This window comes from Silene latifolia, chromosome 10 (assembly GCF_048544455.1).
Source record: "Silene latifolia isolate original U9 population chromosome 10, ASM4854445v1, whole genome shotgun sequence".
Taxonomy (NCBI): Eukaryota; Viridiplantae; Streptophyta; class Magnoliopsida; order Caryophyllales; family Caryophyllaceae; genus Silene; species Silene latifolia.
This window is the reverse complement of record NC_133535.1, coordinates 164066510-164138598: the sequence shown is the minus strand read 5'-3', so window position 1 is coordinate 164138598 and position 72089 is coordinate 164066510. Positions and strand designations below refer to the sequence as shown.

The 72089-nt window shown below is 38.2% G+C and overlaps 6 protein-coding genes across 12 annotated transcripts; 2 read left to right on the top strand and 4 right to left on the bottom strand.

Moving 5' to 3' along the window:
- The first annotated feature begins 23232 nt into the window (after positions 1-23232).
- Positions 23233-24056, top strand: LOC141606866 (protein PROTON GRADIENT REGULATION 5, chloroplastic). The gene is made up of 2 exons (XM_074426214.1): positions 23233-23629; positions 23859-24056. Exons 1-2 carry the CDS (start codon positions 23369-23371, stop codon positions 23961-23963), a joined length of 366 nt encoding a protein of 121 aa, XP_074282315.1. The 5' UTR covers positions 23233-23368; the 3' UTR covers positions 23964-24056.
- A 2381-nt stretch (positions 24057-26437) lies between these two features.
- LOC141609525 (peroxygenase-like) lies at positions 26438-29356 on the top strand. The gene is made up of 6 exons (XM_074428565.1): positions 26438-26668; positions 27561-27710; positions 28184-28269; positions 28373-28467; positions 28747-28872; positions 28937-29356. Exons 1-6 carry the CDS (start codon positions 26527-26529, stop codon positions 29088-29090), a joined length of 753 nt encoding a protein of 250 aa, XP_074284666.1. The 5' UTR covers positions 26438-26526; the 3' UTR covers positions 29091-29356.
- Positions 29357-29655: 299 nt separating this feature from the next.
- Positions 29656-32055, bottom strand: LOC141606865 (large ribosomal subunit protein uL14). Its single transcript, XM_074426212.1, has 4 exons — positions 31918-32055; positions 30825-31109; positions 30099-30140; positions 29656-29943 (listed from the first exon to the last, which is right to left on the bottom strand). Exons 1-4 carry the CDS (start codon positions 31928-31930, stop codon positions 29861-29863), a joined length of 423 nt encoding a protein of 140 aa, XP_074282313.1. The 5' UTR covers positions 31931-32055; the 3' UTR covers positions 29656-29860.
- A 1333-nt stretch (positions 32056-33388) lies between these two features.
- On the bottom strand, positions 33389-38006 carry LOC141606863 (uncharacterized). 4 transcript variants are annotated; one of them, XM_074426211.1, is made up of 4 exons: positions 37682-37863; positions 35401-35746; positions 34144-35316; positions 33389-33910 (listed from the first exon to the last, which is right to left on the bottom strand). In XM_074426211.1, exons 2-4 carry the CDS (start codon positions 35620-35622, stop codon positions 33743-33745), a joined length of 1563 nt encoding a protein of 520 aa, XP_074282312.1. In that variant the 5' UTR covers positions 35623-35746; positions 37682-37863; the 3' UTR covers positions 33389-33742. The 4 variants fall into 4 exon arrangements, with proteins under 4 accessions (XP_074282312.1, XP_074282309.1, XP_074282310.1 ...); XM_074426208.1 differs by having other exon boundaries at positions 34144-35746; positions 37682-38006; XM_074426209.1 differs by lacking the exon at positions 37682-37863 and adding an exon at positions 37554-37669 and having other exon boundaries at positions 34144-35746.
- A 5128-nt stretch (positions 38007-43134) lies between these two features.
- LOC141606862 (uncharacterized) lies at positions 43135-48527 on the bottom strand. 4 transcript variants are annotated; one of them, XM_074426204.1, is made up of 5 exons: positions 48130-48527; positions 45702-46466; positions 44817-45002; positions 44300-44425; positions 43135-43552 (listed from the first exon to the last, which is right to left on the bottom strand). In XM_074426204.1, exons 1-5 carry the CDS (start codon positions 48322-48324, stop codon positions 43445-43447), a joined length of 1380 nt encoding a protein of 459 aa, XP_074282305.1. In that variant the 5' UTR covers positions 48325-48527; the 3' UTR covers positions 43135-43444. The 4 variants fall into 4 exon arrangements, with proteins under 4 accessions (XP_074282305.1, XP_074282306.1, XP_074282307.1 ...); XM_074426205.1 differs by lacking the exon at positions 48130-48527 and adding an exon at positions 46681-46951; XM_074426206.1 differs by lacking the exon at positions 48130-48527 and adding an exon at positions 46702-46950.
- Positions 48528-67300: 18773 nt separating this feature from the next.
- LOC141608867 (uncharacterized) lies at positions 67301-67837 on the bottom strand. Its single transcript, XM_074428214.1, has one exon. It carries the CDS (start codon positions 67835-67837, stop codon positions 67301-67303), a length of 537 nt encoding a protein of 178 aa, XP_074284315.1.
- Positions 67838-72089: the final 4252 nt, after the last annotated feature.

Genomic DNA, 72089 nt, shown 5'->3' with positions numbered 1-72089 from the left:
CTAAACAAGATCCCAAATAGCATCCCAAAACAATCCCTACATGTCAGTATACACCGTCTCAAATATACCACTTACTAGCTAGCATCCCAAATGATCCCTAGAGGTCAGTATACACCGTCTCAATCATCTCCACATATCAGTATACACCGTCTCAACTATACAACTGACTAATTAACATCCATAATGATCCCTATATATAATTATACACTGTCTCAACTACAAAACAGACTAACTTGACTTTCAAAATACACAAATTTAACAAGTAATCCGAGTAACCTATCATTATTACCTTTTTCCGATTGAACTAATCATTTATGACTAACAAATATTCTACCAGACCGTCTATTTTAGTACATACAACCGTCTTATAATAAACAAAGCTAAAAACATAAATTGGGTTTGTAAAAATACATAACGAAAATGAATTTTACTTACAACGGATTGACGAGAACGACGAAAGGAGCGCTATGGAACAAAAATAGTTGAAAACGGATAAGGAACGAAGTACCGACGTCGATTAACAGATCAAATTTTGAAAAGGAAAAAGAATTCGCCAGAAGAAGAAAAAGAACGAAGAAGAAGAAAAGTTGACGTAAGAATGTGAAATGAGACAGCAGCCTGCTAGCCTGCTATTTATTATACGTACGTTTCTTCGTCGTTAAGAAACTTCGATCGTTATTAAAACCGTTTCGAGTTAAATTTAACCGATTTAAGTAAAAGTTTCAGTAATAAAACGGAATCAATAATAAATAAATTTAATGAGTGAAAATAAAATAAACTCAGCTAGTTAACGTAAATAATACGATATCCGCTTGAATCGGAATTATTAGCGATTTTTACGAAACTAACGGATATTAATAAAAATTGCTAATTTAGTGAAATAAGCTCAAAATAGCTAATTGGACGGTTTTGTTCCCAAAATCCATCTCGGGTTTACTTAAAACAACTTTCATAAGGACTCGTAAAGAAACGGAAATTATTAAATAAATAAACTCGAACTAATTTCAATAAACTCGAACTAACTTTAAATAAACTTATTAATGATTATTAAAATTAACGTATCGAATTATGATGAAATTAATTAATTAGCTGAGAAAATAAATATATAAATCGTTAACCAACGTAATTAAATACAAAGTAGCAATTAAAATAATTTTATCCAACTTAATAAAATACGGGGTGTTACATAAAAGGTTTACTACTAAAAATAGCCAAACTAGGTCCAAGGTTCCTTATGCTCACTAGCTCGTCTGTGACCCCATCTAAATCTTCAACCTGTCAATCGCATTTTATACAAACACGAAAGCCACAATTCAGTGGGGAGTAACTTCGAGTCCTCCCAGCCACGAAACGTCATATTTAATGTAACATGTAAACAATTTGATAAACCATTTACTTATCAAGTATTCTAACATGTGAACTCTAAACTGACCAATTTAAACTATCATGTGAAACATAAAACAAATAGTAATCCAAACTTTATCAATTGTAACCGGCTTACATCTCACCTATTACAATTCATAAAATCACCATACAAGAAAGGGCAATATATCAAAGACAGACATAAGTTCTTAGTACGGTCAATAGTCACTCTGTAACTCGAGTCTATACCACGAGGTAGAGAAGGTAATCGAACCGGTATCTTGGCTCTGTGGTTAATATTAATAAAACATGGCCAAGACACAACACAACCCTAGCCTAAAATCTCTTGAGACCTAGACATGCGGATACGCACCACCGCACCCAAGACCCACAATTTTTCTAAAACAAAGTGAGTACCCTAAGGAGTCCACCAAAGGGTTGGCTAGTACTTAAGTTGACCACTTACTATCAAAATAAGTAACGAGGTCATGCCCCAACTTGGATATAAACCCACTAGTCAGGAACACAAAGGCTATTAAGCAGTGAACATATACTCGTCAGAGACTATAAAGACCTATCTATGACAAACACAACAACCTGCAAGAAAGTATTTAATACCAATACCATTTCTAGCAATATTAACAATATTAAAGGCTTCAGGGAATCTAGGGCCATTTCTACAATATAAGACACTATTAAATTCAACCAACTATACATGTGAACTTAAAAACTTGATAAATGGCCTAAAACAAGAAAAAGGCCGATTATCCAATTCATATAAAATTTCATCCAACCGAATTTTTACCCGCAACCCTGACCTGCGACAGTGCGGGTTAAATTGCGGCCGACCAATCACTCAATTAATCGACATCGAATCATCAAAGGGACTAAGGCTCGTTTTCGGCACAATCATCAAAACATGGCAATTATTGCTATAAAATTTATTTTGAGCCTATTCATTACAATTTCATTTTAAAATCTATCCTAACATGTGTCAACTACCATAATAAGCATACTTTTTACTATTAACACAATTTTCACTACTAACATGATTCAATTCAAAGTGTACTCAAGTGTAACTTATACTAAACATATCATTAATGAACCCGAAATGACAAATATTGCATGAAAAACCGCGAAACAAGCAACGGGCTGACCCGGGCCAGCCGTGGGCTGCCATGGGCTCTGCCGGTTCGCTGCCGCCACCCATACACCTCCATTTTTTTCCCGTTTTTCTTCATTTTAACTCGTTTTAAGCATTATCTAATCGTTCCCATACCATTTCCATACTATTATGAGAATTTAAACTACCAAAAGACATGCATGCAACCATTTTATCATGTGAAAATTAATTACTCAAACAAAAATCACCAAAAACATACAAAAAGCAAAGAATGTGACGATTATTCGTCGAGTAGCTCGAAATATGTTACCTTAAGCTAGAAAATGAGCAATTAGCACCTTAAAAACCAAACCCTAACAAGCAACTAGCCGCTATCTTCGACAATATACGAGTCCCCAAACTCGTCCTCCAATTCTTCACCTAAATAAACAATAAAAACACAATAATAAGTATAAAATACCGAAATTACCGAAATTCGTCTTAGAACAACTTAATGAAAACTGAAATTAAAACATACTAGGTTGTAGATCTCGACGAGAGGATTCCGGAAATATAAATTTTGTGAAAATCCGTCAAGAAACGAGAAAGTTATGGCGATTTTAGCTTGGATTTTGTAGAAAAATGGTGTTTTGTTTGTTGGAAGCTTTAAGAACATAGAGGAAGATGAAGATAGAAAGAAAAAATCAGAAAAAGGAAAGGGGGAGGGGATGCCGCGGGATAGGAGAGGAAAGGAGGAAAGGGAGCGGGTTTTTAGTCGGGATTTTACGAGTCGGTTTTGGCTCGTTTCGATAATAATTAGAACCGCTTGTCAAATGCAAATTCCGACAAGACCAAAGTTCTTAAACACGAAATTACAAGAAAATTGAATACTCATACGACCCATTTCCAAAATCGTTTACCCAATTTTCAAAAGAGTTGTAATTTTTTTCCCGATATGCCCATTTTTCGAAATAAAAAGTTTTTACACGGTTTAAACTATTTTTAAACATTTCAAAACTATCAAAATAAATACTTTACTTCAAAATATAATAAAATTATATTTCTTTGAATTATTTTTACTTCAAATACATTAATATTAAATTCAACTTGATTAATAAATTACTTTCGCAAAATAATAACGGTCCAAAATTACGGGGTGTTACAAACAGGTTCCGGTACGACCTTCCGAACGACTGAAATTGAAGTGTATAATACACGGTTTTTCGGGATTCCGGGGTCCCGGAATAAAATTCTCCGGAAATCACATAGAAAGTTCCTCGGGTCAGATAAAGTGGCCACGCAAAGTTTGAGCACCAATGGAAGACATTTGGGGGTACCGGTGTGCCACAAACCAGCATTCGCCGAAACTTGGATTATCGTGAAAAATGTGTTAAACCTCGTTATTTGACGCTGAAATTGAACAGGTTGATTCCTGAAATTGAACAGGTTGATTCCTAAAAGGAGCTCGGTCGCGTGATTGAAAAACAGGGAGAAAAAGAAACAGGTTCCGGTACGACCTTCCGAACAGCTGAAAGTGAAGTGTATAATACACGGTTTTTCGGGATTCCGAGGTCCCGGAATAAAATTCTCCGGAAATCACATAGAAAGTTCCTCTGGTCAGATAAAGCGGCCATGCAAAGTTTGAGCACCAACGGAAGACATTTGGGGGTGCCGGTGTGCCACAAACCAGCATTCGTCGAAACTCGGATTATCGTGAAAAATGTGTTAAAGCTCGTTATTTGAGGCTGAAATCGAACAGGTTGATTCCTGAAATCGAACAGGTTGATTCCTGAAATGAGCTCGGACGCGTGATTGAAAAACAGGGACAAAAAGAAACAGGTTCCGGTACAACCTTCCGAACGGCTGAAATTGAAGTGTATAATAAACGGTTTTTCGGGATTCCGGGGTCCCGGAATAAAATTCTCCGGAAATCACATTGAAAGTTCCTCGGGTCAGATAAACCGGCCACGCAAAGTTTGAGCACCAACGTAAGACATTTAGGGGTGCCGGTGTGCCACAAACCTGCATTCGCCGAAACTCGGATTATCGTGAAAAATGTGTTAAAGCTCGTTATTTGAGGCTGAAATCGAACAGGTTGATTCCTGAAATGAGCTCGGACGAGTGATTGAAAAACAGGGAGAAAAAAAACAGGCTGAAATTGAAGTGTATAATACACGGTTTTTCGGGATTCCGGGGTCCCGGAATAAAATTCTCCGGAAATCACATAGAAAGTTTCTCGGGTCAGATAAAGTGGCCACGCAAAGTTTGAGCACCAATGGAAGACATTTGGGGGTACCGGTGTGCCACAAACCAGCATTCGCCGAAACTTGGATTATCGTGAAAAATGTGTTAAAGCTCGTTATTTGACGATGAAATTGAACAGGTTGATTCCTGAAATTGAACAGGTTGATTCCTAAAATGAGCCCGGATGCGTGATTGAAAAACAGGGAAAAAAAGAAACAGGTTCCGGTACGACCTTCCGAACGGCTGAAAGTGAAGTGTATAATACACGGTTTTTCGGGATTCCGAGGTCCCGGAATAAAATTCTCCGGAAATCACATAGAAAGTTCCTCTGGTCAGATAAAGCGGCCATGCAAAGTTTGAGCACCAACGGAAGACATTTGGGGGTGCCGGTGTGCCACAAACCAGCATTCGTCGAAACTCGGATTATCGTGAAAAATGTGTTAAAGCTCGTTATTTGAGGCTGAAATCGAACAGGTTGATTCCTGAAATCGAACAGGTTGATTCCTGAATAGAGCTCGGACGCGTGATTGAAAAACAGGGACAAAAGAAACAGGTTCCGGTACAACCTTCCGAACGGCTGAAATTGAAGTGTATAATACACGGTTTTTCGGGATTCCGGGGTCCCGGAATAAAATTCTCCGGAAATCACATTGAAAGTTCCTCGGGTCAGATAAACCGGCCACGCAAAGTTTGAGCACCAACGGAAGACATTTAGGGGTGCCGGTGTGCCACAAACCTGCATTCGCCGAAACTCGGATTATCGTGAAAAATGTGTTAAAGCTCGTTATTTGAGGCTGAAATCGAACAGGTTGATTCCTGAAATGAGCTCGGACGCGTGATTGAAAAACAGGGAGAAAAAGAAACAGGTTCCGGTACGACCTTCCGAACGGCTGAAATTGAAGTGTAATACACGGTTTTTCGGGATTCCGGGGTCCCGGAATTAAATTCTCCGGAAATCACATAGAAAATTTCTCGGGTCAGATAAAGTGGCCACGCAAAGTTTGAGCACCAATGGAAGACATTTGGGGGTACCGGTGTGCCACAAACCAGCATTCGCCGAAACTTGGATTATCGTGAAAAATGTGTTAAAGCTCGTTATTTGACGATGAAATTGAACAGGTTGATTCCTGAAATTGAACAGGTTGATTCCTAAAATGAGCCCTGACGCGTGATTGAAAAACAGGGAAAAAAAGAAACAGGTTCCGGTACGACCTTCCGAACGGCTGAAAGTGAAGTGTATAATACACGGTTTTTCGGGATTCCGAGGTGCCGGAATAAAATTCTCCGGAAATCACATAGAAAGTTCCTCTGGTCAGATAAAGCGGCCATGCAAAGTTTGAGCACCAACGGAAGACATTTGGGGTTGCCGGTGTGCCACAAACCAGCATTCGTCGAAACTCGGATTATCGTGAAAAATGTGTTAAAGCTCGTTATTTGAGGCTGAAATCGAACAGGTTGATTCCTGAAATCGAACAGGTTGATTCCTGAATAGAGCTCGGACGCGTGATTGAAAAACAGGGACAAAAACAAACAGGTTCCGGTACAACCTTCCGAACGGCTGAAATTGAAGTGTATAATACACGGTTTTTCGGGATTCCGGGGTCCCGGAATAAAATTCTCCGGAAATCACATTGAAAGTTCCTCGGGTTAGATAAACCGGCCACGCAAAGTTTGAGCACCAACGGAAGACATTTAGGGGTGCCGGTGTGCCACAAACCTGCATTCGCCGAAACTCGGATTATCGTGAAAAATATGTTAAAGCTCGTTATTTGAGGCTGAAATCGAACAGGTTCATTCCTGAAATGAGCTCGGACGAGTGATTGAAAAACAGGGAGAAAAAGAAACAGGTTCCGGTACGACCTTCCGAACGGCTGAAATTGAAATGTATAATACACGGTTTTTCGGGATTCCGGGGTCCCGGAATAAAATTCTCCGGAAATCACATAGAAAGTTCCTCGGGTCAGATAAAGTGGCCACGTAAAGTTTGAGCACCAATGGAAGACATTTGGGGGTACCGGTGTGCCACAAACCAGCATTCGCCGAAACTTGGATTATCGTGAAAAATGTGTTAAAGCTCGTTATTTGACGCTGAAATTGAACAGGTTGATTCCTGAAATTGAACAGGTTCATTCCTAAAATGAGCTCAGACGCGTGATTGAAAAACAGGGAGAAAAGGAAACAGGTTCCGGTACGACCTTCCGAACGGCTGAAAGTGAAGTGTATAATACACGGTTTTTCGGGATTCCGGAGTCCCGGAATAAAATGCTCCGGAAATCACATAGAAAGTTCCTCTGGTCAGATAAAGCGGCCACGCAAAGTTTGAGCACCAACGGAAGACATTTGGGGGTGTCGGTGTGCCACAAACCAGAATTCGCCGAAACTCGGATTATCGTGAAAAATTGTTAAAGCTCGTTATTTGCAGCTGAAATCGAACATGTTGATTCCCGAAATCGAACAGGTTGATTCCTGAAATGAGCTCGGACGCGTGATTGAAATCAGGGAGAGAAAGAAACAGGTTCCGGTACGACCTTCCGAATGGCTGAAATTGATGTGTATAATACACGGTTTTTCGGGATTCCGGGGTCCCGAAATAAAATTCTCCGGAAATCACATTGAAAGTTTCTCGGGTCAGATAAAGTGGCCACGCAAAGTTTGAGCACCAACGGAAGACATTTGGGGGTACCGGTGTGCCACAAACCAGCATTTGCCGAAACTTGGATTATCGTGAAAAATGTGTTAAAGCTCGTTATTTGACGCTGAAATCGAACAAGTTGATTCCTGAAATTGAACAGGTTGATTCCTGAAATGATCTCGGACGCGTGATTGATAAACAAGGAGAAAAAAAAAACAGGTTCCGATACGACTTTCCGAACGGCTGAAATTGAAGTGTATAATACACGGTTTTTCGGGATTCCGGGGTCCCGGAATAAAATTCTCCGGAAATCACATAGAAAGTTCCTCGGATCAGATAAAACGGCCACCCAAAGTTTGAGCACCAACGGAAGACATTTAGGGGTACCGGTGTGCCACAAACCAGCATTCGCCGAAACTCGGATTATCGTGAAAAATGTGTTAAAGCTCGTTATTTGAGGCTGAAATCGAAGAGGTTGATTCCTGAAATTAGCTCCGATGAGTGATAGAAAAACAGGGAGAAAAAGAAACAGGTTCCGGTACGACCTTCTGAACGGCTGAAATTGAAGTGTATAATACACGGTTTTTCGGGATTCTGGGGTCCCGGAATAAAATGCTCCGGAAATCACATAGAAAGTTCCTCTGGTCAGATAAAGCGGCCACGCAATGTTTGAGCACCAACGGAAGACATTTAGGGGTGCCGGTGTGCCACAAACCAGCATTCGTCGAAAATCGGATTATCGTGAAAAATGTGTTAAAGCTCGTTATTTGAGGCTGAAATCGAATAGGTTGATTCCTGAAATGAGCTCGGACGCGTGATTGAAAAACAGGGAGAAATAGAAACAGGTTCCGGTACGACCTTCCAAACGGCTGAAATTGAAGTGTATAAATTATAATACACGGTTTTTCGGGATTCAGGGGTCCCTGAATTAAATTCTCCGGAAATCACATAGAAAGTTCCTCGGGTCAGGTAAAGCGGCCACGCAAAGTTTGAGCACCAACGGAAGACATTTGGGGTTACCGGTGTGCCACAAACCAGCATTCGCCGAAACTCGGATTATCGTGAAAAATGTGTTAAAGCTCGTTATTTGAGGCTGAAATCGAAGAGGTTGATTCCTGAAATGAGCTCGGATGCGTGATAGAAAAACAGGGAGAAAAAGAAATAGGTTCCGGTACGACCTTCCGAACGGCTGAAAATGAAGTGTCTAATACACAGTTTTTCGCGATTCCGGGGTCCCTGAATAAAATTCTCCGAAAATCACATAGAAAGTTCCTCGGGTCAGATAAAGTGGCCACGCAAAGTTTGAGCACCAACGGAATACATTTGGGAGTGCCGGTGTGCCACAAACAAGCATTCGTCGAAACTCGAATTATCGTGAAAAATATGTTAAAGCTCGTTATTTGAGGCTGAAATCGAACAGGTTGATTACTGAAATCAGCTCGGACGCGTGATTGAAAAACAGGGACAAAAAGAAACAGGTTCCGGCACGACCTTCCGAACGGCTGAAATTGAAGTGTATAACACGGATTTTCGGGATTCCGGGATCCCGGAATAAAATTCTCCGGAAATCACATTGAAAGTTCCTCGGGTCAAATAAAACGGCCACGCAAAGTTTGAGCACCAACGGAAGACATTTGGGGGTGCCGGTGTGCCACAAACCTGCATTCGCCGAAACTCGGATTATCGTGAAAAATGTGTTAAAGCTTTTTATTTGAGGCTGAAATCGAACAGGTTGATTTCTGAAATGAGCTCGGGCGCGTGATTGAAAAACAGGGAGAAAAAGAAATATGTTCCGGTACGACCTTCCGAACGGCTGAAATTGAAGTGTATAATACACGGTTTTTCGGGATTCCAGGGTCCCGGACTAAAATTCTCCGGAAATCACATTGAAAGTTCCTTGGGTCAGATAAAGCGGCCACGCAAAGTTTGAGCACCAACGGAAGACATTTGGGGGTACCGGTGTGCCATAAACCAGCATTCGCCGAAACTTGGATTATCGTTAAAAATGTGTCAAAGCTCGTTATTTGACGCTGAAATCGAACAGGTTGATTCCTGAAATTGAACAGGTTGATTCCTGAAATGAGCTCGGACGCGTGATTGAAGAATTGGGAGAAAAAGAAACAGGTTTCGGTACGACCTTCTAAACGGCTGAAATTGAAGTGTATAATACACGGTTTTTCGGGATTCCGGGGTCCCGGAATAAAATTCTTCGGAAATCACATAGAAAGTTCCTCTAGTCAGATAAAGCGGCCACGCAAAGTTTGAGCACCAATGAAAGACATTTGGGGGTGCCGGTGTGCCACAAACCAGAATTCGCCGAAACTCGGATTATCGTGAAAAATGTGTTAAAGGTCGTTATTTGCGGCTGAAATCGAACATGTTGATTCCCGAAATCGAACAGGTTGATTTCTGAAATGAGCTCGGACGCGTGATTGAAATCAGGGAGAAAAAGAAACGGGTTCCGGTACGACCTTCCGAACGGTTGAAATTGAAGTGTATAATAATACACGGTTTTTCGGGATTCCGGGGTCCCTGAATAAAATTCTCCGGAAATCACATAGAAAGTTCCTCGGGTCAGATAAAGTGGCCACGCAAAGTTTGAGCACCAACGGAAGACATTTGGGGGTGCCAGTGTGCCACAAACCTGCATTCGCCGAAACTCGGATTATCTCGAAAAATGTGTTAAAGCTCGTTATTTGAGGCTGAAATCGAACAGGTTGATTCCTGAAATGAGCTCGGACGCGTGATTGAAAAACATGGAGAAAAAGAAACAGGTTCCGGTACGACCTTCCGAACGGCTGAAATTGAAGTGTATAATACACGGTTTTTCGGGATTCCGGGGTCCCGGAATAAAATTCTCCGGAAATCACATAGAAAGTTCATCGGGTCAGATAAAGCGGCCACGCAAAGTTTGAGCACCAACGGAAGACATTTGGGGGTGCCGGTGTGCCACAAACCAGCATTCGCCGAAACTTGGATTATCGTGAAAAATGTGTTAAAGCTCGCTATTTGACGCTGAAATCGAACAGGTTGATTCCTGAAATTGAACAGTTTGATTCCTGAAATGAGCTCGGACGCGTGATTGAAAAACAGGGAGAAAAAGAAACAGATTCCGGTACGACCTTCTGAACGGCTGAAATTGAAGTGTATAATACACGGTTTTTCGGGATTCCGGGGTCCCGGAATAAAATTCTCCGGAAATCACATAGAAAGTTTCTCTGGTCAGATAAAGCGGCCACGCAAAGTTTGAGCACCAACGGAAGATATTTGGGGGTGCCGGTGTGCCACAAACCAGAATTCGCCGAAACTCGGATTATCGTGAAAAATGTGTTAAAGCTCGTTATTTGTGGCTGAAATCGAACATGTTGATTTCCGAAATCGAACTGGTTGATTCCTGAAATGAACTCGGACGCGTGATTGAAATCAGGGAGAAAAAAAACAGTTCCGTGACGACCTTCCGAACTTTGAAATTGAAGTGTATAATACATGGTTTTTCGGGATTCCGGGGTTCCTGAATAAAATTCTCCGGAAATCACATAGAAAGTTCATCGGGTCAGATAAAGTGGCCACGCAAAGTTTGAGCAACAACGGAAGACATTTGGGGGTGCCGGTGTGCCACAAACCAGCTTTCGCCGAAACTCGGATTATCGTGAAAAATGTGTTAAAGCTCGTTATTTGAGGCTGAAATCGAACAGGTTGATTCCTGAAATGAGCTCGGACGCGTGATTGAAAAACAGGGAGAAAAAGAAACAGGTTCCAGTACGACCTTCCGAACGGTGAAATTGAAGTGAATAATACACGGTTTTTCGAGATTCAGGGGTCCCGGAATAAAATTCTCCGGAAATCAAATAGAAAGTTCCTCGGGTCAGATAAAGCGGCCACGCAAAGTTTGAGCACCAACGGAAGACATTTGAGGGTACCGGTGTGCCACAAACCAGCATTCGCCGAAACTTGGATTATCGTGAAAAATGTGTTAAAGCTCGTTATTTGACGATGAAATCGAACAGTTGATTCTGAAATTGAACAGGTTGATTCCGAAATGAGCTCGGACGTGTGATTGAAAATCGGGAGAAAAAGAAACAGGTTCGACGACCTTCCGAACTACTGAAATTGAAGTCTATAATACACGGTTTTTCGGGATTCAGGGGTCCCGGAAAAAATGCTCGGAAATCACATGGAAAATTCCTGCAGTGGTCGATAAAGCGGCCACGCAAAGTTTGAGCACCAACGGAAGACATTTGGGGTGCCGGTGTGCCACAAACTGAGTCGCCGAAACTCGGATTATCGTGAAAATGTTAAAGCTCGTTATTTGAGGTGAAATCGAACAAAGTTGATTCTGAAATGAGCTCGGACGCGTGATTGAAAAACAGGGAAAAAAGAAACAGGTTCCGTGACGACCTTCCGAACGGTGAAATTGAAGTGTATAATACACGGTTTTTCGGGATTCGGGGTCCCGGAATAAAATTCTCCGAAATCACATTGAAAGTTCCTCGGGTCAGATAAAGCGGCCACGCAAGGTTTGAGCACCAACGGAAGACATTTGGGGGTGCCGGTGTGCCACAAACCAAAGATTTGCCGAAACTTGGATTATCGTGAAAAATGTGTTAAAGCTCGTTATTTGACGAAATCGAAATCGAACAAGGTTGATTCCTGAAATTGAACAGGTTGATTCTGAAATGATCTCGGACGCATGATTGAAAAACAGGGAGAAAAAAAACAGTTCCGATACGACCTTCCGAACTATTTGAAATTGAAGTGTATAATTCACGGTTTTTCGGGATTAGGGTTCCGTAATAAAATTCTCCGGAAATCACATAGAAAGTTCCTCGGATCAGAAAAAGCGGCCACGCAATGTTTGAGCACCAACGGAAGACATTTAGGGGTACCGGTGTGCCACAAACCAGCATTCGCCGAAACTCGGATTATCGTGAAAAATGTGTTAAAGCTCGTTATTTGAGGCTGAAATCGAACAGGTTGATTCCTGAAATGAGCTCGGACGCGTGATTGAAAAACAGGAGAAAAAGAAACAGTTCCGAGTACGACCTTCCGAACGGCTCAAATTGAAGTGTATAATACACGGTTTTTCGGGATTCAGGGTCCCGGAATAAAATTCTCCGGAAATCACATAGAAAGTTCCTCAGTCGAGATAAAGCGGCCATGCAAAGTTTGAGCACCAACGGAAGACATTTGGGGGTGCCGGTGTGCCACAAACCAGCATTCGTCGAAACTCGGATTATCGTGAAAAATGTGTTAAAGCTCGTTATTTGAGGCTGAAATCGAACAGGTTGATTCCTGAAAACGAACAGGTTAATTCCTGAAATGAGCTCGGACGCGTGATTGAAAAACAGGGAGAAAAAGAAACAGGTTCCGGTACGACCTTCCGAACGGCTGAAATTGAAGTGTATAATACACGGTTTTTCGGGATTCCGGGATCCCGGAATAAAATTCTCCGGAAATCACATTGAAAGTTCCTCGGGTCATATAAACCGGCCACGCAAAGTTTGAGCACCAACGGAAGACATTTGGGGGTGCCGGTGTGCCACAAACCAGCATTCGTCGAAACTCGGATTATCGTGAAAAATGTGTTAAAGCTCGTTATTTGAGGCTGAAATCGAACAGATTGATTCCTGAAATGAGCTCGGACGCGTGATTGAAAAACAGGGAGAAAAAGAAACAGGTTCCGGTACGACCTTCCGAACGGCTGAAATTGAAGTGTATAATACACGGTTTTTCGGGATTCCGGGGTTCCGGAATAAAATTCTCCGGAAATCACATTGAAAGTTCCTCGGGTCAGATAAACCGCCACGCAAAGTTTGAGCACCAACGGAAGACATTTGGGGGTGCCGGTGTGCCACAAACCAGCATTCGCCGAAACTCGGATTATCGTGAAAAATGTGTTAAAGCTCGTTATTTGAGGCTGAAATCGAACAGGTTGATTCCTGAAATGAGCTCGGACGCGTGATTGAAAAACAGGGAGAAAAAGAAACAGGTTCCGGTACGACCTTCCGAACCGCTGAAATTGAAGTGTATAATACACGGTTTTTCGGGATTCCGGGGTCCCGGAATAAAATTATCCGGAAATCACATAGAAAGTTCCTCGGGTCAGATAAAGCGGCCACGCAAAGTTTGAGCACCAACGGAAAACATTTGGGGGTGCCGGTGTGCCACAAACCTGCATTCGCCGAAACTCGGATTATCGTGAAAATGTGTTAAAGCTCGTTATTTGAGGCTGAAATCGAACAGGTTGATTCCTGAAATGAGCTCGGGCGCGTGATTGAAAAACAGGGACAAAAAGAAATAGGTTCCGGTACGACCTTCCGAACGGCTGAAATTGAAGTGTATAATACACGGTTTTTCGGGATTCCAGGGTCCCGGAATAAAATTCTCCGGAAATCACGTAGAAAGTTCCTCGGGTCAGATAAAGCGTCCATGCAAAGTTTGAGCACCAACGGAAGACATTTGGGGGTGCCGGTGTGCCACAAACCAGCATTCGTCGAAACTCGGATTATCGTGAAAAATGTGTTAAAGCTCGTTATTTGAGGCTGAAATCGAACAGGTTGATTCCTGAAATCGAACAAGTTGATTCCTTAAATGAGCTCGGACGCGTGATTGAAAAACAGGGACAAAAAGAAACAGGTTCCGGCACGACCTTCCGAACGGCTGAAATTGAAGTGTATAATACACGGTTTTTCGGGATTCCGGGATCCCGGAATAAAATTCTCCGGAAATCACATTGAAAGTTCCTCGGGTCATATAAACCGGCCACGCAAAGTATGAGCACCAACGGAAAACATTTGGGGGTGCCGGTGTGCCACAAACCAGCATTCATCGAAACTCGGATTATCGTGAAAAATGTGTTAAAGCTCGTTATTTGAGGCTGAAATCGAACAGGTTGATTCCTGAAATGAGCTCGGACGCGTGATTGAAAAACAGGGACAAAAAGAGACAAGTTCCGGCACGACCTTCCGAACGGCTGAAATTGAAGTGTATAATACACGGTTTTTCGGGATTCCGGGTTCCCGGAATAAAATTCTTCGGAAATCACATTGAAAGTTCCTCGGGTCATATAAACCGGCCACGCAAAGTTTGAGCACCAACGGAAGACATTTGGGGGTGCCGGTGTGCCACAAACCTGCATTCGCCGAAACTCGGATTATCGTGAAAAATGTGTTAAAGCTCGTTATTTGAGGCTGAAATCGAACAGGTTGATTCCTGAAATGAGCTCGGACGCGTGATTGAAAAACAGGGACAAAAAGAAATAGGTTCCGGCACGACCTTCCGAACTTTGAAATTGAAGTGTATAATACACGGTTTTTCGGGATTCCGGGGTCCCGGAATAAAATTCTCCGGAAATCACATAGAAAGTTCCTCGGGTCAGATAAAGCGGCCACGCAAAGTTTGAGCACCAACGGAAGACATTTGGGGGTACCGGTGTGCCACAAACCAGCATTCGCCGAAACTTGGATTATCGTGAAAAATGTGTTAAAGCTCGTTATTTGACGCTGAAATCGAACAGGTTGATTTCTAAAATTGAACAGGTTGATTCCTTAAATGAGCTCGGACGCGTGATTGAAAAATAGGGAGAAAAAGAAACAGGTTTCGGTACGACCTTCTAAACGGCTGAAATTGAAGTGTATAATACACGGTTTTTCGGGATTCCGGAATAAAATTTTCCGGAAATCACATAGAAAGTTTCTCTAGTCAGATAAAGCGGCCACGCAAAGTTTGAGCACCAATGAAAGACATTTGGGGGTGCCGGTGTGCCACAAACCAGAATTCGCCGAAACTCGGATTATCGTGAAAAATGTGTTAAAGCTCGTTATTTGCGGCTGAAATCGAACATGTTGATTCCCGAAATCGAACAGGTTGATTTCTGAAATGAGCTCGGACGCGTGATTGAAATCAGGGAGAAAAAGAACTGGGTTCCGGTACGACCTTCCGAACGGTTGAAATTGAAGTGTAAAATAATACACGGTTTTTCGGGATTCCGGGGTCCCTGAATAAAATTCTCCGGAAATCACATAGAAAGTTCCTCGGGTCAGATAAAGTGGCCACGCAAAGTTTGAGCACCAACGGAAGACATTTGGGGGTGCCGGTGTGCCACAAACATGCATTCGCCGAAACTCGGATTATCTCGAAAAATGTGTTAAAGCTCGTTATTTCAGGCTGAAATCGAACAGGTTGATTCCTGAAATGAGCTCGGACGCGTGATTGAAAAACATGGAGAAAAAGAAACTGGTTCCGGCACGACCTTCCGAACGGCTGAAATTGAAGTGTATAATACACGGTTTTTCGGGATTCCGGGGTCCCGGAATAAAATTCTCCGGAAATAACATAGAAAGTTTCTCTGGTCAGATAAAGCGGCCACGCAAAGTTTGAGCACCAACGGAAGATATTTGGGGGTGCCGGTGTGCCACAAACCAGAATTCGCCGAAACTCGGATTATCGTGAAAAATGTGTTAAAGCTCGTTATTTGTCGCTGAAATCGAATATGTTGATTTCCGAAATCGAACAGGTTGATTCCTGAAATGAACTCGGACGCGTGATTGAAATCAGGGAGAAAAAAAAACAGGTTCCGGTACGACCTTCTGAACGGCTGAAATTGAAGTGTATAATACATGGTTTTTCGGGATTCCGGGGTTCCTGAATAAAATTCTCCGGAAATCACATAGAAAGTTCATCGGGTCAGATAAAGTGGCCACGCAAAGTTTGAGCACCAACGGAAGACATTTGGGGGTGCCGGTGTGCCACAAACCTGCTTTCGCCGAAACTCGGATTATCGTGAAAAATGTGTTAAAGCTCGTTATTTGAGGCTGAAATCGAACAGGTTGATTCCTGAAATGAGCTCGGGCGCGTGATTTAAAAACAGGGAGAAAAAGAAACAGGTTCCGGTACGACCTTCCGAACGGCTGAAATTGAAGTGAATAATACACGGTTTTTCGAGATTCCGGGGTCCCGGAATAAAATTCTCCGGAAATCAAATAGAAAGTTCCTCGGGTCAGATAAAGCGGCCACGCAAAGTTTGAGCACCAACGGAAGACATTTGAGGGTACCGGTGTGCCACAAACCAGCATTCGCCGAAACTTGGATTATCGTGAAAAATGTGTTAAAGCTCGTTATTTGACGCTGAAATCGAACAGGTTGATTCCTGAAATTGAACAGGTTGATTCCTGAAATGAGCTCGGACGCGTGATTGAAAATCAGGGAGAAAAAGAAACAGGTTCCAGTACGACCTTCCGAACAGCTGAAATTGAAGTCTATAATACACGGTTTTTCGGGATTCCGGGGTCCCGGAATAAAATGCTCCGGAAATCACATGGAAAATTCCTCTGGTCAGATAAAGCGGCCACGCAAAGTTTGAGCACCAACGGAAGACATTTGGGGGTGCCGGTGTGCCACAAACCAGAATTCGCCGAAACTCGGATTATCGTGAAAAATGTGTTAAAGCTCGTTATTTGAGGCTGAAATCGAACAGGTTGATTCCTGAAATGAGCTCGGACGCGTGATTGAAAAACAGGGAGAAAAAGAAACAGGTTCCGGTACGACCTTCCGTACGGCTGAAATTGAAGTGTATAATACACGGTTTTTCGGGATTCCGGGGTCCCGGAATAAAATTCTCCGGAAATCACATTGAAAGTTCCTCAGGTCAGATAAAGCGGCCACGCAAGGTTTGAGCACCAACGGAAGACATTTGGGGGTACCGGTGTGCCACAAACCAGCATTTGCCGAAACTTGGATTATTGTGAAAAATGTGTTAAAGCTCGTTATTTGACGCTGAAATCGAACAGGTTGATTCCTGAAATTGAACAGGTTGATTCCTGAAATGATCTCGGACGCATGATTGAAAAACAGGGAGAAAAAAAAACAGGTTCCGATACGACCTTCCGAACGGCTGAAATTGAAGTGTATAATTCACAGTTTTTCGGGATTCCGGGTTCCCGGAATAAAATTCTCCGGAAATCACATAGAAAGTTCCTCGGATCAGAAAAAGCGGCCACGCAACGTTTAAGCACCAACGGAAGACATTTAGGGGTACCGGTGTGCCACAAACCAGCATTCGCCGAAACTCGGATTATCGTGAAAAATGTGTTAAATCTCGTTATTTGAGGCTGAAATCGAACAGGTTGATTCCTGAAATGAGCTCGGATGCGTGATAGAAAAACAGGAAGAAAAAGAAACAGGTTCCGGTACGACCTTCCGAACGGCTCAAATTGAAGTGTATAATACACGGTTTTTCGGGATTCTGGGGTCCCGGAATAAAATGCTCCGGAAATCACATAGAAAGTTCCTCTGGTCAGATAAAGCGGCCATGCAAAGTTTGAGCACCAACGGAAGACATTTGGGGGTGCCGGTGTGCCACAAACTAGCATTCGTCGAAACTCGGATTATCGTGAAAAATGTGTTAAAGCTCGTTATTTGAGGCTGAAATCGAACAGGTTGATTCCTGAAATCGAACAGGTTGATTCCTGAAATGAGCTCGGACGCGTGATTGAAAAACAGGGACAAAAAGAAACAGGTTCCGGCACGACCTTCCGAACGGCTGAAATTGAAGTGTATAATACACGGTTTTTCGGGATTCCGGGATCCCGGAATAAAATTCTCCGGTAATCACATTGAAAGTTCCTCGGGTCATATAAACCGGCCACGCAAAGTTTGAGCACCAACGGAAGACATTTGGGGGTGCCGGTGTGCCACAAACCTGCATTCCTTGAAACTCGGATTATCGTGAAAAATGTGTTAAAGCTCGTTATTTGAGGCTGAAATCGAACAGATTGATTCCTGAAATGAGCTCGGACGCGTGATTGAAAAACAGGGACAAAAAGAAACAGGTTCTGGCACGACCTTCCGAACGGCTGAAATTGAAGTGTATAATACACGGTTTTTCGGGATTCCGGGTTCCCGGAATAAAATTCTCCGGAAATCACATTGAAAGTTCCTCGGGTCATATAAACCGGCCACGCAAAGTTTGAGCACCAACGGAAGATATTTGGGGGTGCCGGTGTGCCACAAACCTGCATTCGCCAAAACTCGGATTATCATTAAAAATGTGTTAAAGCTCGTTATTTGAGGCTGAAATCGAACAGGTTGATTCCTGAAATGAGCTCGGGCGCGTGATTGAATAACAGGGACAAAAAGAAATAGGTTCCGGTACGACCTTCCGAACGGCTGAAATTGAAGTGTATAATACACGGTTTTTCGGGATTCCAGGGTCCCGGAATAAAATTCTCCGGAAATCACATAGAAAGTTCCTCGGGTCAGATAAAGCGGCCACGCAAAGTTTGAGCACCAACAGAAGACATTTGGGGGTACCGGTGTGCCACAAACCAGCAATCGCCGAAACATGGATTATCGTGAAAAATATGTTAAAGCTCGTTATTTGACGCTGAAATCGAACAGGTTGATTCCTAAAATTGAACAGGTTGATTCCTTAAATGAGCTCGGTCGCGTGATTGAAAAACAGGGAGAAAAAGAAACAGGTTTCGGTACGACCTTCTAAACGGCTGAAATTGAAGTGTATAATACACGGTTTTTCGGAATTCCGGAATAAAATTCTCCGGAAATCACATAGAAAGTTCCTCTGGTCAGATAAAGCGGCCACGCAAAGTTTGAGCACCAATGAAAGACATTTGGGGGTGCCGGTGTGCCACAAACCAGAATTCGCCGAAACTCGGATTATCGTGAAAAATGTGTTAAAGCTCGTTATTTGCGGCTGAAATCGAACATGTTGATTCCCGAAATCGAACAGGTTGATTTATGAAATGAGCTCGGACGCGTGATTGAAATCAGGGAGAAAAAGAAACGGGTTCCGGTACGACCTTCCGAACGGTTGAAATTGAAGTGTATAATACACGGTTTTTCGGGATTCCGGGGTCCCTGAATAAAATTCTCGGGAAATCACATAGAAAGTTCCTCGGGTCAGATAAAGTGGCCACGCAAAGTTTGAGCACCAACGGAACACATTTGGCGGTGCCGGTGTGCCACAAACCTGCATTCGCCGAAACTCGGATTATCTCGAAAAATGTGTTAAAGCTCGTTATTTGAGGCTGAAATCGAACAGGTTGATTCCTGAAATGAGCTCGGACGCGTGATTGAAAAACAGGGAGAAAAAGAAACTGGTTCCGGTACGACCTTCCGAACGGCTGAAATTGAAAAGTATAATACACGGTTTTTCGGGATTCCGGGGTCCCGGAATAAAATTCTCCGGAAATCACATAGAAAGTTCATCGGGTCAGATAAAGCGGCCACGTAAAGTTTGAGCACCAACGGAAGATATTTGGGGGTACCGGTGTGCCACAAACCAGCATTCGCAGAAACTTGGATTATCGTGAAAAATGTGTTAAAGCTCGTTATTTGACGCTGAAATCGAACAGGTTGATTCTTGAAATTGAACAGTTTGTTTCCTGAAGTGAGCTCGGACGCGTGATTGAAAAACAGGGAGAAAAAGAAACAGGTTCCGGTACGACTTTCTGAACGGCTGAAATTGAAGTGTATAATACACGGTTTTTCGGGATTCTGGGGTCCCGGAATAAAATTCTCCGGAAATCACATAGAAAGTTTCTCTGGTCAGATAAAGCGGCCACGCAAAGTTTGAGCACCAACGAAAGACATTTGGGGGTGCCGGTGTGCCACAAACCAGAATTCGCCGAAACTCGGATTATCGTGAAAAATGTGTTAAAGCTCGTTATTTGTGGCTGAAATCGAACATGTTGATTCCCGAAATCGAACAGGTTGATTCCTGAAATGAACTCGGACGCGTGATTGAAATCAGGGAGAAAAAGAAACAGGTTCCGGTACGACCTTCTGAACGGCTGAAATTGAAGTGTATAATACACGGTTTTTCGGGATTCCGGGGTTCCTGAATAAAATTCTCCGGAAATCACATAGAAAGTTCATCGGGTCAGATAAAGTGGCCACGCAAAGTTTGAGCACCAACGGAAGACATTTGGGGGTGCCGGTGTGCCACAAACCTGCATTCGCCGAAACTCGGATTATCGTGAAAAATGTGTTAAAGCTCGTTATATGAGGCTGAAATCGAACAGGTTGATTCCTGAAATGAGCTCGGGCGCGTGATTTAAAAACAGGGAGAAAAAGAAACAGGTTCGGTACGACCTTCCGAACGGCTGAAATTGAAGTGTATAATACACGGTTTTCGGGATTAGGGGTCCCGGAATAAAATTCTCCGGAAATCACATAGAAAGTTCTTCGGGTCAGATAAAGCGGCCACGCAAAGTTTGAGCACCAACGGAAGACATTTGGGGGTACCGGTGTGCCACAAACCAGCATTCGCTGAAACTTGGATTATCGTGAAAAATGTGTTAAAGCTCTTTATTTGACGCTGATATCGAACAGGTTGATTCCTGAAATTGAACAGGTTGATTCCTGAAATGAGCTCGGACGCGTGATTGAAAAACAGGGGAAAAAATGAAACGGGTTAAAGTTTACGACCTTCCGAACTTTGAAATTGAAGTGTATAATACACGGTTTTTCGGGATTAGGGGTCCCAGAATAAAATTCTCCGGAAATGACATAGAAAGTTTCTCTGGTCAGATAAAGCGGCCACGCAAAGTTTGAGCACCAACGGAAGACATTTGGGGGTGCCGGTGTGCCACAAACCAGAATTCGCCGAAACTCAGATTATCGTGAAAAATGTGTTAAAGCTCGTTATTTGCGGCTGAAATCGAACATGTTGATTCACGAAATCGAGCAGGTTGATTCCTGAAATGAGCTCGGACGCGTGATTGAAATCAGAGAGAAAAAGAAACAGGTTCCGGTACGACCTTCCGAACGGCTGAAATTGAAGTGTATAATACACGGTTTTTCGGGATTCAGGGGTCCCGGAATAAAATTCTCCAGAAATCACATAGAAAGTTCCTCGGCTCAGATAAAGCGGCCACGCAAAGTTTGTGCACCAACGGAAGACATTTGGGGGTGCCGGTGTGCCACAAACCAGCATTCGCCGAAACTCGGATAATAATGAAACTTTTTTTGTGATTTCCGGAGAATGTTATTCCGGGACCCTGGAATCCTGAAAAACCGTGTATTATACACTTCAATTTGAGCCGTTCGGGAGGTCGTACCGGACCCTGTTTCTTTTTCTCTCCGTTTTTTTTATCACGCATCTCAGGTCATTTCAGGAGTTAACCTATTCGATTTCAGCCTCGGATAACGAGTATTAATACATTTTTCACGTTTATCCGAGGTTCGACGAATGTTGGTTTATGGTATACCGGCACCCCCAAATGTCTTTCGTTGCTACTCAAATTTTGCGTGGCCGCTTTATCTGACCCGAGAAACTTTTTGTGTGATTTCCGGAGAATTTTGTTCCGGGACCCTGGAATCCCGAAAACCCGTGTATTATACACTTCAATTTAAGCCATTCGGGAGGTCGTACCTGACCCTGTTTCTTTTTCTCCCGGTTTTTCTATCACCTCCAAACTTTCACGTATACTCATCAATCACCACCATATATTTGACCCGAGACTCATTTTTCATATTTTCCGACTCTTTAGTTAATATTTTAGTTGAAATAATAAGAGTCGGAAAATATGAAAAATGAATCTCGGGTTAAATATACGGTGGTAATTGGGAGTATACGTGAAAGTCTGGGGGTTATTTGTAAAAACAAAAATACATGGTAGTTATTTGTACTTTTTCCCAAATATTTTTATGTTTTTCTAATCAAATATTATAAGTCTGAGTTTTGAGGTTTTACAAAAGAAAATCCGCGACATCAATACGCTCATTAAAAAAAAAAAAAAAAAAAAAAAAAAAAAAAAAAAAAAAAAAAAAAAAAAAAAAAACTAGATTGATCTTTTCAAATTATATACGGTCTAAATGAAGACCATAGTTTCATGGCAATTTACCTCCAAATCGATGACCAAAAGGCAAAAACCACTACATGTCTACATGTAGAACAAATTGTGTTCATACACTAGAAAAGTACTCTCTCCGTCCCGGTCAATTATTGTCCTTTTGTTTTGGCACAAAGACCAAGGAAAGAGGAAAAGGGCAATAACTAAATGATAAGTAGAACAAATTGAATGTGAATGATCAAATTCCTCATCAAATTAATTCTTAAAATAGAAAGGACAACAAATGACCGAGACACCCTAAAATAGAAAAGGATAATAAATAACCAGGGGAGTATATCAATTGGCCATGTCACATGTGTATAGTGTATCCTTGACTTCTTCCAACCTCTTTACTTCAATTTCATTTGTTTACTAGGTAACTTGAATCAAAATTAAAAGACCATTCTACAACATACTTGAAATAATGGCCACAAAATTAAAGCAAGTGATTAAAAAGGGAAAATGAACGACGACACAAGTTTTCGCTTGGCACTCAATCTTGATACCACCTTTTTATAATCTGACATAAGAACATAGACGAGGCTAGGATTTTGATTTTGGTGTAGCAAAATATATACCCAGGGTAAAGTGTATAGATAATTAGTGTGAAAGCAGTAAATATTGGTGTAACAAATCTCGAAATTCCAACCGAATTTTTCGCCTTTGATCCAGCGACGGCTAGTCGGATACATCAAACCCTATAGTGACCTCGCCACTGCATAAGGATATTTAAAAGGGTAATACCGAGAATCCGAAATATATCACCTGGTAGTGCCATAACATTCTCAGTAACACCATTCTTATTGAAACGGTCTTAACTTACAGTTCTCACACCCGATTAATGGTAGAAATAAAAAAAAGGTTATGATCAAAAGTTTTAAATTAAGACCGTCTTAAACAAGATCGAACCGTAACCGAAAAACGACTTGAATTTTAAGAGAACAAAGGTCCCACTTCAAGAAGGGTGCATTAGGGGACCATGCAAAATCATGTACATACGTTTATGTGGTTCTAAATTTCCCTTACAAACATAACCTAAGGTTCTCAATTCAACACCAAATTACCTCATCTCAAACAAACACCTAATTAACTCCACATATCTCAAATCAATAGAGATTTTCTGAGAGAAAAACTTTTGTTTTTAATTTGAACATAGCAAGCTAAGAAGAAGTTGTTATGGCTACTTCTTCAATCACGGCCACGGCATTCAAAGGCGGTCTAGGCTCGTCTTTTGCCTCGGGTGAGAACTATGTTACGCTGGTGAAAGCAATCCCTACGCAAACCCGTGGATGGAAATCGACTCGTGCTCGACCCATGATGAAGAACGTTAATGAAGGGAAAGGTTTATTTGCACCTATAGTCATGGTTACTAGGGACATTGTGGGTAAGAAGCGGTTCAACCAACTTAGAGGAAAAGCTATAGCTCTTCATTCACAGGTATGACGGTTTTACACAAATTTATCGTAAAACGAGATCTTTTAGGGTTATGTTGTATTAGTGTAAAATCGTCTTAGCTTACATACTAACTCATACATATGGAGTGTATATATACCGATATACTTACATAGGCTTAAAATCCAATGCAAATAAAAAGTATGATTGATGTTAGCCGAACCCAAATGCGTCTGATCTCCTCGTCTAACCGTGAAACTTAATTTATGGATAGGTGATAACGGAGTTTTGCAAGTCGATAGGAGCGGATGCTAAACAAAGGCAAGGGTTGATTCGATTGGCGAAAAAGAACGGAGAAAAACTAGGATTTCTAGCTTGATTGAATATTGTGTGATGAAATTTATTAAGCATAAGCTAGATTTGATCTGAACTTGTTAAGAATCATAAAGTAAAAGATATATTTCATGGTGTACATGTCATTTTGTAGATTATACTAGATTTTGTATGATATATTATTTGTCCATTGTTTGTGCATACGTTCTCGAGCCATGACCGGGATCTACTCATAGAATGTCGAGTTGTTCCCTGAGACGAAGGCGGCCATGAGATACGTTAGCACAATTGTCTTCGAGAAGGAAGTCAACCCGAGTAGATTGAACTGTGGTACTCATAACTTAGGTTTAGTAGTCGCTACAATTGTCCCTGTAACTCCATCTACACCTGAAAAACGTCCGCACGCCGGGCTAATTTACAAACCTAGCTTTTCATATAACAAAATTGGTTACCAACGTCAAAGAAACTTGGTTTACATCAACAAAATGGGGTGCCAACATCAAAGAAGCACAAACAAATTCAACCAAAAGTAAAATACTCTCGATTAAATAAATATTCCCTGCGTATGAATCATTTATTTATTTTTGACTAAAATACTTTTTAAAATCTACAAAAATATATAAAATGTAAACAAATAACTAAGACGGAATGGATCCCCAAGCTCATGGATTGGGCTCGTATTGATTATCATACCAGAAAGCCCGCTTCTTCCCTAACCCTTTTTTCTCACAATCAGGCCCGTAAGTTGTTCGTGCTCTTTCAGTCTCCGGTCACTTTCTTATAGAACCGTCTTATAACATAGAATATCTTCATGAAAGGTAATCCGACCAACAAGTAGTGAGAGCCGATCTAGAGATGAAATTTTGGGTAACAAACTTTCTTCTTATAAGGCCTTACATTTAGACATTTTCGGGTAGCAGATAGCGATACTTGTAATAATCTTAACTCTTCTTTTGGAATTTGAGATAGCGAGTGCTACTCCTTGCAACTATATAGCTCTCCTGCCTGAAATAATATTTTATACAGTAATAATTTCGTCCCGGTTATTTGTTGTCCGTTGATTTTAGCACAAAGATAAGGAACACAAATTCTCATTGAAGACGGACATATCCGTCACAAGCTGAAGACGGATCAAGTAATACCAAAATGGGTAAATAAGACAAAAGCAGAATGTTACTCCCTAGGCATTTTGCTTTTGTCTTATCTACCCACTTGGTAATTACTTGACCAGTCTTCAGCTTGTGACGGATATGTCCGTCTTCAATGAAACTTGCTGGATAAGGAAAGAGGAGGGAGTCAATTATTAAATGACAAGTAGGCTCAATTGAGTGCGAAAGATCAAATTGTTCATCAAATAGATTTCTAAAATCGAAACAAATTTAATTTAAAATTTCGTACATTATGAGGATAAAAATAATTTATCAGTCTTTGTTAGAAAATACTCCATAACATACATAAATCAAAATAAAAAACTAAACGTTAACTAATTTCTCCGAGCTAGATTTTATGTTCGAATATATATTTAGAGAACTAGTTTTAATTATAAGACGTTTCTGCTTTATCATCTCGATTAATTATATACTTTTTTTTTGGCACAAAAAAAATAAAATAAAAAGCAACATAAATATAACTAAATAAAAACTTACTCCCTCCTATTCGAGGTTTTCTTCCCTTTTGATGTGGGCACAAGATTTTAGGAGATGATTAAAGAATGAATAAAGGAAGATGGTGGGATTTGTGAATTGGAGAGAGGAATGAATAATTAGGAATTAAATAAGAAACTGTGAGGAAGACATCCTCTTTATTGTGAGACATATGTTAAATGTCCTCTTAACAAGAGGAAGGTAGCCACTCCCTCTAGTTATAGAGGAAATCACACCTTGTCCCTTGTGTCCACTAATCACACACTATTTGCCATATGGACAATAATTCATTTACTTTTTCTTTTATAAAAGTTGATAGAATAATTAAAGTAGGAGAGTAAGTATAAGAGGATCCTCTCTATTGTGTCGAAAAATATATAAAGGAGGATGAATGTAGTGGAAATGAAAGTGGGTCATCGAAAAATTGATGTGTCAAAGAATAAGAGGGTGAAAGATAAAATAAGAGGATCATATGATCCTCTCTATTGCTGATGCTCTAAGAGTAAAAGTTGGGTGGAGTTTGGTAATAGGAGAGAGTGATGAATAAAATAAGAGTAAAAGTTTCCAAAATAAAAAAGAGGAAGAAAATCTGAATAATCCGTTTAAGGAAATAGGGAAGAAAATAGCGAATACAAGGGAGTATAAAATAGGTTAACATCTTAAATTAGAAAAACGTAAAGAATTAATCGAACTAACAAAAACATTGTGTGAGAGTGGTACTCATTGACAAAAGCCAAGTGTCCATAACAAAGAGTCCAGAGAGAATTGCATGCAACCCATCAAGAAAGATTGCCACGAAGATAAATAACTCACACGTAAATTGCTTTTCTGTCAACTTTCCCTCGTTCCTTTAACTTGTGTCTCACTCGTTAAGTCTAGAATAATTTTTGAGTTTAGAGATTTTCAGTTCATTCATCGTTCAAGAATATATCATCAACGGTTGAGGTAAAGCGAATATATATATGCATGGCGACTACTCTGGTAGCACGTGGTGTGACGGGTGCGGCGGATACGGCGAGGAATTCCATGGCAACGGAGGCTCTTTATGCGCCTGTTACTGTTGAGCGTCGTGTTCGTACTGATTTAGATCTTTCCCTTCCTAAGCCTTGTATGTCTTTTTCTTCTTCTATGTTTCCCATCATTCCTCTTAGTAAATTATATTCCCTCTGTTTCGGTCATTTGTATGTTGTCCTTTTACATATTGGGGTGTTTCAGTCAAATTTTATCATTTCTATTTTAAGAATGAACTTCATGAGCAATTTGATCATTCACACTCATAATTGATCCCTCCTCTTTCCTTGATTTTTGTGCCAAAATCAAAAGACAACAATTGAATGGGACGGAGGGAGTAACATTTGTTTACTGGTCGTCCCGTTTTATTGGCCTACAACACATGCAAATTCAAAATTTTACTTTGATCAAACTTACTCCCTCTATCCTGATCATTGTTTTGGTTAAAATTTTTGTTTTCTTTTTCAAGTTTATGTTATGCCATTATTTGTTTGTCACCACTGAAATTTTGCGGCCCCTATCTGTAAAATCTGGCTCACCCATTGGTAGTTGGTACCATGGAAAATTGAGAAAAAGAACATACATCGAATGTACTACCTTAGATTATTTATTTGTTTTTGAGCATGTGTATTTTTTTCTGAGATTTTTAAATTTTTTTCCCGTCAAAACTTAAAGTTAACTAGACTATAATCACTATATGTAATGTTTTTGAGCTTTGTTGTAATTTTTTTAGTTTTACATTTAACTAAATGAATTCAGAATTTTATTTTAACTCAAAATTTTGTAAACAAAACTCAAAAACGTTAATATAATGCTCAGAAACTATAATTAGTGGTAGTACATCGGATATACAGTCTAATTACTGTTGAAAATTTCATTTAATATTTTACCATACCATTTTGAGAAAAGTCCTCCTACGCAAGTATTGCATCAATAATATTTCTACAACTAATAATGTATGTTTTCGTTACTCTTTATCTTTAATAAAGATGTGGCTAGAGCACTATCGGCACCCGATACCGATCACCCTAACGGAACACCAGGGCACCATCACCGAGAGATGAGTGTTCTTCAACAACATGCTGCTTTTTTCGACCAAAATGATGATGGTATCATTTACCCTTGGGAGACTTTCACTGGTAATTTATTTATTTATTTCTCACTTTTCATTTCCCAATTTAAGAGTTAACCTTTTTCTTGTGGAATTTATCATTTATGTATGCAATCTACTCCCTTCATACCAGAACAACGGTAACACAGTAAAAAATTGGGTTTTTAAGAAAAAAAGGGTAAAAGTAGGCGCAAATATGGAAAGTAAGCTGAATATAATAAGGATTAATGTTGGGTTGGTGAGAGACCAACTACTTGACATTCTGTAAATATAAAAAGGATATAAGGGTATTATTGGGAAAATGGCTCATTTATAGTATGTTACCATTGGTGTGGTACCCCATATTAGGTAAGTGTTACTATTGGTCTGGTATGGACGGGGTAAGATTTATTTTCTAGAAAATGTTTTCATCTTTACCTAAGATTTTTTTTTTTTTTTTTTGACAGCAAATCTTTACCTAAGATTTGAAACTCCTTTGAAGTTATTCGGTCTTTATTGTAGGTTTGCGACTGATGGGATTCAATAGCATTGCCTCCTTTCTTATCGCTATGGTCATCAATGTCGCACTAAGTTGGTACACCCTTGATGTAAGCTAACTGACCACTCGGCCTCGTTCCTCGTAGATGCATGTCTCTTAAAATGTTCCGTTCTGACTGAATTATTCTCCGTTTCATTTACATGCACTCCAAGGGATGGTTACCTTCACTATTCTTCCCCATCTACATACACAACTTACACAAGTCCAAGCACGGGAGCGACTCTGGCACTTATGACACCGAGGGAAGGTACACTACTTGTCACTCTAAATTCAATGGTTCTATCAAGAGCTTCACTACGGAGCAATCGCATACACCGTAGAAATTTCTTATATACGAGTCCTAGAATTATTTATAGTTTTCCCACTTATTGAATCCGACCCATCTTGCCCACGAGAAAAATAGGTACAGGCATCGTATTTCCAAATAATTTATATGGGCTTGATCAAAAATTTACACAGCGCCAAGAAAAAATACACGGGCGCATTTGATTAATGAGATTGGAGCTTACTTACAGTCAAATTGCAGGTACATACCTTCGAATTTAGAGAATATTTTCAGCAAGTATGCCCGTACAGTCCCAGATAAATTGACATTCGGAGAGCTGTGGAGTATGACAGAGGGGAACCGAGTTGCATTTGACCCGTTTGGATGGTAAGCTTTTAATTTTACAGCCGTTTTGGAAAGTGGCTCTATTCTTAGGCTTCGACTATTGCAGGATTGCAAGCAAGCTAGAGTGGGGACTTCTCTACATTCTTGCGAGGGATGACGAAGGCTTCCTTTCTAAAGAAGCAGTGAGGCGATGTTTCGATGGCAGCTTGTTCGAATACTGTGCTAGGATGAATTTGGGATACGAGGGGAAAATATACTAGACACAGAGTCTGCGTAATTGGTTACATCGAACGATGGAAGTAGAGCAAAACGTTTTCATGAATAATGTATGTACCTTAGTAATAGAACAATGTAAAGGGAATGGTGTGTGCTTGTATGTAATTTGGAGATGATATTCACCAAAATCTGAAGGACCATGGACGAAAAAAAATTCCAACTCTTGAAAACTCTTGTGAACGCGCTGTTTTTCTCGTTTTATGGTGTATGCCAATATGACTAGCTCGTACCATGCTGTTCATTCGATTAATAGATCGGTTTTCATCAAAGCAATGAATAATTTTTATCTTCTGGGAATCTGGTGGTAAATACAACAATCGCATAGAACTGAAGCAGTGTACCATTTTAATCTTCCATGAGAATCTCAAATCCAAAGGCAACTAAATGCAACGACAACAGGTTATGTAAATCAAGAGAAGGAACACGACAGGGAACACGAATTGCTTGTATTTTTAAGATTACGACCACCACTGTAGATGGCAAGCAATTGCCTCAAGTCCTCAGAAAACCTTTGAAATAGATAAATTAGCAAGGAGTACTAATGATCAGTGAAGGGAAATCGTCAAGTATATGGTGAAGCAAAGCTACACAACGAAAACGAGTTTCCGCCCGAAAGAAAAGATGTCTAGACAACCACGACGATGGCAAATACCAAAAATCCATAAAGATACTCCGGATAAACAAACTGAAACCATATGTTCTAATCCATGCATACAACATTGAAACAAAACTGAGACTACTTAGACAACCTTGTTTAAACAATAGCATTGGCAGCACTAGCAATCCTTGGCCATAGATCAGCACACTCCTTTCCGATGGGACCAGTAATAGCAGATCCTGAAACATTGATATTAAGTGGGATCAGCCCAACAAATACCAGGAAGACTAAAACCAGAGTAAACCAATGTCGTACACAGATGACTAATAATGGCTGACCAGAATACTTTCACTACATCACAATTCACAAATGTTATGAAAGGAATATTGGTTACCTTTCATTTCACCTTTGGGATTGACGATCACTCCAGCATTATCTGCAAAAGACACCGGCATTTAGATGGGGACAATTTTCAAAACAAAGAGAGATGGTGAACGAATATGAATGCTACTCAACGAATACAAAACATCCACATATTAACACCAAAACTTGGGAGAGACAGTCTCTCACCAAGTTATTGAGAGACCAATCTTCCGTACCCATTTATTTATTTTCCATGACCCTTTTATTGTTGATCGTGACATAGTAATTTCGTACCCATTTACATATAAATGTACTCATTTTATCTTTAATCATGATTAATACCCCTATTTTATGATCTTTAGTACCATTTTTTTAAAATTGTAAAATAGTCTCTCAATAAACTTACTGAGAGACCGTCTTTTAGGAAACTTACTCACATATTAAAGTGAGCTTGAATCCTATTTCTTGTTCATAATTATTAACTGAACTTGGGAGAGAAAATTGGGTTACCCAAAGTAGAGCAACAGAGGCAGAAGAATCCAATTGCTAGTTCATGTATTACACATCTGAGGTCTGAGGAAGGACGTAAGCAAGGTCGCATTTAAGAGTAAGTAAATACAAGAACTAGCACTTGGACTCATCAGGAAGTGTCGTAGCCAAATACTCGTTAGACTTGGTAAGCTAAAGGCTTGAAAGTACAATGAATTTCAAAGATTTATAGAAGTTGTGAATAAAGCTGAAAGTCAGAAGTACAAACCTTCAAAGTACATGAAGACACCGTCCTTTCGGCGCCAAGGCTTGCGCTGCCTAACAATGACAGCCGGCATGACCTTCTTACGGAGATCAGGCTTTCCCTTCTTGACAGTGGCCATGACCATGTCACCAACACAAGCAGAAGGCAACCTGTTCAACCTTCCCTTGATTCCCTTGACGGAAATGATGTACAAATTCTTCGCACCAGTGTTGTCTGCGCAGTTCACAGTAGCTGCCACTGGAAGACCCAGCGACATCCTGAACTTGTTTCCAGCACTTCCTCCGCGACCTAAAAATACCCAATATAAATACCAAATGAACAAAACCCAACCAACATCACGTACCAATCAAGAAGTTCATCATCGCCATTTCAACAACTAAAAAATATAACTAGTACAATTATCCTATCGATTCACATTCATAAACACAGGTAGGGAATGCACCCCGTTCAACTCAATGATCAATTTTTATACCTACTCTGAGCAAATGGGATCCAAGATTCCGTGTTTGAATAGCTAAAATATACTCCATTGTCCCAATCATTTATTCATCTTTCTATAATCCGTGATTGGAAGGCAGATCGTACTGCCTTCATCTCAATCATTGAGTTAGGCATATGATTGGAACGAAGATAGAACTCCCTCCGTCTCAATCATTTGTTTACCTTTGTCCTTTGATCAAAATACCCCTCATAAAGAATACAAAAGGTAAACAAATGATTGAAACGGAGGTAGTATAATTTATCGTTTCTTATCTACGATATCGGCTTGGGTGAGCATAAATCAAATGAGCGACAACAACATACATCAAATTCCGTAACAAGGGTAATTCTTAATGATCTAAATTGATGATACCATCTTCATAAACAACAAATCTACATCTATTAAATCGCTTCTACATAAATCAAATTCCACTAAATCTAAACCCTAAATTAGTTTATCATATCCTTCTAGAAAAACATTACCAATCTTATAATTCAATTCAAATAGTAAAATCTAAGCATACGATTTAAAGATAATTACATGAGATTAAATCAAAATGAGCTACAAATTAAGAGTATTGATTCAATTAAGCACATGAGAAGAGAAGAGTGTTACCTCGCTTCGACATTTTCGGCGACCAGAAGAGAGAGAAAGGGAGAAACGATGAAGAAAAATGAAATTAGGGTTTTTAATTGGGGGTTTATACGCAACTGCGTATTGCTAGGGTTTATTGTTGTTTTAAATGACGGTTTTGACCTTTCAATTTTTGTGTTTGGATGTTTGGGCCTCGAGCTAACTCATCAAGGTGGCTTGGCGCTTGGGCCACTTGCGGAAAAGAAGTCCCGTATCGTGTCGTGTCGTGGCGTGACGTGGTTATAAAGAGTGTCAAGTTGTGAGTATGAATCATAACTATTTTTTCTCTATCTATTTCCTTCCATTTTGTCGAATACAACAATATTAAAGCATTATTTTACCTTTATATTGTCAAACAGTTGACTATTAGATTGACATTTAATTAAATCTAGATTGTTGAGAGAAAATAGAAGTAAATCAAGAGCACTAGTAAATGAAAAAGATCAAAATTGACAGCTAGTTGGCCTATTGTGTCTTCGGTATACACTTTGGACCTCGTAGTTAGAGGTGGACTGTGGGCCTGTTCGGTGCGGGTTGGGTCGGGTTATAGGCAGGCCGGGTTGGTGGGGGAGGGAGCCCGAGCCCACACCACGGGCTGAGGGTATGCGGGCTAGGGGCGGCCCCGGTTGGGACTCGATGGCCCTTAACCGGCCCGGTTGGGAAAAATGGGGGAAGAAATGGGCGGGCCAGGCGGGTTTGGGTAGTGTGGACTTGGGTAGAGGGAGCCCGGGGCCGGCCTGGATATAGGGCGGGTTGGGCGGGCTGGGCGGGCTGGGCGGTGTGAGGGAATATTGACCTGGTTGGGCGGGGCGGGCCAGTGTGGGCCTGACTGACCCGCACCAAAGTCTACCTCTACTCGTAGTGCTAGTGTGTTATGTTGCGCTCGTTTTTTTGTGCCTATGGTCAATCTCGTAATTAGGTTTAATTAATGATAAGAGTTAAGAATTACTTCGTATATATTTATTTAGGATTAGGATAAAAAGAGTTGAGCAAGTCTAAGGTTGTGGTACAAAGGTCTGCATATTTTCAACTTGTATTTCCGTTGTCACGATCAATTCTTTACATTTGTTTTTGCCACAAATATTAGGAGAAGAAGAAATTATGCTTTAAAAAAAAGCAACATAGACATGGAAAAAAATACTCAAATACATAAATGACTAAGATACCAAAAAAGGAAAACGTGAAGAATTGACTACCGATATAAAAAATAACTATATCAACATCTTGTATGGGCGGCTCGGCCTCATCTTCTACACCAAATCTAGAAATTTTCAATATTCATAGTCTAAATAAATTTTGATATACAACTTTACAAGTGTGAAATACATTAAAATCTTCAAAAGAAAAAGGCTAGAAATGACAAAGTGACACCTTTTTTTCTCTTTTTTTCTTTAGGCTAGCCAACCCAAGTTATGGATAATGCGTGCTTCTAACATTTAGGGAAAAAGCAAAGTTGAAATCATGAAATGTCCACTAATTTCAATCTTGATAACTACTTCTGCGAGAGTACTTAAGTTATACTATATAAGACAGTTTTACAATAAAGTTTATGTAAAATCGTCTTATACAATTTTTTCCGCGAATTCAAACAATGTACAGTAACTAATACCATAACGCCTCTTGAAATACAGGACTATATACACACTTGAAAAAATCATGTATAGCGATAAGCGATTAGTGAAGTGAATATAAGGGACGATTAAGGGCTATGGCTTTGCCGCTGCTATAAACACAAATACAATGCTAATCTAACCAATTAATTTAAAAATCTGCAAATGCAGTAAAAGTCGGTGATCGTCTCAGAAAATCAGCTCTGTACATGTTTTGACGAAAGGCTTGGCGTCTTTGAATGAATTGTTGCCACTACTATGGCAAAACACTGAAGAGCCGACAGGAATGACGACTGGAAACTGATGAAATATAGGCCATCGCGTATGTTGATCATTTTCAGCTTGGCTGGTGTTTGATCTGAACCCTGCATGCACAATAGAATGTCATTTATGTTCTAACGGAATGCAATCGTGTCAAATTAGTGCAGGACGACACAAAATAGTCCGACTGAACAAAATGGCAAGCAATTTACTAGGTGAGAACCAGAACCTAGTAAAATCGACTTCAACTTGGAAGACAGCAGAAAAAAATGAAAACAAATTTTAAAATATGACAGTAAAAAATTCAACAGGCGGACTAAAACAGTTAAAAGCATACCTCGGTGAACATATCAAACGATTTACAGTCGCCTTGTGACTCGGAACTTGGCTTAGCCTTGAGTACTTTCAGAGGGCAACCAGTATCCCAACCACCACAATCACAGCTCCCACCGGATCTCCATCTCTCTATGAGACTCGATGGGCCCCCATTCTTTGTTCTCGGGCCACCATGGGGCCCTGCCGGCACAATTATATCCACGCTTGTCGAACAATCATCAACGGCTGGCTTCACCTGAGATTTCTTAAGAAATTTGAGTCCCCATCCTCCTGTTTCTTCTTGTTCATCCTCATTTTTAAGATGTTGTTTCACTACTACTGCGGCTACTTCAAGATTCGGAATGAAATCATTTTCTGAAATATCTTCGGGAATTGCACTTGTACCGCCAAATTTAGACAGTGCCCGCGGCTTAAGGGAGGGACCGGCCTTAAACATCTCGCTTACTTTTGACAGTTTCCTACTAAACCTACTATTTCGACTAGGTTGGTGAATCTCTCTTGTATGATTATCGCTTGTACCGACTAGAACAAACTCGGTATCAATGACCTTAGAACTATCTGAGCATATTGTATAGGATGTCGAAACCTTCATCTTCCCGATTAAATCACACTCAATGCCAGAAAGATCAGACAAGTTTTGATCACTGGCTTTGAAATAAAAAGAATAGATGTAGTCTAGCTCCTTCTCGTGAATCACCTCCGCTTTTGCTAAATTGGCTACGTAAACTTCTTTCTGGTCGTCCAGTTGAAACGCAAAATGAGGGATACCGTCATCCCATGTACATTGAAGCATTCCTTGAGAAGACGGAGATCCAGAGGACTTTACCATGAGAGAACTCAAACCCGGACCTGAAACAGGAACCAGATTTCTCTGTACAGAATCAGACTGATAACCTCGATTTCCAAAAGCCGACTTATGAGAAGGACTTGATGTTAACCGAGCAGGAGAGCCATGGTTATCAGAAGAGACTCGTCTTCCATTTTCATATACCTTTGTTCCACCAAGCCTCTGAAACAAAGGACTATTCAATATGTTAACCATGCCATTGCTTCCCATAACAGATCCCACAGTCCCTACATCATCGGATCTAAAACCTAAGTCGCCAATCCCATTGGCCATCGGATAATCAATCGCAATCTTTGGCCCAAGCGACATATGTTCAGGCACAAAAACCTTGTCAAAGTAATACGAGTTCAGAGCGGAATTAGCCTGTATTAGCTCAAAACATTGATTAAAATATTTCTCGTCTACACTTACAAGCTGCTTGGGGATATTAATTCCCAGGGAACGAGATCGTTTGAGGAAAAGCTCTTGAAACCAACTTTCGCAAATTTCCGACTGTAATAGCTTCAAAATGAATGTCCTTCCTGGCTTAACATCTTTGACCAAGGTCCATTCATTACAGTGGGAAATGTCTAAGGCACAATCATCTCTTGCATCTTTGACGTCTCTTTGCTTGTCGGGATATTTGTTGCCCATGCTCGATTTCAATAAGTGGAGTTCATTCGCGAACAAGGAAAATAAAATTAGGTAATAGCCCTTTGCAGCAGAAAATAAAATTCAGGTGTCTCTTTGCTTCGGTGGTTCCGTTTAGCTAGGCAACCTGGAAAGCAATACAAATTTGGTGCATCAGACGTACATCAGGCAAAACTAACCCGACCAGCGTTAGACCCTAACAAAATAACTAGAATTACTCGGAATTTTGCTTCCCTGGATCCGAAATGACCAGAATTCATCCACATTGACTAACCCAAACAAACATATCCGAAATTACTCGACCTGAACGGACCCGTTTGCTATTTATAATAGACAACCAGATCGAAAATGAAACAACAATACAACTACGGATAAATCCGGAACAGTAAAGATTTATGCAGACAACCAATTTGAGTACGCGTTTCGGAATCCTCACTAGGTGACCACAGACAAAGGCAAGAGACAACAAGAGCTAATATTAATCACTATTTTTCAGGAATCTTTAACAAAATGACAGAAACATTAGATAACAATATCACTATACCAGCATGTAGAGATAATAGATGCTCCAGCGCGTCTTGCTTCAGATGGTTGTTTATCGTCTAAAATAAGACGGACAACATGTTGTCATTTTACAATAAAATGTTGTTATTTTTTTATAACATGTTACCATTATTTTTCACAATCATTTTCAGGGTAAAAAGTAACACCTCTACTGATAACATTTTGTGGATTAAATCGTTTAATTCTCTTAAAAAATGGCAACATTTTACCGTCTTATTTCAGACGGGAAAACAGCCCGCCTGAAATAAGAATTTGCATAGATGCTCACTTAGCTTATCTCTGGAGCAAAGCATGAAAAACTGGCCCTATACCATCATAATGGGGCCACTTTATATATATACTCCCTCCGTCTCAGTCATTTGTTTTGTTTATGAAACCGTAAACAAATGATTGGGACGGAGGGAGTACAAGATTAATAAAAGACAAGCAATTTTCATAAAATAATGCAATCAAGTACTCGTATAAACTATTGATTAGGCCTCAAAGTAACAAAATCAATTCAGAAAATCTGCAATAATTAGGCCTGAAAAAAAGTATTAACAACAAAAAGATCAAATTTTTTAATCTTATTTGAAATCAAGGACAATCATTGCATAAAAACAATAAAAAAAAAGTGAAGAAATTACTCCAGAGCCATACATGGGGTTGAGACATAACATAATTAGGGAATACGATATATTCTAATACGAAATACATGGTAAAAAGAAAAGGAAAAAAAAAAACATTATGCATGTTGCATGAATCTCATATATTTGTAAAAATCTTTGTCTGATGAAGACTGTCAGAGAGACAGCAACTTTCTGCAAGTAAAAAGCAATAAAATTCAATAATTTTTCAATCTTAATTAGTTAATTATTAGTTAAAAATCAAGTACATGTGGAAATTTGCACTAACAACAAAAAGAAACACATATTCTCATCCCACACAAAATAAATCATGAATTAATACATAAAAAAATTATCAATTTGCATAATTCAGCAACTACAGCTGCAGATATACATAATTGGCATCCAATGACATGTAAAATTTGATCAAAAACACAGCATTTTTTCTAAATTTCATACAAAAAGATTAATTTTTTCTTGAATTACCTGAAATATTAGACTAAAACTCACAAACCCATATAAAAATTCCAAGCAATTTCACAACTTTTCAGTCACCAAAAAGCCATATAATCATATTAAGCTTAAAAATCAATAACCCATTACTACATACTCCATATATACTATATTGACGATATTAACTAGCTTAGCTGGTAAAGTCACGGGAATTGATATTCATGACCTGAATTCAAACCCCGTCAACATCATACTCCATATATGTGCTATACTAAAAATTAATAAGATGAAAATAAGAAAGTTACCAATTACCTGAATGTCTCGCGATAAAATTATTGTAAAACCGTCTTATACAAAAATTTGCGAAAAATTAAAGTTGTAAAGAAAAATAGTGAAGACAAATATAAAAGAGAGAAAGATAGTGGAGAAAAAAAACTAACTGCAAATGGAAGGAAGGAAATGGGGTGCTTGAAATCGTAAGCCACGTTAATTAAGTTGATGTTGTTGTTGAGTGTTGACACTATTTTTGTGCTTAAAGACTTGGAATCCAATTTTTTATTAATTTTTTTTAATGGACCCACTAATTATTTTTTATTTTGATTAAATTTTGGTTGTTGATGATGATGAAAAATTGAAAATTGAAGACAATTGAACATGATGATTGATAAATATGGAAGAGAAGGAAGATGGATAAGGAAAGTCTTGTTTGTCTTATTTTTGTTTATTGATTAGATTGAGATTAATAGGAAAGTTTGGCAAGTATGAGTTGGTAAATTGGTGTATTAGCCTTAATAGTATGGGACTGTTTTTCAAAAGACCTAGTCTAGTACGATTTTTTTTAAATGAAAGGCACATGTTAAGAATGTTTAAATAGAAATTTGATGATAAATATGGCATTCGAATATGAATAAATGCGGTATTATTTCAATTTTTCAAGATAATTATTGTCAAACTTTTTATTTAAGTCTCCTTAATACTCCGTATGTGCCTTAGGGCACATTTTAGAAAAATCGATTTACGTATATATTTTACTAAAACTAACACAGTGACATTTTGAAAGACAGATATACTCCGAATCAGCATTAACGTTTTGACCAATATGTTTCCTTTTAGATCTTAAAGATCGGATTTTATAACATATATCCCGGAATACACCTTAAAAACGTGTATGAGAAACGATTTTCAAGATTGTTTTTAGGAGAAATTGAAGTATAAACTCATATTTAACATTTTTTAGGCATGTTTGACAATCATCATATTTCAACATATTATAAATAACAAATTTTGTGCAGGTCAACTAACTAAGTTGATAAAGTCATAAGAGTTGTTACTCATGAGTCATGATTATGGTTCAAACCCTGACAGCATCGAAAGTGGTAACTCTCTTTAGACTAATAAGGGAATTTGTCAACTCTGTTGACTAATATACTTCACTTGCTAGACTCAAGTAAAGGTGTTCTGTAATTAGCACAACTTATTTAAAATAGTTTAAAATAGTTCTACGCTCTAATAATTCACGTTACGCTACTAATTACAAATTTTAATTAAATTATTATGAGAAAGGGATGAAGTGGGGAAAATGGTAAAGTGGTAGGGATACGTAGACTGAGAAACATACGTTCGAGATGCATCTTGATTTTATGAGACACAAAATCTCATTGAAGACGGCACGTATCCGTTACTTTAGAGTGACGGATACCATTTTCTATCACAAATGACCCAAATAGAGGAGAGAGGGAAGCACATGGGGGTGCTCCCACCTTGTCCCCCCTATCCGTTTTGTGAGTAGCATTACCTGTCACTTACTCCGACCCGTCTTTAGCAAGACGATGACTTTTTGTAGTTTTACTCGGTATGTTATGTTTTATTATACGTAGGCTTCATTTATTGAAAGTCAATGGAACTGTGACAATAAATCTTAACCTCGGATGTCTCTGTTTTCTCTGTTTGTAATTTGAAAACTTTCCATATATCCAATGTAGACATGCTATGACTTTGCTAGTTTGCTTGAAGGCTTGAAGCTAAGCTTGTCAATTCATGAAGCCATGAGGGTGCTAAGGACTCGAACTTGATTTCGAATTTAATGGCTATTATTTAAAATACTGCTCACATAATATGAAAATAAAAACAAATATTTGGAATGGAAAAGTACTCCTATCTAGAAGTTTTAGCAATACACATATACTCCGTATTAAAGAATGGCAAATTCTATTTTTATACGAGTAATTAAAATCTAAGCAACAGACATTTGCGATGTTGAAAGATTATTATTGAGCAATAAAAAAGGAGAAAACCAACAATAAAATTATTGATACTCATTGTGTAATGTTTAGTTGAAATGCCATGTACATTTTTTTTTTTTGGTGAATACTATATAGCATACTGCATATAGTAGTGTATGTATACCACCCGAGTTGTCCAAATTCAAAAATTCTCTCCATGAGTTTTAACAATGTAACATTTTCAGGTTCGAGCTCGATATATTTGTGTAAGATTGAACAACATGTAGCCAGCAGATCTAATTAAGCTAAGTTTTCATGGGTTGTCGATCTAATAATTATGAGTATCACTATAATGAACTTTTAGCTTTTATACATATGATAAGCAAATATTTCATTATGACATGTTGGTGATTGGTGAAGGAGACATAACATTTTAATTTTGTATGCAACGTCATATTATTAAACCTCAATTTATAGGATGCTAGTATGTACAAAAATCCGTGACTATGATTTCATCTCTTCCACGCTTCCACACCTCTAAAATCACGGAAATTTTATTGTTTTAAATTTTTCAATGTTCTATTATTTTACGTGACCACAATTATTCTGCATGTAATGATCCTATATACCCGGAAAATGCTAAAAGTGGGCCCCTTTACGATGTCATTAGAAAAATCTTAAAATATTGACGGTTTTTTAACGTGTGTCTAGTGAACATATTAATAATCTAATGACTATGTTCTTTAGAACTTAAAAAGTCATTTTATTGAAGTTCAGTTTAGACTCTATAAATTAGTTAAGAAAAATTCAGATTTTATAATTTCAGTTCAGATAATCAGATTCTATAAGTTTAGGTTAAGAAAGTGATCAAAACTTATAGGTTTAGTTCAAGAACTAAGCTTAAGAATCCTATTTAGAAATGTTCGGTTCAATTCATATTAACTTTCCTATAAGTTCAAATTTTATAAATTCAGTTCAAATCCTAAAAATTAAGTTCAGAAAAGTTTAAATCCTATAACTTCAGTTTAGAAATATTCAGCAAAATTAATGCATAAGTTTTTTTTTCATTATATACATTTTAAATCGTTAACATATATCTGGTGGAGTGGTAGACACTCAATAAATATCCGAAGTATTAAAGCCAAGACAAATAATGTCTCAACTCTCAAGTAATTTGAAGTTTTGAACCTTGATATAATCATCTAAATGACTCTTTGTAAACAAATGATAAGCCAAGTTTTGTCTTATAGGGCAGTTAATTTACCTAATCTTTGAAAACAAATGAATTTGATAGTATTATTTGTAGCATGTTATGTCGTTTGGTAATTTGGTGGGGGGTGATCATGTGTTATTTGTTAAGTTCATTTGAAATTTTGAATTGACAATAATTATTGCTTGAGAAATTCTTAGGTACACCGGGTGTACCATGTTATCGTACACCCTATCCAATGAGAATATTAAAATTGAATAAATTCTCCATAAATAATTGAACATAATCTTAATAAAATAAAAACAAAGGCATTTCATTCGCTAGGGTGTACGACATTCTTGTACACCCGGTGTACCTTAGAATTTTTGTTATTGCTAAATCTAGTATTTCGGCTCAATTGGAAATTTTGTCATTTATTGAAGATTGAAGAATCTCGATTTTCAAATTCAAGTGTCAATAATCAAGTGTGAACACATAAGTTTGATTAAGCTATATGCAGAGGTGATCATATGCGAGCTTAATTAGATCGTGTCAAGTACAAATATTTGACCCATGGACAAGTAGGTAAGAGGGTTTGAGACGGAATCATGGGTCGGCCAATCGGCCCTTTGTATATTTTTGAAAATGTTTTGTCCAAGCCCACTTCTTTTGCCGGCTGGACTTGGCAAGTTCGATGGGCCGTTCCACCCTTGAACACCTCTAGTATGTAATAAGTTAATCGGAAATTGTTTTGAGTTATTACCATATATACCACTTTTGTAAACGCAGAAAAAATTGTATATAAGGGGATGAAATTAAAAATTTGGTAGGTGATTTATAGTTAGAATGTGTCAATAGATTTTACACTTAAGAAAATAAATATCGGTAAGTGTTTGATAAATATAATTGAAATTATCACACGATTTACTAGTTTAACATCGATATTTGGATATGAAATTTCGAATTGTAAAAATTGTTTTTCAATATTTTCAAGTTTTTATAAAGAATCTTTCACCATTTTATTTATGTTATCATACTTTTGTAGTGGTCAGATAATCTGATTTATTTTTCTTACAATATACGGAGTACATTAATCACAATTTTTCTTGTGGATATGACCAGTGGCGGAGCCAGGATTTGAACCCAGCGGGAGCGAAAAATTTCAGCGGGGACAAAGGGGTTATGGTATAAGGAGAACTCGAAAATTTTTGGAAAATTTCAACTAAAACTTTTGCGATTTCCATCTGCCAGCAGGGCGCTCACCCCTGCTCGCCCTCCCTAGCTCCACCCATGGATATAACATATGTTATACCATGTCACTATCTATATTTTGCAATTAATAGTCAAAACAAATATCATAATTGAATTTGTAATGAAGAGCAATTTGATTCCTCAAGTTTTTTTTTTTTTTTTTTTTTTTTTTCTAAAGCAAAGTGAGGAAACAAGAGCAAAAACCATCTAAAATATTAGCCCAATGAGCCTAAAAAGATATCCCAACTCAGCATATAGACGGGTGGCCTGTTTGAGCTAATGTATGGGCCGAATCAATGGAACGTTTGGGCTATATATGGCTCCCTAGCCCATGGTGCATCTCCTTGTTCCTCAACTAGTCAAGGCGATTTTAATACCGAAGGAGTTCGAATCCAAGTCAAAGTCATGAGTACCTTCACTTTTATAGCTTTCCTAACTAAGCTAGTTGATATTAGGGCTGTAAATGAACTGAGCCTGCTCGACAAGCCCTCGGGATCGGCTCGGTCAAAGCTCGGCTCAAGATCGGTCAAATTAAGCTCGAGCTCGGGCTCGAACTAAGCTGAGCCCACACCGAGCCGAGCTCGAGCACACTAAGGCTCGGCTCGGGAGCTCGTTTGAGCTCGTTATTTTTAAAATTACTTAATGTTTTTCAATATATTTACTTAAATTATATCAATTTAAAAATAAATAAATTAAAATATTAGTTTATAAGATAAAATTACATAATAACTGTTATTAAAAGCTAACAAAAAAATAATATTCTTGTTTGAATTTGAATTTTTAAATAAAAAATTATGTTATAATTAAAATAATGCTCGAAAAAATAGTAAGCAAACAAAGCTCGTGATCGGGTTCGGGCTCGTAAAATATTATATGAGCCGATCCCGAGCCTTGATTTCAAGAGCTCGGGTTCGGACTCGAACTCGACTTTTACAATATGAGCTGAGCTCGATCATAGGTAAGCTCGAGCTTGGCTCGACTCGTTTACACCCCTAGTTGATATTGTTCTCCATTTCACTTTTGTTAAATTTGTTGTTATTATTTACGAGAAGACAAATTCGACTATATTGACACGATTTCTTGCACTTAGCACTTTGGCCAATAAATCTCGATCAAAATTCAAATTGCTACGTAAACATTTTCATCTTCTAATAATAACCGATCATTATCTCATCGAAAAATGCCAAAATTACTCGAAAATTCTACCTATTAACCTAAACATTTGAATAAATTTCTAATAATAAGTCTACAATTAGATTCATGTAACCAAAGCATAAATCTACACAAATATTCTCCACAATATGGACAAGTACGTACATACATGGATAACAAAATCCACATGAATAAGATAGTTACAATACCTGGCCTAAGAAGTAAAGCTAAATTATGATAAAATTATTCATAATCAAATTACATTCTCTAGGACGACTCACGACTAATAAATCCGTTTTATTCCTAAGCCGGAACTTAATGGTGCACTAATCGTCACCATAACCCGGTTCTGACAAAATTATAGGACTAATTAAAACGACTTCGTAGATTCATATCCATGATTGGATTTGGAAATTGCATTTGAATGAATTTACACCACTAGTATGTGCAAATATATCAGAAGAATCCACCATGTCGTCTCCTTCTTTCACCGTTACCTGTAATCCGTGAAAAAAATGTTAAGAACTTGAAAAAGCGTAAAGAATTCAGTGGAATAAAGCAACAATTCTTACAGTGTAAAAGCTTAAAAAGAAAGTACTCCCTCCTATTCCGAATAAGTGTCCAATTTGGACAATGACACGGAAATTAAGGAATATAGTTAAAATAATGAAGATTATTGCATAGGGGTAAGAATATAGAGGTTAAGTAATGAAAAATATTGAATATGATGAGTTAAGGGTAGAAAAGTAAAAAACCATGTCCAAATATGGCAAATGGGACAGTTATGTGAATAGACGGAAATGACAAATGAGACAGTTATTTAGAATATGAAGGAGTCATAACACGAGAAAATGATTTATATTTCATACTAAACATTTATCAAACCGTTTGAATGTACAAACTAAAAATAATTTTCAAAACTCGATACTTGATCACGTGTCTCATTTTTACATAAGTGACCGATATGAGTCAGTAAATTAGAATACCCTACTAGTCGATTTATATAATTCCTCCGTCTCAATCATCTGTTTTTTTTTTTTTTTTTTTTTTTTTTTTTTTTTTTTATGTTTGTAAAATATATTTTAATCAAAGGTAAACAAATGATCGGGATAAATGAATTATTTAGCTTAATGCCTAAATTGCCACAAAAATTATGGTACTATTCTACCTAATAGGCCAATATACAAAGTTCCCTTGAATTAAACCCACAATGAATTTTAATTTAGAGATAATGAAGAGCTTACTTCATCATAATCATCATCATCATGATGACCATTGATGTGCTTATGACCTTCTCCAAACTCATCATTCTTGGCAAACCTTCCTCTTACTCGAGGCCGGCTATCCGCTAACGTTTTCCGGCATGCATACTGTTAAATAAATCACCCATATATCAATAACAAATTTTAAAATGTACAAACATGGTTTAATTTGTATAAACGTTACTCCTTGCAAATAGCGGATGCAGGTGCATGTCAAAGGGTCAGACTTAGATAATAATTTAGTTGTTTAGAGTTTCATATCGTTTCAAACTGAGTCGTGTCATACCCAAAAATTAACCAAAATGAAATGTCGAAGTAAGCTGGTAGTTTTTTTGTGAGGAAAAGAGTCACAAGGGCGAATATGATGCTGACGGGATTTCAACCCAAGTCAAGAGTACCATGCACCCCTCAATCCCTCATAAGTCATAACGTATGTTACCAGCTAAACTAACTGACATTTGCGATGAAAAATATGTATAAGAGATGGAAAGTAGAGCACCTTAATTTTCTTGCAAAAGTTTCTTTCATTTCTTTTCTTCATGTACCTATGAATCTTCTCTTTTCTTTGTTCAACAGAGAGTTTGCCAACTTTGTAAGGAGAATCATCCAAGTTTGTAATCTCAGTTGAAATTGGAGCTGAAGTTGTTGCTCCACTCACCAACTGTGAATTCTCATTGCTAAATGCCTTGACATTCAACAAATTTAACCTCATTATTAGCTGCAATTCACTCTTAATTACACTATATGATTTAATTAATATACTTTTTCCGCCTGAGTCATTTATTTACCTTTTATATTTATTGCAACTAGTATTTTAATCAAAGGTAAACAAATTACTGACTATCATACTAGTAACCAATGCTATCTTAATGTACTCTCTCTAATTCACTCAATCTATTTCATTTGAACTTTTCTCTTTTCCAATAGGGCTAAATGAATGAAATCGGATAATACTTCACAATCAAAGAAGCGCAACCCATTTAACATGTCTTTGCTTTTATTCCAGCGTATCCTAATTTATGACGAAATTATTGTGAACCTCCACTTCTTTGTTATGTTTTCCGTTACTTTACTTTGGTCCCATGTCACGGGTTCGATACTTGGGAGTATCCAACATAACATGACACTTAATTTTAAACCAAAAATGCAAAAATTCGCCCAAAAAAAAAAAATAACACTTGCAACTGAGTCAAGTAACATAAGTTTTTTTAAGATTTAAACTTATCATACTCCCTCTATAATATTATGTTCTTAAGTCTTAACATATTTACGGTCAAAGTTTTAAAATTTCCGACTCTTAAACAGTAAACATTAAACATAAACCAAACGCATTATGATTGAATTGAAAAACTGAAATATTATAACAGAATTGATAGAATTGGACCTGTATATCCCCTGAATTATATCTAACCAATTGATCAGTGCAATAAATCCCAGCATTATCTCCTTGAAAATCAAGTTCTTTACTCTGTAACTCTGCTGCCATTAACAAATTCCCTCCAAATAACCCGGAATTATCGGTACATAGCCCATGATTCAAACTTCCATGTTGAAAAGAACTCATTGAGCTTGGATCAAGAGGGTTTAGCCTTAAGTAAGGTGGGATAGATGATAAACAATCATCCTCGAAAACCGGGCCTAGTCCAATACCTGGACCGCCCATTAAAGGTAGTGGAACACAAGATGGGTCGAGTGCTGAGGCCGAGTATGGTGACATCCCATTACTTATTGCAATATGATTAGCTAAAGAAGTTGTTGGGTTAAAATTGTATGCAAGTTGTGGTGGGGAAAAGTCAATTGAGGCCGAGATGTCGGTATCAATCTCGACTTGTGGGTCGAATATCACTGATAACCCGCTACTAGGGTGGTGGCGGTGGTGGTTTGGTATGGTAAGGGTGGTCGCGGTGGTGGTTGTGCTACTAGTTGTACTAGTGTTGCTACCATTTTGATCTCCTTGGAAATTATTTATGTCTAAGTTATGATGTGTACTAAACTTTATGTTATTTGTGTCATAAGAGGAGTTGTGATCTTCATAACTACAACAATTGGGACTAGAAGTGACCTCAGAGTTTTGTAATGTGTCGGGAAATATGTCGGAATCGTCGCAAAAATCGAAGATTTGAGCACTTATTGGGATTGAAATATCATCCTACATCACAAAAACAACAAAAGCAAAAGCAAAAGTTAATACATAATGATTTTAAAATATTGTACTCCATAATAAATCTTATACTCCTCCCGACTCAATCATCTGTTTACCTTTTATTTGATTAAAATACCCTTTACACTTAATATAAAAGATAAATAAGACTGAGACGGAAAGAGTAAACAATAGCAAAAGTATAGCTTAGTTAAATTTCTACATGAAACTTATGTATCATCACCTCCACTTCTTCTTTTGTTCCCATGTAGATTGCTAAACTTGAGAGTTGCATAAGAAATGAATTGCTAATTTTATGTGATAAAGCTTAAGAGAATAGAACTAATAAATAAAGGACACAAAAAGGTGCTAAACAAACCATGGTTTATGTTGCATAAAACATGTCAAGTAAAATTCCTTTGGAATGATATAACATAACATGTAATGTTTTTGCCCTAAGTTGTAGCACCAAATGCTTGTAAGTTTATATGTCTCTTTATACCTACACCTATATATATACCCGTAAACATCAATAGTGTGAACTCACTCGAACATTATTGGATAATTTCGGAATTTAATTATTTAAAAAAAAAAAAAAAACGAGTTCCTTGTCGAGGAATCTTTTTATGGGTATACTAGTTTTCAGTATCTCTTAAAATATATGATTAGAAATAAAATATGTACATTTATAAATTATAAGTATTTTTTCGATAAGATGAATAATGTAATTTTTGTGGAATTGGAGTATAAATCTCGAAATGTGGGAATATCGTGTAAAAACGGAGGAAGTACGCCTCGAAACCTATCTTGTGCACCATGTGGCTTGCAAGAACTAGATACTAATTAACCAGATAAGGTAACTATAGAAGAACAAATAGTGGCTAGCATTTTATAAAGGGATTCTATGAATGTTGGACTGTTGTTTAGATGAAGAAATTCATGATGAAAATGACTTACCTTTAGATGAAAAAATGAAATTACAAAGCATTATAAAACTATAAAAGTCTATTTTTTGCCGAAAATGAAATGACTTTATAATCCAACATATCAATTTTTGCAAAGAGGAACATCCTAATTTGCTGGAATACTTGAGAAAGAAGCATGAAAAAGTTCAATATTACAATTGACACAAATTCTGTCTTAAACTTAAACAGGTCAAATAACATAAATACTTCGTACTACACAAGCAAAATGCTTGGATATTAGGCAAAAGATTGTCTTGTTTATACAACTGGTATGTTATTTGGTCTGTTTTAATCTTAAGACGGGTATCAGGCTATGTCCGTCCTAAGAGATTGAATCCCTAGTAAAGAAAAAAGTGCTTATCTAAAGAATCTAATTAACAAAAGAAATGGTTGTGCATAAAAAATTGGCAACAATTTCAACTTTTTTGTCATTATCAACTTAATTAGCAATCTTGTAATATAATTATTGAGTTTAAACATATGACTAGCTAACAAAAAATGTTGGAGCCTATTAAGGAAAAACTATTGGCTATTTGCTTTAAAATTAATAATAATTTGTATAATTAGCATCTTTATTATTAACGGTGAAAACAAAAGGTTTCTAGAAAAAAACAACTTTTGGAATTTCAAAAGTATTGTAAAAAATGGCATGCATTATGTATAATGACATTTGAAGTAACATAAAAAAAATTGGCAAGAATAATTACGATTAAAGGGTCGGAAATGTTGTCGGACGGTTGTTGTGACGTTGAAGGAGGAGGAGGAGAAGGAGGAGGACGAGGCGGGTCAACAACATCTTGCAAAGACATGGCTAATGATCGGTCGTGTTCTTGGTGTCGATGATCTTCGTCTCCTTCACCTTGTGTGTCCCTTAAAAGATGAGAACTTTTAATATCGCACATTTGGTACCGCCTCTATTAACATTAACAATTATACGCTTGTAAGAAAAATAATTTGAATTTACGCGATTTGTATATATATTAGGAAAATAACCTAGAAACAACATTAGATGAAAAAAATGTCAATTCAAACGATACGATTGTATGAGATTAATTATGAATGAAAATTTAGAAAATTAGATTTTCTGAAGAGAAGAAAACAAGTTGACAAAAAATTATAAATTGAAATTTTATATATATGTGATAAATTAAAGCATATAATTATAAGGTTAAGCATGTACGGTATGTCAGCCGTCACCATTCTCCTAATTACATGCAGGGATAAAAGCTATACTTACGTTAAGCCTCTAATTTTTTAAATTAAATTATAATTATAGTTATAGAGAGAGATTATTATTATTATTATTATTATTATTATTATTAATTTAAGTTAGATTCTGTTATTTATTATTTTCATTAATTAAGAAATAAAAACCTTTTTCTACCGCATGTCTTGTTTTGTTGGACTCTTTTTGTACTTGAGTGTACGGAGGAAGAAAGCTAAATTGTTCAATTGTTTTTTTGTCTAATTAGCATTTTATTACTCTATTAGTTAGTTCATCCGTCCCGATCATTTGTTTACCTTTAATTTTGGCACAAAAATCAATGAAAGAGACGAGGACACAAATTATTTGATGACAAAGGGACCAAATTGAGTGCAGATGATCAAACTGATCATCAAAAGCATTCCCAAAATAGAAAGATAAATAATTGACTGAAGGAATATTTCTTTTTTTACTCGATATATAATTTTTAATATCATGTACATACGGACAAAGTAAGTTAAATATCCTTAAAAGGTTATGATTTATGAGTACGTTAAAGTCGGCTATTATGTTTTTTTTACGAGTATTATACGAAAAACATGCTTATAAAAATAATCTCCTCATTTTGTTGTATAAAGAAAATTAACCTATTTTTGAGCGTATAGTCTTGTTCCTTGGTCACAAAGATAGGTTACAAAGGCACATCCTATAGAATATGCTTAATTTTTTATAGTTATAAAATTGTTCAATATGAGAAATAATATGACAGTGTAAAGATGTGGTCAAAACTACTAAATTAAGGGGTCAAAAACAACATTTAGTTATAACTCAAACATTGTTATTAAATTTGAGCTACTAAATTCTTGGCATTATGAGCCTATTTATAGCCTAATCCCCTAGATGCTTTCTATTTTAGTATAGATATTTACACAAGATTAATATCATTTAGAAATAAAAGTCATAAATTAAAGAAATTATTTGTAATTTGAGTATTATATTATATATTCATGGAAATTAAAATGATACGCATAGCTTAACTTGAGTTATCAAATCTAGCTTCCCCCCTCCCCAAGAAAAAAAAGGGAAAAAAAAAACTTAATCTCTTATCATATTAATTAGTTACGGAATTTAAATTTATTTGTATGTGATATTTTAAAATATCCGATCAACACGTGTAAAGTGTAATTATAATTATAATTATAATGAGGTCTACCTCAAAATGAATATATAAGATCTAATTAAGTTAGGCGAAATTATAATCCACTAATACTGTGAAAGCCAAATAAATATCGTTAACTAGAGATGAACTACAACACGGGCCAGCCAAGCCCGACCAGCTGGTGCTCTCGGACCCTACTTTTAGCGGCCCATCCAAAACTCGCACTGGCCTACCACCTATATGGGCCAGTTTCGACTTTCGAGGCTCCATTTTGAGACCCCGACCCACCCTAACTCGTAAAATAAAAACATATCAGGCTCGAACCACTAGGAGAGCCTGGTTTGCCATGGCCAGGTCTATCGTCAATTATTATTAAAAATCACGATAAATATTACAGTAAATTAATTATTATTTACTCTACTATTTACCTAAACAAATATCGCTATTATTTACTTTTAAACTTTTTTCCAACACAAACTCGAATTGGTTTAGATTTTGATGACATAAAGATGATAATTAAAAGAGCTTAAAGTTTCCATATGCAATATCAATATCAATAGAATAATACTTTAGTCCACAATCAAGACATGATCATATAGACCCACATAAATATCGAGGGATACTATTGATTTTCCTACTTGATATAGTGTTAAGACAAATAGACCCATATAAAATTCCTCGGACCAAAGATACGTACTTTTGTTACTACGATTTGGTAACCGTGATAAGTACTTAACGACTAGTACGCATTCAGCATCTATCTATTTCATCTCTAAATCTACCTTTTAGATTTCCTGTTTAATCAGATAAGCCTTATTTCATTTGGTACTCTTATTAGTACTTGATTAGTATGCTTCAAGCTTCTTAATCGGAATTTTGGTTGTACCGTCATGCTAAGGTGAAACGATGTAAATGAGACAGCGTTGTCAGCTGGTGACAAATCTTGGGACTCCATCCAACCACCTGCTTAAGTTATTGATTAAGATTGTTTCTTGACATATGATATCAGAGTCATCTGATCAAAAGGTCACGGGTTAAAGTGAAATATTAAGTACTGGGTATGGAGGGGGCCGGGAGTGTTGATTTTCTCTAAAAAAATTTTGGGTGTAAACCATCTGGTTTAATCCGGATTCGAGCCGGGTAGGACCACTAGGACGGTAAAGCTCTCCCTCATGAGTTTTAACACTGCTGCGTTTTCAGGGGTCGAACACGAGACATCTGGTTAAGCTAGAACAACCCCTTGTCAGTTGATCTAAATGCTCATGGGTATTTTCTCTAATTTTTAATATGTTAGGATCGAGCACGTTAACATTTAATTAGTTCCCTATGGTTTTGGTTTTGTTCGAAGAAGGAAGTAAGATCATTATTTGTACTTACTATATATGAATTGAAGTTAGATGAGATGAATAGAGTTAAAATATAAACAAGTGAGCTTACTGAGTTGAATGAGAGCTGAATTATTAAGCAAAAAAGAGCAGAACCTTAGTGTCCAACATATTTGTACTTATGCTACTCCGACTCGGTTAGTTCAAGTCTTTGACACAATGTTGTGCTCATGTATAAAAACTTGCATACCTTCCTTAAGAGTTTACCCACAAAACAAAAGGTATATACAGTCGATATGCAACATCCATCCAACCATATAGAAGTGTCGAAGTAACACAACATTCTCTCCAATCTAATCCCTAATTAAGCTTCGAATTCCCGGCTTACTAGAATTCTAGAAACAATTAAGCATATCTACAATTCTGAATTGAAATTGATTTGCATAATTGAATACAAGTTGGAAATGAACAAGACGAATCTCTTCAGCCTACAATACTACTAATTCGATAATATATTTATGCTACTTTGGTCACATCTTTTGATCTCATATCTACACCTTTTAACCATGTTTAGCATTTCCGCAGCATGCCATGGAGCTTCTGTTTCGCCTTTTATAGCAAATTTACGCGTATAAATTATGTAATTGATTAATTATATCATATGATGGTCATTAATTATACTAAGTACATGTTATTATCCAAATTTGTGCTTAATTAAGCAAAACATAATTATATGCGTATGGCATTGATAACTAATGATAAGATGGAAGAGGTCAGTCCATGTTGGATACAATCGAATTTTAATTTTGTTCCATATTATATGAGTGTAATGACGATCTATTATACGCAGTGGTGGATTTAGGGGGGATAGCAGGGACGTTCATCCCCCGAGAAAAAGGATTACGATCGTCGGGTAGTCACTGGACTTGTAATTTTGAAAGATATTCACATTTTTTTCGAAAGATATTACATTTATAAATATAGTTTTTGAGCAATATTATATTTTTTAGTGTAATGTTTTAGTAAATGTGCTCAAAAACTTTATACTAAAGTAGAACTCAAAAACTTTAAAATAAAACTCAGAAAATAAACAATAAGAGGTACTACCTCAGATGTATAGTCCATGAACTGTTCATCCCCCTAACGGGTGAGATTTTCGAAGTTTTAATAGGTATTTTAGAGTGGATCTAGAAAATTTATGGAATCCCGATAGTAATATAAACTATTTTTACATAAAAAGTATACATTTTATTTATTCGGACCTAAAAATGAACTAAATGTACAAGAATTTTGTTTTCGGTGTCCGCCCGGGATCCATACTCATGGTCATGGATATGCCATTTTAATCTCATTCATATTTATAAGTTTGTCATTCAAAATTTGTTACTCAATATAATACTCGTTAACGATTATTAACTTTGTAGCTTATAAGGCTCTACATCCAAATATTTACTCAGTACTCACCAGTTTCAGCTAAGATAAATAAATACCTAGAACAAATAGATTGTATATATGTTGTTTAGTCTTTAACATTCTATTAAATACGATAGATATTATAAAGTTATTTGTATCGGATATTAAATCGTCGCCCGACCTTCCGAGCTTTCCAAGCTTGAGAATTGAGATGATCTACTATTTTACTCCATGCTTAGAACTCAAAGAATATATTGTATGAAAATTTCCAAGTGTTCTAGCATATATATGTGGATGTTGTTTACTTAGAAACACTTGCAACTTTTGTAAGAAGAAGAAAAAATGTCCCCTATGACCTATACCAAAATAATGAAAGTATCGTGCTTTCCTCTTCAAAAAGTTTGAAAGTTGATTATTTTATGGAATCAAAATTGATTTCGTTTTTCTAAACAAAATAAGAGTCAAAAGAAATTGATCTAATACCAAGGAGGAACAAATACCATATCTTCAAACTTACCTGGATGAAAAAAATTCGTATTTATCAAGCATTATGTGTCGACGAAGCAAGTTGTGTATATATGAGAATCTAAAATAAACTTTTAAAAGCTGCAAAAAAAAATTTAGGATAATAATAAATACAGTCCTTAAAATTGTTGTTAAATATATCTAATAGATTTTCTAAAATGGTACGCAATATTACATTAAAATTTTATGATAAATTCGCACTTATACCTCTGTAATTAATCTGATTTAAGTAAGTATTTATCATTTTTTTTTTTTTTTTTTTTTTTTTATTTGATGACGAGGAGGTTGGATCCTCCCCGGATACAGGACCCCACCCTGCTAGGCGCCTGTACCATGTGAGTTCTTTTCCGCGGGGATTATTCCCTCTCCGGGCGTCAGGTCCCCAGGAAAGTGTAAGTATTTATCATTACTCAAAAATATATTGTTGAATTATTTTCATTTTAGAATTATTTTTGTAAAGGACTCCTGAGGGCAAGTTTGATACTGACGAAATAGCATTGGAAATCAAAATTCTGCTTAGAGCTAATAAAAATTAATTTCGCTTTTGTTTTAAAATTTGAGTAATTTCTTACTTTGATAACATAAAGTATAGTATCATGAAAAAATTGAACCAAATAACTACATTTTAAATGATTTAATTATTTTGTACCTTAAACCACCCAGATAAGGAAATTTTATTACCCAAGTCATTTCGGGGTGACTACTTTGATTTTTTGATAAAAAAAGAAAAATTTATTATAACTCAAAAAACGAGATCAAAGTTAATCCATATTCATGGAAACGAAAGTGGTATCCTGGTACTCGACACTTACAAATAACAACTGAGTCTCAATTACATTATTTAAGTTAAATCTCATAAGAAGAATTAAAGTATTTCGACAATGCTTTCTCATAGTGTAAAATTAGTTTGTCTTCTATAACATTTGAGTTAATGATCATTGCCTATACTAGTAGAATAGGTCTAAATTTGTGCATACCGTTTTAAGTGAACTTTGAATCGCTTTAATTTGCATTATAAACACACAATACATGATCGATCATGTACATTGTAAAAGAATTCTAATTTTGCCATTAACAAACAAAATTCCAAGTGTAATGCATGGCGTTTAGAATTGGCCTATAAATAATTGCTTTTTTATTGCGTATATGTCGTAGACATGCGTATAGTTGTAAATATTCCGTGACCATTTCCTTATAAAGAGTAGCTATAAAATCGTGCCTTTATATTATGCTTGATGTGCAATCTTGGTGTTCTATGCTCATGTGGCTTTGTCCCGGCACTTTGTACAATTGTACCCTACACTAGTTTACTACTTTACTCCCCATAAATAAGAAATTGAGAAATGAAACCACTCTTACCGTGAATTATACTATTAGATTATAATCCCCTAATCAGGGTGAGTCAATGTATTAACAATATCACAAAATCTCATTTGTGACGGCGATATCCGTCACAAGTTTGTGACGGATACCATTTCCTCTCACAAAATACCCATGAAGGTGAGTGGGGAAGCACATGGGGAGTGTTCCACCTTGTCCCCTCTCCCTTTTTGTGAGAGGTCACAAGCTTGTGACGGGATTAGCCCGTCACAAGTAAGACGCTTTGTAACAATATATAGGCAAGATACAAAGTTAGTTTCCTAAACTATAGCGATACTACGATATACTACGAGATATAAATTGACTAGATATGGCAAGAATATATTTACATATATTTACTAATACACCCCCTCAGACGGAGCGGGAGGAGGACGGACGCTCAGGCTGGATTTAAAACGTTGGAACAGATGTCGTGGAAGCCCTTTCGTAAAAATATCAGCATATTGGTGCTCGGAGGGAACATGGAGGACACGAACTTGGCCAACCTGAACTTTTTCGCGAACAAAGTGTATATCTAACTCAATATGTTTCGTACGTTGATGCTGAACCGGATTAGTAGATAGATATACAGCAGAAACATTATCACAGAAAACAAGAGTGGCGGTGCTAATAGGAACGTGAAGTTCACACAAGAGATTACGGAGCCAACTTGTTTCAGCCACGGCATTAGCGCGTGACCCTATATTGACCTCAAAGATCGGATTTAGACACCGTAGGCTGTCGTTTGGATGACCAGGACACCAAATTATCGCCAAGAAAAACACAGTAGCCAGATGTGGACCGGCGAGAGTCTGGACATCCACCCCAGTCCGCGTCAGAGTAAGCAGTAAGAGAATGCAGACGAGAGGGTATAATAGAGAGTCCATGATCAAGAGTACCTTTTATGTAACGCAGAATTCGTTTCAAAAAATGGAAATGAGGTTCACGTGGTGCGTGCATAAAGAGGCATACCTGCTGTACAGCATAAGAAATTTCGGGCCGTGTAATTGTCAAATATTGAAGAGCCCCAGCAAGACTACGATACAAGGTCGAGTCAGCTATCAATGGACCTGCCGTGGCACTAAGTTTAGCGCTAGTGTCGACTGGAGTGGATACAGGGTTGCAATTAATCATATTAGCACGACCCAATATATCCTTGGCATACTGCTGCTGAGATAAAAAGACCACCGGCAGTTCGAGAAACAGTAATGCCCAAGAAATGATGTAACAGTCCCAAATCGGTCATAGCAAATTCACGTGAAAGATCCGAAATAATTCGACGGACCAAGGACTGACTGGATGCAGTAAGCACAATATCGTCGACATATAATAATAAATACGCAGTGTCACCCCCATGATGAAAGATAAACAGAGAAGTGTCACACACGCTGCTTCGAAAACCTTTAGACAAGACAAAATTAGCAAAGCGTTGGTACCATGCACGGGGTGCCTGTTTAAGGCCATAGAGTGACTTACGAAGACGACACACATGGTGAGGGGCCTGCGGATCCACAAACCCCGGAGGCTGGTGCATGAAAACGGTTTCGTGTAGATCACCATGAAGGAACGCGTTCTTGACATCGAGCTGATGTATGGGCCAAGAACGAGAAACCGCTAAGCTCAAAACGGTGCGAATAGTAGTGGGTTTAACAACAGGGCTAAAAGTTTCATCACAATCGACACCAACCTGTTGTGTCTTACCATTAACAACAAGACGAGCCTTATATCGTTCAAGAGAGCCGTCAGCTTTGAACTTGTGCCGATATAACCACATGCAGCGAATCACAGAAGCGTCCACGAGACAGGGTACCAAGTCCCATGTACGGTTGTTCGTTAATGCACTAAATTCGGCCTGCATAGCCGCATTCCAATTCGGGTCACGGAGGGCAATATGTGGGGATTTGGGAATAGGGCTCAAATCGGGTGTGGTCGAGGTGAGGAGAGATGTGGGGTTTTTGGGTTTAAAGATGTCGTGCATTGCGCGGGTTGTCATAGTGTGAGTGGGTAAGAGAGGTGAGGGAGAGGGAGGGGGAGGTGGAGGTGGTGGGGACACGGCATCATTGGTAGGGGTGTGGTGCTGGGCAGGGGACGGGGTGGGGTCAGTGTTGGTGGTAGAAGTTGCGTGGGCAGGGGAGGTTGGGGTATTGGGAGAGGCAGGAGTCGTGGTTTGGTGTGGGTGTACCGGTGGGTGGTCAAAGCATGGGAATAGGTGAGGTGGTAAGTGGTCCTCGGGTGGGGTTAGGAAGTGGTAAGTGTCGGGCTTAGCTGTGAAGGAAGACGCGAAAGGAAAAACGGTCTCATCAAAAGTGACATGGCAAGACAAGATGATTTTACCAGTGGCAATAGACAGACATTTGTAACCCCGATTTTCAGATGGGTAACCAAGGAAGACACATGGGGTTAACCGTGGGGAAAGCTTGTGGGGTTGCTTAGCCGAGATGTTGGGGTAGCAGACACAACCGAAGGTACGGAGATGAGAGTAAATGGGTTCTTTAAGGTAGAGAGCGGAAGTTGGTGAGCGATTATTGAGGACACGAGAAGCGAAACACAAGGCCATTGTCATTAACAAAGGACCGAAAAGATGAGTTATCGAATTCACGGCCCAAATCGCATTGAAATGATTTAATTGGTAAATTAAATTGCGTTTTGACAAAAGAGGCAAAGTGTTTAAATTTGGCAAACGTATCGGATTTTAATTTGGAGGATACACCGGACAAATTGCGTAAAATTATCGATAAGCACAAGATAATATTTGTAACCAGTGTGACTAAGAATAGGAGATGTCCATAAATCCGCATGTATAATATCAAAAGGAGACAATGTAGAATTTTGAGACTCACTAAAAGGTAACCGTCTATGTTTACTAATTTGACATGAAGGACAAAGACGATGTTCATGCTCTTTATTATAAGTAATATTAGAATGACTCTTGAGACTTTGAAGGACAGCTGGACTAGGATGGCCGAGCCGGTGATGCCACGTGGATGACGTCAGACCAGCGAACGGCGTGTGAGCTGCAGGTGATGACTCGTGCGACACTGGATACAACTCGCCTTGACTATTGCTCCTCAGAATCGTTTTCCCAGTCTGGATATCCTTCACAGAAAAACCAAGGGGGTCAAATTCTACGGAGACATTATTATCCTTTGTAAATTGTCTGACGGAAATAAGGTTCTTAATAATGTTGGGTGTATATAGGACATTACGGAGATGCAGGTGACTGTCTTTGGTGGGTATGGTAGAGGTACCCGTTCCCCGAACTGGAATAGTGTGGCCATTACCAACATAAATAGACCGAATATTAGATACATTAGAAGAAGGAGTGAAATTACCTGCATCGGAAGTTAAATGCAACGTTGCTCCAGTATCCATATACCACTGCCCGTCACTTGGGTTGAATGCCATGGCGTTAAATGCTTGACCCAAGTCCGTTAGTTGTTGTGGTTCGTAGTCTGTAACATATGCTTGTCCCATGTTCGATGGACTCGCAAACGAAGGAGCACGCCAAGGTGTTCGTGGAGGGCCTCGGGGAGGCTGCTGCGGCATAGGCCAGGGCTGCCACGGGTTGGTCCAGCCGGGTTGGGTGGGGTAAGGGCATGGTGGTGCAGTCCAGGACTGAGACCACGATGGTGGTGGACCCCAAGGGAGTGTGGGTTAATATCCGTATACTACCCCTTTAATTGTAGGACTATAACGTAAAATATACATGTGAATATAGTCATAAAACATAAAAACGATAAGGAACAAGAAATCAACCTCGGGTCCTTGATGAACGGCGTAAAGAACAGAAATCAAACCAGATTCCCTCCTAATTGTTGCACCCAAGACCTTGTCCGAGATATGCCCTTGTGCTAGAACAGTGTTCTCCGATTGCCTTGCAATATAGGGAGAACTGATGTGAGTTTGCTTGAGATGTGAGATCTCGGTTTCTCCAGAGAAAAATGCTCTCTCGAAACCCTAGTTTTTCTGCAAATAAAAATGTCTAGGTCAAAAGGAGAGGGAGCCTCTCCTTTTGTTTGGTTTTTGGACCGAATGCATGCATGGGGAAGTGGGCTTCCACTTCCTCTTAATTTTAGCTCGAGGTCCAGTTCGCCAAATGCTAAAATGTATATGACGGGTTTATATTATAAACTGTTATCGGTTATCGGAAATTAAGGCATCAGCTAATAATTCGGGTTAGCTGAATTATTAATACGTGTCCGACAAAACAGTATTGTATAATTATTTTAATATACATTTAATTAAATATAAATCACGTATATTTAATTTTACGAATTAACTGGTTAATTCGCCTTAGCCCATGATATTTAATCCGTATTAAATATAATATCTCAACATCACATATTTGACTAATTACTTAGTCAAATAACTCGGACTAACTGGTTAGTCAATTTTGGCATCTACATGACAAGTATTTTCATCTTGTCACATCTCTCGAACGTATCCTATAGGTGTGACTTTTAGGGACCAGTTGATCACCGCCATCCGTATGACAATAACGTCAAACTTATCTAGCAAGCCAACCGTTATTGATAAACGTGGATCAAGTGATAATAATACCAAAATATGCCCTTTGATCCTTTTAGAGGTTTATAAGTCCTTGCACTAATTGTTAAGGACACCAACCCCAACAAGCTCCCACTTGTCCGTACAAGTGTATGTGCAATGACGTTATCCGCACTAACCGGAGGACACAAGCTCCAACAAACTCCCACTTGTCCGAACAAGTGTAGGTGCGATAACCGATTCTCATATTCATTTAAAATCTCTCCCACTCAATGTAAAACAATTTGCAGATCTGGATCCACAAAGGTCGTATTTTACAATCGATCCGTATCTAGAGTGGTTTCCCCGACTAGAGAGTAACTTAACCGATAAAACGAATCCGTATCCGAGCATGGCCATGCATTTCGATTCTGACTCCTCGAGTGGCCCCGAGAAATATCGAGTACCGATAAAGGCTGAATATTTCCTTCAACTCGACTCCTTCCGATCTAAGCACGCATGAAATGACCGAGAAAAAATCTACTTGGCCCCTGTTACGGATGACCGTGAGAAAGAAACCAAAGTCACCCAAAATGCCTTAGTCTCAAGAGACAGTCGATAGTCTAAGAATCGACTCTTAGGATCACTATGGAAGTCCTATCCACGACCGGGCAACGAATGTTATAAAACATTTAGGACTCCACGTCGATGTCACAATTGTGTCCTACGAAATATCCGTATAAATCGCCTCGTGATTGGTGGTCAACCTGTTGACTTATGGCTCGTTGAACCCACCATCAACCAACGTCACAGAATAATTGCCAGAGTTATCAGCTCATGTGGGCAATTAAGGACTAACAAGATATGATGTTTGTTCAGTTCACTTTGTGGTGTTCAAAAATTGTCGTACAATTCCACATGAAAAACAAAATATATATATAAAATATCAAAACGATGATGTCGTATAGAGTACAAAGGAGAATGAATCTGATCCATAAAAGAGTACTACAACTGAGGAACACGTTTGATTCCCATGGAATTTACGTGCCCTTCATGCTTATCTTGTCGTAATGCTTTAGTGAGAGGATCTGCTATGTTATCATCTGTAGCAATCTTTTCTATCACTACTGTCTTTTGCTCCACGTAATCCCGGATTAGATGAGCTTTCCGTTGTACATGTCTAGACTTGTTGCTAGACTTTGGCTCCTTAGCTTGGAAGATGGCACCACTATTGTCGCAATAGATGGTGATCGGGTCATTCGAACTAGGCACTACAGAGAGCCCATGTAAGAATTGACGCATCCATATCGCTTCCTTTGTTGCTTCAGACGCGGCATAGTACTCGGACTCAGTCGTAGAATCTGCTTGTAACAGATTTGTTTCGAACTCTTCCATTTGATCGCAGCGCCATTAAGAGTAAAAACGAATCGACCGAGATTTCGAGTCATCACGATCCGTTTGGAAGCTAGCATCTGCAGAATCGGTTGCGCATAGCTTTTGTTCGCCTCCATAAGTCAAAGCCCAATCTTTAGTCCTCCGTAGGTACTTAAGAATGTTCTTGACAGCCAACCAATGCGGTTCACCTGGTTCTTTGTTGGAATCGACTTGTCATACTCAATGCATATGCCACGTCCGGACGTGTGCATATCATGGCATACATGATTGATCCTATTGCCGAAGCATAAGGAATCCGTGTCATGCGCTCTTTCTCTTCCGGTGTCTCTGGTGCCTGAGACTTGCTCAAATGCACCCCTGGGGACATGGGAAGGAACCCCTTCTTGGAGTTAGTCATACTGAATCTCTCAAGGACTTTGTCTATGTAAGACTCCTGACTGAGAGATAACATCCGTCGTGATCTATCTCGATAGATACGGATGCCTAGAATTCTCTGTGCCTCTCCCAGATCTTTCATCTGGAAATGGTTCTTCAACCATACTTTCACCGAAGTTAAGAGAGGTATGTCATTCCCAATCAGGAGTATGTCGTCAACATACAATATTAGGAAGACAATCTTGCTCCCACTCGACTTGATATATAGACATGGTTCCTCGACAGATCGAGTAAATCCATTTTCTTTTATCACTTGGTCGAAGCGATGATTCCAACTCCTTGATGCTTGCTTAAGTCCATAAATGGAACGCTTAAGCTTGCACACTTTCTTAGGATGTACTGGATCGATGAAACCTTCGGGTTGTACCATGTACAACTCTTCCTCCAAAAAGCCGTTTAAGAAGGCGGTTTTCACATCCATTTGCCAAATTTCATAGTCATGAAAAGCGGCGATCGCTAAGATAATCCGAATGGAACGCAAAGATAACTACGGGTGCGAAAATTTCATCGTAGTGCAAACCTGGCACTTGGGTGAAACCTTTAGCAACTAGTCGTGCTTTGTAGATATCTTTCTGACCTTCCACAGAATGCTTTATCTTGTAAAGCCATTTGCATTGAAGGGGACGAACCTTAGCGGGTAAGTCAACAAGATCCCACACGTTGTTCTCATACATGGAGTCCATCTCGGATTGCATGGCCTCAAGCCATAGCTTTGAGTCGAATCTGGTCATGGCACCTTTATAGGTTGCGGGTTCACTACTCGTTAAGAGTAGGACGTCATCTATGTCATGTTCCTCGACCATACCGATGTATCTGTCCGGAGGAATAGAGACTCTTCCCGACCTCCTAGGTTCCTCAGGAATATTCACCGCAGCCGGGATTGAAGGAATAGGTTCCTCCAATAGTTGCTCGGTATTTGGTTCTGGAATCTCCGACAGGTCGAAGGTTCTATCACTCTTTGCATTCTCGAGAAATTCCTTCTCTAAGAATGTCGCACTAGCCGCAACAAAAACACGTTGTTCGGTTGGCGAATAAAAGTAATGACCACGTGATCCTTTAGGATAACCTATAAAGTATGTCTTGACCGATCGCGGGCCGAGCTTATCCTCGTGTCTCCACTTGACATAAGCCTCGCAGCCCCAAACCCGTATAAAGGACAAGTTAGGGACCGTTCCCTTCCATAGTTCATATGGAGTCTTGTCAACACTTTAGACGGACTTCGGTTAAGTATTAGAGCGGTGACATAAGAGCATAACCCCATAATGAATCGGTAAAACCGTGTGACTCATCATGGATCGAACCATATCTAGTAGTGTTCGATTTCTCCGTTCGGACACACCATTCAACCGTGGTGTTCCGGTGGAGTTAATCGTAGGGCAATCCCACACGGTCCTTCGGGTGTTGATCAAACTCGTGAGAAAGATACTCGCCACCACGATCCGAACGCAGTGTTATTATCTTTCTACCCAACGGGTTCTCGCACCCTATTTTGGTATTCCTTGAATTTCTCAAAGGATTCACTTTTGTGCTTCATTAAGTAGACATAGCCATATCTACTCAAATCGTCCGTGAAAGTGATGAAATACCTATAGCCTTCTCGTGCGGTGATTGACATAGGACCACATACATCCGTGTGTATGAGCCCTAATAGGTCGGCAGCGCGCATTCCAACACCTTTGAAGGAAATCCGAGTCATCTTACCGATGAGACATGATTCACACGTGCCAAATGATTGAAAATCAAAGGCCGAGATAGCTCCATGTTTGATGAGTGTTTTACGCGTTTCTCATTAATGTGTCCCATACGGCGATTGCCATAGATATGTTTGATCTTTGTCACCAACCTTTAACTTTTTATTCATTACGTGTAATATTTCCGAGGTCTGATCTAAAACATAAATTCCGTTCATGGAAGCGCTTGTCAGTAAATCATATCGTGTAATGAGAAAATGCAAGCATTGTTTTCTATTACAAATGAAAAACCATGTTTATCAAGCGCTTAAACTGAAATAATGTTTTTGGAAAGACTAGGTACATAATAGCAGTCATATAATGACAACTCAAATCCGCTTGGAAGCTGGATCACATATGTCCCCTTGGAGATGGCGGCTACTCTTGCTCCATTCCCAACACGCAGGTCCACCTCACCCTTTACGAGGGGTTCGATGTTTCGGAGCCCCGGCACATGATTACACAGATGAGAACCACAACCAGTATCAAGTACCCAAGTTCCGTAACTTGCGTGGTTAATCTCAATCATATGAATAAAAGTAGAAGAGAGAGAAGACATACCAACAGTTTAACACGACCGCCTTTAAGTCCTCATGATAAACGGGACATGTGCGTCTCCAATGCCCGATCTTGTGGCAATGATGGCATTCCATGTTTTCACTCTTTGTCATGCCCGATGAGTTACTCGCCTCACCAGGACCACTCTTCCCTGAACCCGACTTCTTGAACTTCGCCTTACCCTCTGTTAGGTTTGCCGGAGCTTTGCCCTTACCTTTCCCTTTGTTTGACACAACGAGAATATCCTGTTTTGAACTCCCACTGAACTTCATGTCCTTCTCGGTCTGTACGAGGAGGGAGTGCAATTCATGGGGAGTTTTCTTCAAATCATTCATATAGTAATTCGCTCTGAATTGCGAATAACCATCGTGGAGTGAGTGAAGAATACGGTCGATAACAATATTCTCGCTGATGTTGATTAAAGGTCTCCAGTTTCTCGACATTCTCAATCATGCGAGAATGTGTGGGCTAACCGGTTGGCCCTTCTTTCGAGTCTCGCATCAAAGAAGCGAGTGGTATGCTCATAGGTCACGATTCTCGGTGCTTTCGAGAATTCCTTAGTGAGCGTGGTGAAAATCTTGTTTGCACCTTGGGCTATGAAGCGTTTATGCAAATTGGGTTCCATTGCAAAAATGAGTACGTTCTTTACCGCACTTTTGACTTCTAAAGCGAAATCATTATACTTGTTGATTTCGTTAATTCCAGCCGTGGGACCTGGGTTTAACGGCATGGGCTCAAGCAGATATCTGAGCTTTCCGTCGCCAGCGGCGCGGCATTCCGTAATCTTTGCCTCCCAGTCCGCGAAGTTGGATCCGTCATTCTTCAGTCGAGTGGACTGATTCATCTGACTCATGAAGATCCTAAGCCAGGACTCACGGTCCAATGTGGCACTTGGCATTGGGTTATCACTTGAACCAGCCATTTGATGTTAAGCAGTTTAAAACGTGATCTACACTGAAAAAGAAAGAAAAACAAAACGAAATAAGCAACTCATCGAGGTGATTTAAGTCTATTTTAAAATTCATTTTAAACATGTAGACTCTCGCACTTGCATAATTGATCTCCCTCAAGAAAGATACAAGTGATCCCAAGACTCAATTTCAGTAAATTGATAAGCCAACTGTTTAGCTAATTCTTCCGGAAGAACTCTTGGTCGATAGATTTCTGTAAATCCTATCTTATAGTCCACCATGATCACAGGATCGTACGAGTGACCATAGTGTTGAGATAAAATAGGTCAATCGGTTCCAACTTACCCGACGTAGAAGGGGTCATAGTATGCCTACCGACGAAGAAGGGACTCATTGGAGTTTGACCTATAAAGACCGTTCTCAATTTTGGTTTATACGAGGAAGATCCCATCAATCAAAATTATAATTCATTTTAAGTGAACGAATAACTAGCGTCTGTCGTGAATGAATTTATTTGGATGATGGCTTAAAACGTGTGACAAGAGAATGTCAATGAAAACTAACTCGTGACCTCTATATGTGTCAGTTTTCATGCAATAATTAGGTGGTTTGGTTTTTAGGCGGAATATGATGCAAATTATCGTTGCGAAAAATAAAAAAAAGGAATGCAAAAACGTAAATAAAAATTTCCTAGTGTGGCCTATCCTAGTATAAGAACAAGATACAACTTTGGAATCCACCGTTGGACCCGAAAAGCTTGTCTTGATGTTCCATCTTGATCCAAGTAGCGGGAGTGAGCATCTGGTCTCCATCTTTGGTCTTCTCAAAAATTACAATTAAAAAAACAAAATATAAACCTATTTACATTCTAATTAAAACTGTAATTACAAGTGAAAAAACCAAAACGGAGATACAAGATCTCAAAATACAACCAAGACCGTGTTCCATCATTACGGTAACACGTTCTACTAAGGCCACACTAAGTTACAACTGATTGCAAAAATTTAAATACGTAATTAAAAGGCATTCACGGCATTCATAAATTAACGATAAATAAAAAATGCATCAACTAAAAACAAATTCATTCGTGACATAATTCTGTAATTATGTTAAATTTATCCAAACCACCTTTTAATGATTAAAATTCATGTGATAAAACCGCTTCTATCATTTAATTTTAATCTATTATAATCCGTTACTTTAAATATAATTTAAAATAACTTAATGGTACGTGTGTGAACCGTTTCACAATCATAGCGAGTGTACTATATCCGGATAAAGTACATATTATAGCCAAAAGAAAATTTAAATCAAAAGAAACAAATTTTCAAAGCTTTTAAAGACGAAATCCCTCGATCCAGGGACACAAGTGCTCGATCGAGGGACAGAGGGCTCGATCGATCAACCGCAAGTCGATCGAGAGGTATGCTAATCAGAGGTGCTCGATCGACTAAAGCGGAGGTCGATCGAGTACCTATATCAACAAAACTACTCGATCGAGTACGAGGACAACTCGATCGAACAGAGGGGTTTTGAAACAGTCGATCGAGTCAAAGAAGGACTCGATCGAGCAAAAGGTTTTTGAGACAGGGTCGATCGAGTACAACAGGGACTCGATCGATCAAAAACAAGACAGAAACAGCACTCGATCGAGTAGAAATACGCTCGATCGAATGCTAAAGAGGCTGAAACTTCAAAAACCCTCGTGAAAACATATTTCGAGACAAAATCAATTGCAAATTCGATCAAAATTGCATCAAAACAAATTTGACAATTGACAAAAACTTGACATGTTGCTATAATCTCCGTATAAAATAACAACATGTAAAAACAACACGAAATTTGAAACAAAACAGCCGTGTAAAACATGGCACGGTTGGGTTTTCGAGACAAAACAGCAACAAGAGCAACCGTGTAAACAAGACACGGTTCCCAAAGCAACCAAAAACGCAGCAAATTAAAAAAAAATTTCTGCCGAGTTAAAAAGATGGCTGCCGAGACAAAATTTTTAACCAAAATACATCGTTTCAACAACGTTTTATGAAAAACACATGAAAAATTCACGTGGCCTCGCTCTGATACCACTTGTGGGTTAATATCCGTATACTACCCCTTTAATTGTAGGACTATAACGTAAAATATACATGTGAATATAGTCATAAAACATAAAAACGATAAGGAACAAGAAATCAACCTCGGGTCCTTGATGAACGGCGTAAAAAGAAGTAAATCAAACCAGATTCCCTCCTAATTGTTGCACCCAAGACCTTGTCCGAGATATGCCCTTGTGCTAGAACAGTGTTCTCCGATTGCCTTGCAATATAGGGAGAACTGATGTGAGTTTGCTTGAGATGTGAGATCTCGGTTTCTCCAGAGAAAAATGCTCTCTCGAAACCCTAGTTTTTCTGCAAATAAAAATGTCTAGGTCAAAAGGAGAGGGAGCCTCTCCTTTTGTTTGGTTCGGCTGGACCGAATGCATGCATGGGGAAGTGGGCTTCCACTTCCTCTTAATTTTAGCTCGAGGTCCAGTTCGCCAAATGCTAAAATGTATATGACGGGTTTATATTATAAACTGTTATCGGTTATCGGAAATTAAGGCATCAGCTAATAATTCGGGTTAGCTGAATTATTAATACGTGTCCGACAAAACAGTATTGTATAATTATTTTAATATACATTTAATTAAATATAAATCACGTATATTTAATTTTACGAATTAACTGGTTAATTCGCCTTAGCCCATGATATTTAATCCGTATTAAATATAATATCTCAACATCACATATTTGACTAATTACTTAGTCAAATAACTCGGACTAACTGGTTAGTCAATTTTGGCATCTACATGACAGTATTTTCATACTGTCACATCTCTCGAACGTATCCTATAGGTGTGACTTTTAGGGACCAGTTGATCACCGCCATCTGTATGACAATAACGTCAAACTTATCTAGCAAGCCAACCGTTATTGATAAACGTGGATCAACTGATAATAATACCAAAGTATGCCCTTTGATCCTTTTAGAGGTTTATAAGTCCTTGCACTAACTGTTAAGGACACCAACCCCAACAGGGAGTTGCACCCAATTTGATGAAGGAGCGGAGGAGGGTGGTTTGTTTTGCCCTCTGTTTTGCGAACGACCGCCGCTACGACCGTTGTTCTTCTGAGAGCGGCCACCACTCGTTTTAGCGCGTGGTGGATTAGACGAAGGAGACTTCGTTTCTGACCATCCCGAGGCCTCGGCAGTAGGTGAGGACGGAGCTACCAGTGCCGTCGATGGCTCTTCATGGCTTGCTTGACGACGTTGCTCAAGTTCCAACATACTACACGCATTGGCAAACGACGGGAGGGTTTGATTGATGTGGGTGGCTGTCGTATCATAACCAGGTGTCAAACCACGAACCAACATCTTTCAATTGATCTTTGACGGCGGCATCAACATCTTTCAATTGATCTGCAATTTCCTTGAGGCGTTGACAGTAGGCCTCAAGAGACGACATGGACTCGAGTTTGAGAGACGAGAACTCCGACTCGAGTGCAGCAGCGCGGGCGCCCTTGTTATTTGTGAAGATATTCTTCACTCGAATCCAAGCTTCATACGCAGTGGACTCTTCTTCAAGGACGCGTGACAAAAGATCGTCATTAAGGGTCCCATAAATCCATTGGAGGACATGGGCATCAATCTCGCACCATTCTTCATAGGTACTGTCGGTTTCAGCCGGCTTGCGTGTTCCATCAATATGATGAAGCACCTTGTACCCACGAGCGTGCAATTTGAATAGCTTAACCCAGGACGAATACGGAACTTTAACACCATCAAGAACACGGACTTTATTTTGAATGTTTGTGACCGAGTATACGGGATGGAGTTTTGGTTGCGGCGGAGGTGGGGGAGTGCGATCTGTACCTGACATGGCGACGTGAGGTCAATTCCACGGGTAAAGAAAGCGGCGGCTAGGGTTAGGATTAATGCTAACCTAGTCTGATACCATATTAGATTATAATCCCTTAATCAGGGTGAGTCAATGTATTAACAATATATAGGCAAGATACAAATTTAGTTTCCTAAACTATAGCGATACTACGATATACTACGAGATATACATTGACTAGATATGGCAAGAATATATTTACATATATTTACTAATATATACAACTTAGTATATAACAATGTATACAATTTTGCTTGCCTTCTCATTAGCCAATAACATAGTATATAACAATTAACAATATATACAACTTAAGATGGGCTAAGCACATGAACAAACAATAATACGTTACGGCCCTGTTCGATAAGTAGCATATTGGATAAAATTAGTAGATTCCGACTTAATTAGTAGATTGACCCAATGTTGTTAGGATCGGGATTTTACTTTGAATCGATGGGGAAGGTAGTATCGAATCGGTAAAATCGAATCGTAGAATCGTACGTAAGATTCTACAAATTCACTAAATATAGTTTTTTATTTAGTAAAAATATATAATTGAAGATCAAAACACTTATTTATACACAAAATATTGTAATTAATGACTTTAGCATATTTCATGAACATGTTTCTACAAATTACATGAAATTTTGATTTTACGACGTCATTATATAAAAATATATTTTAACGTGTTTATTAGGTAGTCGGATCGTAGGATCGTAAAATCGTATTATGATTCTACCTCTTGAAAATTTCAAATAAATAGGATCGTAAGATTCTACAAACATGATACAATCGCAGGATCCGGGATCGGTCAAGCGTTTTTGGATCGTAAAATCGTAGAATCATAGGATCGAATCGGGTTTCTGACAACAATGGATTGACCAAGTAATGTACTATTTTCAAGTGTTTGGTAAACGGCGTATTCTAATAGCATATTGGTGGGAATCTACTATTTTTGAATATGCAGCTAATAACAGCATATTTTATTAGCATATTCATTTATACATAAAATCATTAATTTTCCTATAATCCGCTAACTACCAAACACCTTTTTTAATTTTGCTAACTAGTTTTAGAGCCCGTGAAAATCACGGGATCGTTAATAATTGATTGTGTTTAAGTATTTAATTTGTGAATAATTTATATGGAGTAGTCTCTCTCTCAATCATTTGTCTCATTTTAATTAAAAAACCATTCACAAATAATTAAAAAGAAAAGGTAATAACTGAACACGACCGAGGGAGCGGTATTTTAAAACAAAATTTTAATAAACTCCAAATTTTTGATTCGGGATGATATGCAAACCAAAATGTGAATAGCTTGGTTGTTTTGAATCGAGGACACAGTCCGTCAAATTGAACTTTCGGGTACTTGTGGTCTTATGGACAATCTTGACGCCATAGAAGTATTGGAACATGAATTTGCGTTCCATTGTCGTCCCCTATTTTCAAAAGATTTAAAAATATGAGTACACGTTGCTACCAATAAAACAAAACATTAAAAGAAGTCACCCTTCCATATATGAACAAATTGCATTGAAATTTATTTTATACTTCATATATATGTAGTTAAAAAACTCCTAAATTCGAAATATATAGCGTGATTACTTTTGATTCATTATCTTTTCTTTCTCTACAGAAAATATAACCTTCTTATTACTTCACTTATAGTAAGTACACATACAGATATAGAATTTAAATAAATTCTCCCGTCAAAATCTTAAAACTCGTACAATATGGATAATTATGCTAGTCTCGTAAAAACATTTCTTATTGGGAACGCAAAATAATTACGCGAAGTTCAAATTAAAGCACATCCATGTTAAGATCGCATTAACATATACATACCTCCTACAATAACATCATTAATTACATTATCAATTTAATTAATTGAATTGACGCCTCCAATCAAGACTATTAACTATAAATACATGAACAAAAAGAAATGGAAAAAGGAGACACAAAATTCCAATAAAATACTCTAAATTGCAGAGAGAACAAAAAAACTGACTTTTATAAGGACGGGTAATGTTGGTTTGGACAACCTGGTATCAAATAAGACAATATGAATTGGTATTTGGATGAGATTTTATAAAAAGAAAATCAATGACTCTCATTTCTCTCGTTTGAGTTGCTAATGATTCTTCAATTGCCTCTTTAATTAATGGTTATTCAATTGCCTCTTTAATTAATGATTCTTCAATTGTCTCGATCATTATTATTTGACCATTGCTTTGATGATCGACTTAAAAATTATAGAATATGAATGGTTTTCTTAACCAACAAATATTGCAACTTGCCTCTTTATTGCTTGAATGGAGATATTGTTTTTATTGTCGTTTCTGGTGCATTTTAAAGTACTTGGCCCAATGATTATTTTGCAAAGAAATGGTCGTGAACTTTTATGTGAGCAACTTTAACAACTATTCTGAATAATTCCAAGGAAGGCTACATATATTTAAAATATCACATTTTGTGTTCTAATAATATACTCCATAGTATATATAAGATTAGATTTGCGACAAAAAGTAAGAGAGTAAAGTAAGGATCAAAACTTTATAGGTGAATTCTAATAATAATAATTACTATTATTAGTATAAGATGAGCAAAACTAATTACACATTTTTCGGAATCACGCAATAAATAAAGATTTATGCATATACGATTCCAAACACGGCTTCTTCATATTCGATCATTCATCAAAAATTATAATCAAAACAATACTATTATACTTCATACGAAATATTAGCCTTTCCTAATTCATGAGAAAATAAAATATAAACAAATAATTCAAAAAAAATATTTATCCAAAAATTATTATAAGTTACAGAATAGTATATTTGATGGAAAACAAAAAAAAAATGATTTAAAGGCTTGAAAGCATTGGAATTGGGACAATGAATTGGAGAATAAGAATCGGTTTCTAACTAATTACTATTCATGCATAATATTCATTATGCATATTATAACACTATGATAAGATCAAATTGACATATGTGCATCGTACTTTAACAGTTTGGCTAAGCAATTTGATTTGTAACATGTTTGACAAAATAAAAATCTACTCACCTTAACATAAAAGTCTCTAAGCCTGTATACTGTTCATATGAACAGTACCTCTGCGCTGCGTTTTGAGGTGGAACGTTGCGTTTTGCGCTAGGCCTGTTTCCCTTACTGGACTACTGCATGTGGGCCTTCGTTTACTGCTGCAGCAAACTCTGGCCTTTACCCTTCACCTCACTTTCCTCTATGCTGCCTCTCATTTCCGTTCTCTCTCCTCTCTTTCTTCGCTGCTTTTTCCCTTCAAATCCTTCCTACGACTTTTTTTTTCTTTTTAGAAACCATCTCCGCCTCAAAAAACATTTACTGTGCGATTTGGTAGAGTTTATTAGGGCATTGTTAAAGGTCGTGTCGATGGCAGGTTAATCGACAATGCAAGGATGATCATGGGACATTGGTTATAGACTTACAATCTCAAATGCTAGGTAATTATCATCTCCTAAACCCTAATTTTAATTTTATTACTTCATCTTCTATACTGTTAATTCGATTTCATTAATAAATTTAGGTTTCGTAGCTTATTATGGGATTTAATTTGTCCCAGCTATTCAATTTGCTAACCCTAACTTCTGAAATCTGACATTAAAACTATAGGAATTTGATTGGTCAAAACTTAAAATCGATATCAAAAGTTTCGGGTAGAGAAGTATTGTTTTTCGGAAGGATTGAGTAGAAGTGGAGGAAGTGTAAGTGTATTGGAATCATATTTGGATTCTCTGGTGTCTCATTCTGTTGAATTGGAGCAAGTATGCTAATTTATCATGTTTGCTTTGTTAGTGACTTGACCGCCACCATCTTGTGGTTGCAATAAGGAAGACGTGGCGATACATCTCGAAAACATCTTCCACCTGAGATTTGTTCAGTCTTGGTAAGATCAAGTTCAATTTGATGAACTCTTTCTTAATAGTTTGACTCTTGTAGCACACTGGAACACTCAAGTGTTACTCAAAGATTCTCATAAATAACCAGATTGTTCTTGCTGTCGTTCTCATTCTTCCGTTTATTTGGTGTTTTGTTTCCCTTTCCCATAATGCAGGATACATTTTTTCATTGATTTATCATTTTGGGGTTACACTGATTGGTTCATCAATGCAGGACATCACAAATCTTTAATCTCCTCCGCCCCATTTATTCACACCAGGTATATCCCCACATCCTAATTCAATCCCTCTAATTTC

Bases quoted from the DNA above. Each gene is read 5' to 3' on its own strand.
- LOC141606862 (XM_074426204.1), bottom strand. From the start codon at position 48,324: ATGTGCGATATTAAAAGTTCTCATCTTTTAAGGGACACACAAGGTGAA. The intron at 45,003-45,701 runs GTCCAATTCTAT...TTGAATGTCAAG, and splicing joins ATAATTCAGGGGATATACAG to GCATTTAGCAATGAGAATTC. The intron at 44,426-44,816 runs GTGCTCTACTTT...TTTATTTAACAG, and splicing joins ACTTTTGCAAGAAAATTAAG to TATGCATGCCGGAAAACGTT.
- LOC141608867 (XM_074428214.1), bottom strand. From the start codon at position 67,837: ATGTCAGGTACAGATCGCACTCCCCCACCTCCGCCGCAACCAAAACTC.
- LOC141609525 (XM_074428565.1), top strand. From the start codon at position 26,527: ATGGCGACTACTCTGGTAGCACGTGGTGTGACGGGTGCGGCGGATACG. The intron at 26,669-27,560 runs GTATGTCTTTTT...TCTTTAATAAAG, and splicing joins TCTTTCCCTTCCTAAGCCTT to ATGTGGCTAGAGCACTATCG. The intron at 28,873-28,936 runs GTAAGCTTTTAA...CGACTATTGCAG, and splicing joins GCATTTGACCCGTTTGGATG to GATTGCAAGCAAGCTAGAGT.
- LOC141606866 (XM_074426214.1), top strand. From the start codon at position 23,369: ATGGCTACTTCTTCAATCACGGCCACGGCATTCAAAGGCGGTCTAGGC. The intron at 23,630-23,858 runs GTATGACGGTTT...ATTTATGGATAG, and splicing joins CTATAGCTCTTCATTCACAG to GTGATAACGGAGTTTTGCAA.
- LOC141606865 (XM_074426212.1), bottom strand. The intron at 30,141-30,824 runs GTTTGTACTTCT...TGTCTTTTGCAG, and splicing joins TGTCTTCATGTACTTTGAAG to ATAATGCTGGAGTGATCGTC. The intron at 29,944-30,098 runs GTAACCAATATT...TCAATGTTTCAG, and splicing joins TCCCAAAGGTGAAATGAAAG to GATCTGCTATTACTGGTCCC.
- LOC141606863 (XM_074426208.1), bottom strand. From the start codon at position 35,622: ATGGGCAACAAATATCCCGACAAGCAAAGAGACGTCAAAGATGCAAGA. The intron at 33,911-34,143 runs GTATGCTTTTAA...TTGTGCATGCAG, and splicing joins CGTTTGATATGTTCACCGAG to GGTTCAGATCAAACACCAGC.